This window comes from Lampetra fluviatilis, chromosome 1 (assembly GCF_964198595.1).
Source record: "Lampetra fluviatilis chromosome 1, kcLamFluv1.1, whole genome shotgun sequence".
Classification (NCBI taxonomy): Eukaryota; Metazoa; Chordata; class Hyperoartia; order Petromyzontiformes; family Petromyzontidae; genus Lampetra; species Lampetra fluviatilis.
Genome location: NC_136275.1, coordinates 22,688,897 through 22,760,985, shown reverse-complemented (window position 1 = coordinate 22,760,985; position 72,089 = coordinate 22,688,897). Strand labels below are relative to the sequence as shown.

Sequence of the window (72,089 nt, the reverse complement as noted above, 5' to 3'; positions counted from 1 at the left end):
GTGGCTAATTAATATGCATTCATCTTAAATAACTGAGTGGATATGCTGTTACCACGTCTTAACACAATACGCGTGAGCGGTGAACATCAAGGTTAAAATGTGTTCGACCTTTCAGAATAGGCATTCCGACGAATGTGCGTAAATGTAATCTACTTTTACATAATATTGTTGTATATTTATCCTGGCAAAATTACAGTATATATATAATTGTAAATGTGTGTAAGTGGTTGTGCATCACAGATTATAATACATTGTTCATTTGCAATTGACGTAACTGAAAAATTTGTCTGTGTGTGTGCGGTGTGAAGTCATACAATCTTTACACAAGGTAAAAGGCATATCAAGGATATTTATATTCTGCGTGATTATATTCATAGCACAGCTTAGTTTAATGAAAAGCATCTCATATACACGCGACCCCAGTGCACACAGCGAAAGTAATGCAATCGGAATCTTACAGCGATGGAGGTTAAAAACTGAGCCTAAGTGGAAATATATATCTCGCTGCTCAAGTGAGCAATAGGGTAAACCACAATTGCTCGCTATGTAAACTTTTATTATGTTATACGAAGAAATAACCAAGGTGTATCAAATGAAATAAGAGAAACTTTTCAAATGCAGGCTCTGTTCGAGTAGGGCAGGAAAGAACTTTAGGATAAATATTTCAGTCCAATTTAGAAAATGAGGAATTGCATTAAACTAACTCAGCAAGGCAAATTATGCGCACAGACATCAATGCATTTAGTAGCACCAGCGACGGCTTACCTCGTCTGGGGCTCACTCTTGCCAAGTCCTGGATTCAGACAGGTTATTCGCTGTCAGCCACTCGCCTGCACTACTCCTGTCCTGTGGCACAAGCGGTTTATATAGTCGATCATCATTGGGACGGGGTGGGTGGGTCGGTGGATGGGTGCGGTATCGCCAGATTGTCCCCTGCGTCTGCAAGTCAGTGTTGAGGATGCAAGGGGCAGGGTGTGAGGGGGTGGGGTCACCTTTTTAGTGATTGTGTACGTGTCTGTGTACAGGATGTAGGCTAAGGCTGATGTGCGTGGGCATTGAGAGCTCCGATACGGGTGGGAGTTAAGAAAATGGAAAACGTGTGTCATTGCTGATGAAGCCAGAATTCGGCTGAAATTCTGAGGCGCATACGGAGGAGGCAAAATACACATTTGTCAATGCTTTCAACTAACGGTGTAGATGTTTAGGTTCTTGCTGCTGAGGAAAGCGACTGAGAGTTCGATATTTTGCTCTTTTTAACAAGCCCTGCAGCCTCAATCGCAACGTAAGACAGTTGGTTCAGCGTGGATGGACACCCAAGGCAAACATTTTTTTTATCACCAATTAGTTCCCATGAATGACGATTATGTTGTTGAATATGCTGCAATGTGTAATTACACATGTATGTTTGTTTATAACGTGAGAGTAAAGTTTCAGTGTGGTAGTCATAGAAACGATATTTCGTATTTAAGATAACACACACGCATAATTAATTTGGTTCTACCGCTATCCATTCATGTCCATTCACTTTCCCCAGTCAGCACTCAGGCAGCAGCAGCAGCAGCAGCAACCTTTTGGCCAGTTGCCGCCTGTCCCGCTCTAACTGGCTGGGCGAGGTACGGGATCATGGGGTCAAGTCTCGGGGCTATTGCACGAGATTCAATATGAGAGCGGTGGGGTCTGAAAGTCTTCCACAAAGGCAGAAGTGAAGTGATGGTTGGTGTGGTTGCCCGGCGAGTATTCACCGCTGAAATACAATTTGCAGGTTCCTACACTATTATAAGCGGTATCAATCACGCATTACTTGTAAGAGTGAAGACACATTTGGCAATGCTGCAGTAAGACAATAGTAATACTCGATTTAAAGCTTTCGTGACTGCAGAGATTCATCTTCTTGGTTCTTTCGGTAGTCACGTAGAAGGGAAATAATAAAATAATGAAAATAAACATAAAATACAATTCTCACGACGTTTCAGCCACAACGCAAGCAGCCATCCCCATTCAGACGCTGTCTTTCCGACAGACCCGTTCTTCACCTGAGGACGGCTGCTTGCGTTGTGGCCGAAACGTCGTGAGAATTGTATTTTATAATGTTTTATTTTTTCTATTTTTTCCCTTCTACGTGACTTTACCGAAAGAACCAAGAAGAATAGTAATGCTCATATATTAATAAATACCGCATATATTCATGAAATCATTTATTCATAACCATCTGAGAGGCCATTGAGACTAAAGTTACGTTTCGAGGGAGACCTCAGCAATAAGAACGACCAATAATACATTTAAAAATTACTAAAAGGACGATTGCTTGTGTAACAATAAAGGGTATAACATCCAAGCTTCACATCAAAACAGAACAAATTATTAAGTAAATAATTAAACTGAAAGTACAAGTCAGGTATAAACAACAGTGGCCAAAATTAAGAAAAGATTACAACAATTGTATGTATGGTATAGTAATAATAAGGCAGTAATGTGCATGGAAGGTTAATACCCAGGTGCAAACATTTGACGTGCAATTTAAAAGCAACTGTGTACATTCATAATACCATAATCGTGACAATATAGTATATGACAATAAGTTTTCCCCTTTTTTCTGGAAACAAAACAGGTGTTAGGATGTTAAAACACCAAACTGAAACCTTTTACAAGGAATCATGTCTGCATTAACCACTATACTTGTGTTCAGAATACAAACAAAAAACATACTCTGATAATATATGCGTTGTCTTTTAAACTGGTTGGTCCACACCAGAGACAGCTTTCTTTTGAGCCTAGTCTTAAAACGGTGTTAGACCAGACTGACGCCAAAAGGCGTACAGCACAAAGACAAGCAATGCAGTACTGTATATGTAAATTAGATGTCATAACATTGCACCAAAATTAATCAACACGCCCCTGGCTAACTTGCTAGAATACACCACGATCTCGTCAAATCTCAGAAGCTCGGCGGCTTTGAGCCTGGAGAGGCAAGTCAGCTGATTGGAGGCTGCTGCAGTAGACAGCAGAGGGTGGTGCATCGAAATCCCTCGTTGCACCGTGTAGTATATTATATGCTCCCACAAAATGTTATTCTTGCCTTCACTAAACCACCCTGACCAGCGTGGTGAAGCATGATCAAAATAATCCCACGACCCCTACGTCATTGGGAATTTCTCATCGAGCAGTTGGCTTGACAAAAGTGATTTTCAAAAAAGAATGCACGCATAACGGTGGTGCGATTGCGAATTAAATTCACCAAAAAACATGCGCAAGCAGTACCACTGACAGCGGCTAGCTCTGGAGCATGCACAGCGCAGGAGTGCCTGCTGTGCCGGCACATTCGACAGCACGGATGTCTTCTCGCACAATAGTTTTTTTTTATTACACGCTTTTATTTAACTCACTCTGTTGTCATAGTAATAGGTTTTTACCCTTTCAACTGGTACAAAACTGACACCTTTATACAAGGCATCATGTTTGCAATAACCACAACACAAGCAGTCAAAATGCAAACAAAAAGAAACAACTCTGATAATGATGATATGCACTGTCCTTGAAGTTGATTGGTCCACACCCGAGACAGCTTTTCTTAGAGCCTAGTCTCCATTGGTGTTGGACCTGTTGTCGTTGTCATATCCTCAAATCATGTAACTCAATTTTAACCCACTTCCCAATGTGGCATCGACTGCAAACTTGGTATGCTTATGTCATACCGATGACAATACTATATTCTACCAAAAAAAGTATTTTTAAACATTCATTTGTATATGTTATGTTTCGGCGTGGGTCTAATTGTCCACGCTCAACTGACGTTGGCTGTAAATCATCACGGCCTCTTACGTTATGGCAAGCTTTGCGGCCACTTCCTGGAGTCGTGGAGTTCTACCATTACGAGTATGGTACATTTCATTAAAGCGTGTTTTTAAAAAAGTATTCTTAAATATTACTTATTTTCCAGCGCGGTAACAAAGCTGTCGGTAGGAGGGAGATTTCAAATTATATCACTCCGGCTGAGCGAGTTTACAGAGCGAGCACCTTAACGTGAAAACCAGTTTTTTTCGAGTCGGTATTGAAACACAACAACATGTATCGGCTTTAGTTTACCATGCCTAGATTCCAACATCTGAATGTGCTTTGTTCCATTCGTGCGAGATATACCTTCGTGCAGCTTATGGACCGCATAAGAGTTACATTTGCAAAACTGACGAAATGTAATGGGTTGTGGTTGCTCCCAGTCTGCTTTTTCCTGATAATTACCATGCCCACAATTGCACGATGCCGTCAATTGGCAAAGTTGATATATGAAGTGCCCACTTCAACTTTGGTGAATGTTTTTCTTTAAAGTTAAGTGCTATCAATACTCAATTTAGAAATGGCATGAACACACATCGTGTCATCAACCTTGATATAAATTCATTTGCAATGTAATACAACAATGTGTTTTTTACATTGGCTGCTCAAAAGTTTAATTAAGTGAATTGTATACAATGTTAATTAAACCATACAAACAGCTTTTACATCCCTAACATTTTCCATCAAGGGCGAGCTTTTGTTTGTAATTTTTCGCAAATGACCATGAAAATTTGCAAAGCATAATTGAAAACATTTTTGTAATTGTGTTTGCAAATAGTTTGAGGTTCGTGGGTTTTTAAAAGAATTACATTCCTCTTATTACATACATTATTTGATTTACCGGTGCATGGAAATGGCACACATTCCAATATTTTAATGATTACATTTATTTAAAAAAATAACCAATATAGGCACACATTATTTAAGTTGCAAACAGTAACCTGGGTCATGACAAAATCAATAACGTAAGGAAGACGCAACACAAGAAAATTATAAGCTCCATTATTGTTGATCAATACCTTGACAGTGCATCCCACGTTATCCAACCACAAGTTGAAAACTTATTTGGTCAGGAAAAGAAACACTCAAATGTATGTATACAATGTTTATTTACAGAATGTCTGTATATACCTCCATCTGAAGATACCGTACAAAACAGGGAGAAATGGGCATCACTGGGGAAATGTCGAATGATTTATTTTATAAAAGATAAAGAGCCGAAGATGTTGAGCCTGCCCTTGAACAGGGGTAAGGGAGTCTACAGCAGAGAGGGTGGGTGGAAGAGAGTTCCAGGCCCAGGGGGGCAGCAGATGAGAACGAGTGACCTTCCACTAAGTGAACATTTCAAGGGATATTCAACAGAGCAGAGGTTGCACATGGAGTTGTTGTGCATGATACAACAGGGGGTATGTAGATTACAGCGAGTTAATATAGGATCTTCAAACGATATGACCTTGAAGTTGATCTGGGATTGGATTGGGAGCTAGTGGAGAGAGGAGTAGTCTGTTTCAGGCCTTTATTATTGGAAAGTAAAAATACATAGACGTTAGTGGTTGGGGATTTGTCATGGTATGTAAACAGACTGTATCCTTGACACGTTATATATGTACCCTCTTCTTATATCTGTATCGATCCTCAGAAATAGACGTTATTACCGCTTCAGTCTGGGTTGCCTAGTTTCTGCTTCCTGATTACGAATTCAGCCCTACGTTCTGAAAGACAATTAGTTTGCAACTCGTTTAAATATCACATGCAGTAATAATTGCCTGTGCCATCTACACGTTATACAATAGTTAACCTGCAATCAAGGATCTATGTGAACAGTTTGATCTAACCACTAAGATTTCTAACCATTAAGATTCTGAATAATAACAAAAGAAACAATTGTCACAATGTATTTGTGGTTTCACTGTACATTTAATTTTTTGTTCGTGATTTAAATTACGTTTAGAAACACAGATGTTTAATTTACTTTCACGATTTTCATCTTCTGATAGGTCACTGCCATCTAGTGGACAATGTAATCACACTGAAAATAATAATTTAAAGGAGAATAATTCCAACAAAGTAGCATAACAAGCCAAAAAGCCTCGAAGATATTATTTCAGATTAGACAGCTATAAATATGGTTTAACTACTGGTCGCGAAGAAGTCGTTGTGATGGCATTTTCTGAGGAAGTTCCCTAACACAAGGTGATGCAACTCTTGTCCCCTTTCCAAATGGAATTGTCCTTTTATCGTGCCATAATGCTGATACTTCGCTTGGGAGAAAAATAAAATGTAAATAATGTAAATCTCCAAAATGTTTCATGAGTGCATTTCACTGTCACACGACTTCAAACCAGCACATAACAGAGTGCATGTTTGCATTGCTTGGGAGAGCAGTAATATAGGCCAATGTAAATAAAAGGTGCACTCCATGCAGCTCCGAGTATATTACAGCAGTTCCTCCAGCATCTGTCACCAGATTGTGTGTGAACTGCATATTGACGAGCATGAAGGTCCGAGCTGTCACAAAGTGACTAATTTGGCTGTCTACGCATATTGTATCTGCTACGGTGTATGAGCATACATGTCAGCATTCAAGTGTGCATGTTTGCAGAGCAAGGTTACATTCTTGAGATGTGAAGTCTTATCCCCTGGAAACAATGGCAGCTGCCCGTGTTCGTGGTGCGATCAGCGGTGTCCTCAATAGTAGTGGCATCAGTTCGACGTAAATAAACGTGGACACATTATCAAAGTAGTCGATAAGCACCGCCGGCAGAGTAAGTAAAATGTGAACTGCAGCGGAAAGGAGGAAACAAATCATGCGACAGCAGAAACACAGATGTCTAGTGGAATAGAATCATGAGTCCAGCACTCGTGGTATAACATTAGTATTAATGCCTGGTGGTCCGAGGCTATCTGATACACTCGTCAATGTTGGTGCAGTGTATGTATCAGTCTCACTGCATATCAAATGATTATGGGTGTAAACAATCTCAGTGAACCTGACATGCTCACAACTTATTTTAAAATCACCTGGTGTAGTCACTTAAGATAACTATTCAATATTGACAATATACATCATGCTGTATACAGGCACTCGTTTCGAATCCACCCCATGTGGGGAAAATGTGAGCTTGATTATTATTCCCTCCATCACAAAACAAAATGAACGTAATAATCTATGAGAGGAAGCGAGATTTAAGGGCCTTAAAATGAAAAATCTCAGATTTTCAGATTGTTCCTGTTGTTTGTGTTCTAAAATCTAAATACCAAATTTCAGCTTTCTAACTTGTCGGGAAGTACCCTATAGGTGTTTGAGACATATATACAGATTAAGGTATTTATTTATATATATACTGTATGTATACTGTATATATAAAGGAACAAGCCTCTTGGTGTGCTTGTGTGAAATACATAACTGTGGTGGAGGCACGAAAGCCCACGTTTACACTGTAATATGCACTTGGTTTATTTTGACACACATTGTTTGTGGGGGTTGATAGCATGTGTAGTACCACTTCGCGGGGGGGTTAATAGTGGTTGTCCTATTGATAAACTCACCTCCGCCATATGAATGTTTAATTTGAATCACTAGCCTCCGGGCTGTCAAGAAGAATTGAGCACCAGGTCAGTGCTCATTTGAGTAGGGAATCACTTTTGGGGTTTTTGACTTGAACGTAAAATCCAAGTGTCCTGTTTGCCTGAAGACATCCCCGAACTGCAACATATTCCATGGCCACTGGGAAGCGAGACGGCTTGGATTGTGGACCGAGCAACTGGGTTCGGGTCAGATTCTTAAGGCAGTCTTATCGAGCTGACTGGACACGGGTGCTAAGTAGTGGCATAATGGGGTCAATGTGGGAGAATAATATCAGGTATGCAACGATTTGACTCTCTAGACATGTTATGGATTGCCAATTTGCGGTTGTGTTTCGATTTAACATCTGGACCATTTCTGCCCCTCCTACCCCCTTACATAATTCACCAATCTGAATTGATCATTGGAGAAGTATGTATGATCAATGTATGTATGTATGATTAACCCCAATAACCATAATTGCGCCGGGCGGTTCCTTATCCAGTCGTGGGTTGACAAAGGGATGTAAATTAGTATTATTATTGTTGTTGTTGTTCTTGTTGTATATGGGAAAGCTCACACTGATGCCCACCAATGGATATTCCAGTCTTGATGGCAGCAGAGGGCGTCCTTCACTTTGCCATTGCCCTACGCCCCAAGGTCTAACACGTCGCCCCCAGCATGCTTATTTGTACTTTTCTTAACAGTCAACATTGTTACTCTTGGGTTTTTTCGGTAAAGTCACGTAGGTAAAAAATGAAATAAAATAATATTTCATGAAAATAATTCAATTAAATCACGTTTCTGTAGCCATTTGATGTGCCTTTTTACACCCGATGAAGGAAGCTTGTGTTGCCTCCGAAACGTCGTGATTTGATTTATTTATTTTCATTTATTATAGTATTTTTTAATTTATTTTTTACCTACGTGACTTTACCGAAAAAAACCTAAGAGTATGAATCCTTTCAGTCACGAAAGCTTCAGATCTAGAATTAGTCAACATTGTCTTGAAACTAATCAGTGTGTTCCTCTTTCCGTGTGTCGTCTCGGTCGTGGGTCTTTGATAGGACTGTTTTAAAAACGTGGAATATAGACCAATACGGTCTCTTCTTTCGTATGGCTGGAGGGAAAGGCAAGTTTTGAAACGTATTATAGTTATTTTTTTTCAACCAATCCAAGAAGGCAGTAAACGCTGTGCGGATTGCAGCGACATCGCCAGGATGGTGAATGGATGGCGCATTCGACAGTATGTATAGTATGTACTGCACTGCATACAACGTATTTACTGAACGTAAATATTTCATTAAGGGTAAAAAACAATAAATCAGACGTTAAACATGAGAGGAATACGTACCTATCCATGTACTTATGCCATTTTACGAATTTGGAGTTACAGTACAGTGTTGTGCATGTCAGGATAACGTAACTTACTTTGCAAATCTATATTGCCTGTTTAATGCTCTGCTAGTTTTTACTTTTTCCAATGTAGTTTCTGCATAATGCAAAGGTTTTGGTGCTTATTTTACACGTTTGGTGTGATTGGATGCTCCTGTCTACGATTTGCAGATGCTGATCTTAAAACGTATAGTCTTGCAATATGGATCGTGACTTCAATAAATTATTATTTTAATTCCGATCAATTTTGATTGTAGAAACTGTGAATTCGATTTCCTGCACTGTCAGATGGGGTGGTCTGGAAATCATGCATTCTGGTCGTAATTTTCATCAGTCATGATCTGCCATGAACCACATACACATAGAGATGGGACAATTAGTCGATTAAAAGTTGTAATCAAATAGTGTTTGCGGTCATATATTCAGACGTTTTGCCTCCAGACGTTGAAAAACCCATTTAAACCCACGCCCAGCAGAATGCGGTTGACGATGCTCGTGGCGTCTCCCAAGCCTCGCTCATCACCCCCGGTCCAATGGCACCCATGGCAAGTGAGGTGAGATACATTTTACAAACTATTTTCATGTTCTTGGTTCTTTCGGTAAAGTCACGTAGAAGGGAAGTAATAAAATAATAAAACATAATAAAACAATTCTCACGACGTTTCGGCCACAACGCAAGCAGCCGTCCTCAGGCGAAGAATGAAACACCACCAAGCTTGGAGCGTATATTTAAGCTGGGTTAAAGGGGGGGAGGTGGGAAGAAGAGCGCCTAGACAAAGTAATTTGCATATCAAGAGGAATTCAGCATATGGAAAATGCGTAGGAGGTGGGCGGGGGGGGGTTCCAAATCAATACTATGCCCGTGCATTATGCACGGGCATAGTGCATTATGCAGGATTAGCAGCATCATGATGCCCGTGCATTATGCAGGATTAGCAGCATCATGATGCTGCTAATCCTGCATAATGCACTATGCCCGTGCATAATGCACGGGCATAGTATTGATTTGGAACCCCCCCCCCGCCCACCTCCTACGCATTTTCCATATGCTGAATTCCTCTTGATATGCAAATTACTTTGTCTAGGCGCTCTTCTTCCCACCTCCCCCCCTTTAACCCAGCTTAAATATACGCTCCAAGCTTGGTGGTGTTTCATTCTTCGCCTGAGGACGGCTGCTTGCGTTGTGGCCGAAACGTCGTGAGAATTGTTTTATTATGTTTTATTATTTTATTACTTCCCTTCTACGTGACTTTACCGAAAGAACCAAGAAGATGAATCCCTGCAGTCACGAAAGCTTTAAATCGAAATATTTTCATGTTATCTGATAATTTGAATTAAAGTGATAAGCGATAGCGCAGTCATATATTACTTGCGTAATCGGATATCCCAGGTGTACTTCCCAGGGCAATTTACCAACGTAGCTTACAGATATGTTTTAGGGACGCATTAATAACTAGATTATGGTTGTGAAATCGATGCAGTAATTAAAACTCAAACTTTAAGACCTAAATACAGTAATTAGAATTCCGCATATTCACATGGCACAAGACAGAGCAAAGTGGAAACAAACGACGAAATGTGCAGTGGACACCTACGGGTTATTTGCCCATGGATCGTGATGATGATGCTATTCCATAACAGTAAATTGTAAATGTTGTGGGTTTACTCTCCAACACAACAGGGTGCTGAAGTAGTACCTAAATAATGGCACGTTTTGTTTAGGTGACAACCCTTACCAATTTGCCGCGGTGGGTTAACGACACATTCATCAAATCTATGCCAACCCCAAATAATCCTTGATTATGACTATTAAAAAAACAATAGGTTTTACCCTTTTTGACAATAAAACAGGTGTTAAGATGTTCAAACACCGGATAGAAACATTTTGCAAGGAATCATGTCTGCATTAACCACACGTACTTGTTGGTGAACATGGACATGTTTACTGTTCGCCTTGTGGCGTTCTCTGGCCTAACACTGGTGAGACTAGGCCCTAAAGAAGACTGCGGTCTCTGGCGTAGGCCAATCAGTTTCAAAGACAATTTCATATATTATCAGAGCATGATTGTTTGCATGTTCACCAAAGTACGTGTGGTTAATGCAGATGTGATTCCTTGCAAAAGGTTTCTATTTGGTTTGAACATCTTAACACCTGTTTTATTCTTGATTTGAAGATTTCGTGACTGCATGAATCCAGTCTTTGGTTCTTTCGGTAAAGTCACGTACTTTTTTTAAAAACACGCTTTCATGAAATGTACCGTACGATTTAATGGCAAAACTCCACAACTCCAGGAAGTGGCCCCGAGGCTTGCCATAACGTAAGGGACCACCGTGGTGATTTACAGCCAACGTCAGGTGAGCGTAGACAATTAGACCCAAGGCGAAACATAACATATAAAAAATATTGTTTACAAATATTTTTTTTATTTAAAATGATATAATATAGTATTGTCATCAGTATGACATAAGTATACCAAGTTTGCAGTCGATAGCACATTGGGAAGTGGGTTAAACTTGAGTTACAAGATTTGAGGATACGACAACAACAGAGTGAGTTAAATAAAATTGTGTAATAATAGATCACGTTTAGATCGCCACAAAAGTCACACAGGCAGTCGGCGATCGAAACGTCGTGATCTATTATTTTTTCTACCTACGTGACTTTATCGATAAAACCAAAGACTACCTGTTTCATTGCCATAAAGGGTAAACCCTATTTTTTTATACTTTTATACTGGCAAAAAGGTCCCATTATGAATAATATTGAACGCGAAAGTCTATGTGTTAAACTCACACGACCGGAGTTCGTGATGCCACAAAGGAAACTTTGGACGAATCAGAGACGTGGATTCTGTGGTCCGCGTGCAATCCTGTTGACCAATCGCGTCACCCCATGGATTGTCGCTCATCATGACGAGCTATGTGATTTTCTCCGACAAACCGGCGTCCAATCGCGAGCGGGAATTGCGGTCACGTGTCCGCCTCATTCGCGCACCAATCGGTGCCGGATGCGGGGGAATTGGGGAGGACTGAAGAGGAGGGGAGGGGGCAGGGGTGGTTGGGGGAAGGGGCTGGGGGGGAGGGGTTGGAGGGGGTTGGGTGCAACCCGCAACCAACGTCGCACGTGGACGAATCATTGCGATCCTACGAGCTCGTTACGACGCGAATCTTCACAACGCGTATTCGTCACGGCAAACGGGTTTGCTTAGTTCGAGTGAATTCTAGCGACACATCATCTGTGACTAACTAGACATATATTGGCGTGCGGGGGGGTGGGGCAAGAAGAGCTTTAAATAGCTCGCCGGAATACCTACGGTAGAGATACATATTCTCACTTATTCTGACGTGGTTTTTTTCTTTTGCTGTAGTTTCGGGCCAAACTCAACCCCCACCCCGCCGCACAAGCCCCGCCTACGATAAAGGCCCGGATGCGATGACATCATCACGCAATTGCATTTCCGAGAGCACACGAGCGCCCGTGGCGACTCCGCACTCGGCGATTGGGTCCGGGGGCGGGGATCCGGGGACGGGGGGGGGCGGGGATCCGGGGACGGGGGGGGGGGCGGGGATCCGGGGACGGGGGGGGCGGGGATCCGGGGACGGGGGGGGGGGCGGGGATCCGGGGACGGGGGGGGGGCGGGGTTCCGGGGACGGGGGGGGCGGGGATCCGGGGACGGGGGGGGGGGCGGGGATCCGGGGACGGGGGGGCGGGGATCCGGGGACGGGGGGGGCGGGGTTCCGGGGACGAGGGGGGCGGGGTTCCGGGGACGAGGGGGGCGGGGTTCCGGGGGCGGGCCACGTGACCGGCGGTTCGGGTCCTCGTCGCCTTCGACGAGTGGCGGTGGTGGCGGCCCCCGCGACTCGCATTGCTGGCGGCGGGGGGGGGTTAGCGGTGCGCGCACTCGCATTGTTAGCGTCGGCGGTGTCGTTCGCGACTCGCTCTCTCGCGTCCCGTCCGCTACTTTGCTACCTTTTGGTGAGGTGAGTTGAGTGTGCGCTCACAGGGTTCGTTGAGTCGTGTGGGTCGTTTGCTGCGCGGAGCCGAGCGCGGCGGCGGCGGCGGGGGGGAGATCTTGGAGCAAACAAGGGGAGGGAGGCGAGGAGACACGAGCGTGGTTAGGAGACGCTGATACAGACACATGTGTACTGCAGGCGCAGGGCCATCAGCAACACGTGTACTGCGGACACGGGGACACTGACACACGTGTACTGTGGACATGGGGACACTGACAACACGTGTACTGTGGACACGGGGACACTGACACACGTGTACTGTGGACACGGGGACACTGACACACGTGTACTGTGGACACGGGGACACTGACCACACGTGTACTGTGGACACGGGCACACTGACACACGTGTACTGCGGACACGGGACACTGACCACACGTGTACTGTGGACACGGGCACACTGACACACGTGTACTGCGGACACGGGACACTGACCACACGTGTACTGTGGACACGGGCACACTGACACACGTGTACTGCGGACACGGGACACTGACCACACGTGTACTGTGGACACGGGCACACTGACACACGTGTACTGCGGACACGGGACACTGACCACACGTGTACTGTGGACACGGGCACACTGACACACGTGTACTGCGGACACGGGACACTGACCACACGTGTACTGTGGACACGGGCACACTGACACACGTGTACTGTGGACACGGGCACACAGACACACGTGTTCTGCGGACACGGGACACTGACCACACGTGTACTGTGGACACGGGCACACTGACACACGTGTACTGCGGACACGGGACACTGACCACACGTGTACTGTGGACACGGGCACACTGACACACGTGTACTGCGGACACAGGGACACTGACACACGTGTACTGTGGACACGGGCACACTGACACACGTGTACTGCGGACACAGGGACACTGACACACGTGTACTGTGGACACGGGCACACTGACCACACGTGTACTGCGGACACGGGGACACTGACAACACGTGTCGTACACAGACTGATTCACACTGATGCACATGGACACTTTACAAGCGCTTCAAGCACAGGGATACCGATACAGCCACTGATGCTCGCACGAACACGGGCAGTATCAAATATTGGCACATGTATACATGTACCGTATACGAATATAATTGTTGCTACCACAGTCACTCTTACACCTGCCACCCTCTTATGAGGGAGTTGATTCTATTCCATGAGTACTCGTTCACACACCGAGATGATACTGCCTTGCACCTGTGTGCGATACTCTTACACCGGTATAGTACGCTCATACAAGCTACTGTACCTGCACTTTGCAATCACAAATGCACCCTTACACTCTAAATAATATGCATCCTCGCTTGCATTAATTCACGATGCATACACGTTGAAAATATGCCCAATTTATTTGACACTTCATCAGATTGCGCTCTTTCCCTTGTGAATCGCTTTAACCAAAAAAAACATAACATGTGTAACGTACCAACTCTGAAAAAAAAACTATGCACAGTAATCGCTACTTAAATACATTGGCGTGATATCGCCCTTGCTGAGTGGAAGGGAAAGGTTATATTCTCGAGGGCAGGACATTAATGGCTGTGTCGGCACACGACCCTTCTTCTACTGTTATGTGTTTGTGCCGTTGTCCCCCATACAATCTTGAACGCATTGGATATTTTAAACGTCACAGCGGTATACACTGGAGTGGCCCGGCCATCACCCACCTTACCTGGTTACCTTATGCCGAGGACTGATGTTCACACTGCAGCAGTTATGGCTTCATTACTTAAATATCTCATCATTACAGACATGTTATTCATAACATGCTCGGTTGCAAGGATATTATTACTCAAGTAGATTAAATTACGTTGATAATTTCCAACTGATTATTTCAGCTTCAGTTGGCTCAAAGAATAAATATATATAAATGTGTATTTTTAAGTGCTGAAATCATTTACAGGTTAATAATCACCTTTGAAAATAAATGTCCTTCATATTCAGTTTCATTTATTAAAGGCCTACATATATTGCACAACATGTATGAGGTGTTTGAGTTCAAATAAATTAAATGTATTATTGTATAATGTAGGGAACTATAGCCCTAGATTGTGGTAACACGACTCTATATTGATCCTGTATCTAGAAACAGTGAAACTGACCTCCAGGTGGCTATTTAAACATCACCGTTAAGGCTCAGAGGTTTAATTCCAAGCTGCATCACCGTGAGACACATGGGTAATCCATTTGCTTTCAGGACTACATAATTTGTCTCCCATTTCTTGTGCTTAGGAATATAAGGCATTTTCGCGACTGTGCTCATTTTGTAGATTGCAACACAGTTGCTTGAAACTTATGAGATGGAGTGGTTCCTGGGTAAAATATACTCTTATATAATCGCGCAACTTTATCTATCTGTGATGAACGCTGCACTTTCCGTCGTTTTTATGCAGGGGGCGCTGCAAACCTACACGCCCCCTGCATGAACGACGGAGGCGCAGGGACAGACGTTCGATTACATTGGAATCGATCTGCAGACGGCGGTCTTCTCGCACGGCCAGCTCTGTCACCTTATCTCGATCCCGCAATCCCAAACAGGTGAATGTCCACATCGAACCGAACCCCCAGCAAGGCCATCTACTTAACGACGAGAGAAAATTCACACTAAATGTCGTTTTCAATGAAGTCTTCCAGATGTAAAATGATATAAGCTTTTAATGAAGAAATAAAATTATCTAATTCAAAACAAAATACAATTCTTAGATGTTTCATTTGAAAACTTCAAAACGGAGCATCGGGTGCTTGCATGAATGCGTCGTTCGTGTGAATTTTTTTGTGACTTTCCTGTCCGAAGGCCGCAAATGGTTGTGAGGGGGCGCCGCAAGCGCCCCCAAATAATCCCTAGTATACTCTTATATAAGCGCATAACTTTATCTGTGTGAACGCTGCACTTTCCGTCGTTTTCATGAAGGGGGCGCTGCAAACCTACGCGCCCCCTGCATGAACGACGGAGGCTCATGGACAGACGTTCCATTACGTTGGAATCGATCTGCAGACGGCGGTCTTCTCGCACGGCCAGCTCTGTTGCCTTATCTCGATCCCGCAATCCCAAACAGGTGAAAGTCTACATTGAACAGAACCCCCAGCAAGGCCATCTACTTAACGACCAGAGAAAATTCACACGAAATGTGGTTTTCAATTAAGTCTTCCAGATGTAAAATTATATTAGCTTTTAATGAAGAGTTATCTAATTCAAAAACATAATACAATTCAAAGATGTTTCATTTTAAAACTTCAAAACGGAGCATCGGGTGCTTGCGTGAATGCGTCGTTCGTGTGCAATTTTTTTCGTGACTTTCCTGGCCGACGGCCGTAAATGGTTGTGAGGGGGTGCCTGGGGCGCCTGTGGCGCCCCCTCACAACCCCTAGTGTCTTATTATTGGATGTTCTTCACATAAACTCTTGACCGATTGCATTGCACAATTTTCCACGTGCAAGCAAAGACAAACAACTGAATGGAAAATCACGATCTACTGATTTACGACAATACCTCACAGTATTGTCGTAAATCAGTCTTAACTGGCCGTTTGGTCCAGGCAAGCAAAATATGTAAAAAAAAATGTATATACAGTAATGTGTTACAAATGTGCAAAAATTGCAAATTTCACATTCCTGAAGTTGAATGTACCTTTTAGAAACAAATGCATTGCCCTTATATTTTCTTGTCAAAATTGAACGATTGCCTTGCCAGAGCCACAATAATTGAATGTTGCTTAAACATGGCCAGCAAAATATGCAGACCATCGCTCTTACGGCTATAACAGTGCTTCCGAGACACCCATACAAAATATTACCGTTTTTATAAAGACACACCGCCTCTATTGCAAATGTTTCAGGTCTGAAGCTTGATAGGAAATAAGTCATGAGTTAAATGTTGTTCATACTTATTACACTTGCAGTCCATATTGTGTATTTTATTTCATAATTCCTGATGAGTGGAAGGCTTTTTTATGTATTTAGTTCACTGTCCTTGCATTAGCCTGTTTTCAGTCATCTGACGTGCTGGGGAATGTGCTAAATCCAGATTAGTGTTGCGTGTCAAGGAAATGTTACCAGGCTGTTAGACCAGATATGATGTCATCCTTCCTTTTGCTTATCATTAGCTGCATTGTAGGGGGAATGTATAGCTAATAGATGTTGTACACGCTGTACATTTTCTGTTGCTTATTTTGTTTAATGAATGAGTATATAATATGCATATAGTTCAATCTTGATTTGAAGCTTTCGTGACCGCAGGAATCCATACTCTTTGGTTCTTTCGGTAAAGTCACGTAGGTAGAAAAATAATAGATCACAACGTTTCGATCGCGACACAAGCAATCGTCATCAGGTGGGACAACCACAGCAAGAAGACAGACGACTAAAAATGACCCGCCAGTATTGACCTCGGTTAGCAGTGTTCTGAGCCAAATGTTCCATGCTGACTTAGACCAGTATTACTGGTAAAACGTTTCGCATTTAAAGTCCATTTTACTATTTATTTTTGCATTATATGTAGTAGATGAATATATCATGCATCATGTCCAGCCCTTTTGTCAAATGTTAAAAAGTAAATACCCTTCATTGGTAGGTCCACCTGCTAAACTCTCGCAATGCACATTGTACAAATCCTTGGAGTTGTTCATCCTGATCTCTTGTTTTCTTCATGTATTCTCAGCCATGCAAAACCCCAGATCTCGGTCTGCTCAGCATCAGCGACATCCACCATTTCTTTACCAAAGCTGTTGCTGAGACTTACATCAGACTTTGTCCCAGCCCCTAATCAATCTTAGTTTAGTGAGAGATTGCTCATTTTCATGTGCTGCCCTCATAGTCTGGAACACACTTCCCTCCCAACATCCTGTGCTGTTGATTCCCTACCCATGTTAATATGCAGGCTCAGGATACAGGTATTTTTTTTTACTATACTATATCTTTTCAGAATTTCTACATGTGCTTGCATTTGTATGGATCCAAATTATAGTTTAGAGCATACTTGCTGAATTATATTCATTTGCATTTTAATCCTTAAAATGCATGTAAGGGAAATTCATTGCTCACAAACCAGATGATGCCATACGATACAATGAGGTTCATTCATAATACATATCTCGGTCGTGTATTTATGCATCAGTAGAAATTTATTCCAATGCTCATGCATACAATCTATATAAAGAAAGGTAAATTTGTGAATGTGTGCCTGTTCGAAATGTTTAGCATACTTCCCGACATGCAACAAACTTGAAATTTGGCATGTGGGTAGCTTCCAGACTGTACACAATGCAAAACGTATAAAATAGACTTTTGTATTTTGGGGGGGGGGGGGGGGGCAATAATGGATATATTTTGCATGGCAAGTGAGCGGTGACGTCACATCTGTCATGTCACCCGCATGCGGCAGCGTTACGTAGTGTGCCTGCTGAAGTCACGCATCCCCCAACCCTCCGCGTAGGCCGTGTATCCCGCACAAATGTGCGGCATAGCTGTCTCGATTTTCTAAGTCAACGCGACTATTTTCAGCTCGCTCTTAAATATAAAGCAGAAAATACATCTATTTGTGTGAAGCAGCAAACACTCTCGAATGCTGAGCTCTGACGTCATGAGAGTTGCACATCTGATGCTGTCTGGAATTTCTAAGGGAACGTGACTATTTTCAGCTCGTCACGTCATTCCCTTCCCGAGTTGCCTGCTTAAGGTTCAATTTCCTTAAGTGAAAAACATCCGATTTAGTTAAATTGATTTAATCCCTCTAGTGAGCAGCACAACTCTCCCCCTACCCCACACCCCCTCTCTATCTCTCCTCCCTGGCTACTCCCCCTCTCTTACCTATGTAGCCTCTTGTTACAGCAGTCCTTTTGCCCACTTCAGCATTTGTTTCTTTCTGTGGTTGTCCCACCTGATGACGGATGCTTGTGTTGTGCCCTAAACGTCGTGATTTAATTTATTTTATTTTATACCTACGTGACTTTACCGAAATAACCAAAGAGTAAAGAGTATTCAATTGATTTGTTTCGGATTTTTTCTTTCTTGTAAGCATACATTTTTTTTTCAGGGTTTTCCACTCAAAAATATATGGGCATATTAAATTAATTCAAGACAAGAATCCTAGTCCCGGGCGAAGCCGGGTAGTAAAGCTAGTTTTCTATAAATAATTCATTGTTTTCAATGTATGCAAACGCTATGTTTATGTTGTAATGTTACATTCAGAATGTAAGAGCATAACCAAGAATGGAACGTTACACAATACAAAAAAGATGGCAACAATTTGATGCTCAAATTGTTTCTTGAATTGAATCGCAGCCTTGATTTATGAAAATTCACATTACAGTTAGAAGAGAGTGATTGAATAATTAAACAACTTGGTTTCTTAACTGCTCAATCACTCACAATTACGTGTACAACATATGCATTACTACGTTTGTAGAGGTTAACTTGATTTTCTTAGAGTGTAACACATGAATAATTATACCGATGAGTAAATCAGTGATATAGCATTGTGGGGACTGAGAGTTATTCATGGTATGTATATGTCCGTTCCAATGGCAGGCCATAACAACTGTATGCTTTGACCTTTCTGGAGTTTGTAAAATAAGCATTTCTGTTGATATTGACAGTGTACCACACTTGAGTTTCTCATGGAGTTGGTGAACTTATTCCAAAGCACTTTTTTGCAAGAGCGTAATTAAATTTATTTCAGGAAAGGACAAAAATGTAAAACTATCACCTGAAATAAAACGCATACCTATTGCGTTCAACGCTTACATTTTTATAAATTCCTTTTCATGTCCTTTTTATTCTTAGTGTCCTCAGTTCTGCCACTAAGCAGAGATAAGTGCCTTTTATATTTGTGGCTTTTTATGACCTGCCTGTTCTTACCATCTTTCCCCCTTTACTAGTGCACTACTGCCTTTGTTTTACTTGATTTAAAAGTTTGAATGTAAAGCAGTGGTATAGCCTCCCTCTTGTTCTGAAGTGCTCATTTGTGTCAAGTGCTCGCGTTTGTACCTCAGTGGCCTTTCTCTTGCCTTCCTTGCACAGAATTGTACTTCAGTGTTCAACACGCTGTGATGCTCTCTCCCTTTGACAAAGCACATCACAATTATTGCCGCGTTTGTAGTTTTTCTTGTCACAATCTTATGAAATTCCAAAGGTGGGTTTGGAGATGTACAACGAGCATGTGTTTGTGTTTTGTATTTTTTTTGCGCCGTACGTAGCCAACTGTGCTAATTGAAGGCAATCATCATTGTCATCAGCCATGTTCAAGCGACTTTTTGATAATTGCCTTCGTAAGCTGTCACCTCAATTTCTCAGGATTTCATATTCCACCTAGTCCCTGCTAATGAACTGATTTCATCACTTCATCTCTTTGGAGACTGTCCTCTCGAATGCATTCCGTTCCTTGGTTGCAACTCACTGCTTTTTGTCCAATTGTGTTGGTATATCCCTCGAAAAATCACTTTGCTCAGGTTAATCTAAGGTTTCTATTCTTCCAGTTGTGTGGTCGATGTTGCTCATTGAGTTTTCTGGTCTGCACCAAGTGAACTTCAAAACCCTGTAATATTATTGACAAAAGATGTCCATTGTGTGCCAGTAGCATGGACCATTTGTGTCAGATTTCAAAATGACTGTGTGGAACAGTTACATTTTAAATGCTTCCCCTGTGGGGACCTCACATTCATATTATTGGGACATATGAGTGTATTTCTACTGTAAAGCATTTATTTATCTTTAAGATTATTACAAATGACAACTATTTATGAAATTGCCCCTGTAAATAAGTAAATTGTGTACCAGAAATGGCATGTTCACAGAATAGCTCAATGCTGTGCTGACTTAAGTTACAAGAATTTGTCAGCTGTGCAGGGTGAGGAGTTTGTTTGGAATGCATTGGCTTCTTTGGAGTATGGGGAGGCCTGTGGATTTATAAATGAGTCGTGGAGTATCCAGGAAGCAGCTGTGTTTTGAAGTTGTGTTGTTTTATTGTTATTCTCGACATACCAATTGCTGCCCCACAGCAGTTTCAACCTCAAGGGATTCCTCCTCAGCCCATCGCGGGTTAGCGGGTTGCGCTACGAACCCGGCGCCCCGAGTTCGCTACCCACTCATGGCCAACACCATTGACGATTATCTTAACCAGTCCTGGGCCTCCCCTAGGTCGACTCAGCCACATGAGTACCTGGTGCGATGAATAAAAACATTTCCATGAGAGAGTCAAAGCCAACCTGGCGTGGTGTTTTGCCACCCACCCCGGCGTGGTGTTGGCCACCCACCCCCTCATGTACCGTTCCGGCCTTCATAGGTGCTCGCTAACAGCACTTGCCCCAACAGTCTGTTAAGGCTATACTGTTGGATCTTTGTCTTTGGTGCTCACAAATTCTTGAAAGATCTGAACGCATTCAATGAGCTCCTCCAGCTGGCAAGGTTGCGTTGTCTGGGTCATGTAGCCCATATTCCCAGCCACCGCATGCCCAAGCAGCTTCTGCTTGGCCGGATAGAGGGGGCTAAACGGGCACGTCACGGGCTGAAGAAGAAATAGACTCATGCGGTACGGGAGAATGTGGAGCGGAGTGGACTTGCTGAACACTGGTACCAGTGGTGTCAAGATTGGCTTCTATGGAGGAGGCTCGTAAAGGATGCTACTGGGCGGTTGGAGGAAGTCGCCGTCCAACAACAACGGAGAGCAGAGGAACGATGCTCACAATAATAAGCAGAAAGCTGGGTGGTTAAATTGCAGCAGGTTGGCATGGTAGGCGGCGCAGGTTATGCATCTGCCCGTCATCTCGGTCAGTCAATCCATAGCACCTCGGTTTGTCCCGTGACCTCCTGTCAGCGATCCTTCGACACTTCACGTGGCCTCGGAGTGCACCTGGCCTGGCACAAGTGCCTTTGTGACGTCACCGCTATTTAGTGGCGATTGGCAGCTGTTATACCCCAAATAACAGGATTCCCAGAATTAAAGAGAGGGCTTTCTCTAAAACATTATTGGTTTTCATGAAGTAGTATTAGTGCAGCACTATTCATGACACCTTTACAGACAGTCTAGTGGTGAGAACAATGGGTTATATGCACTCTGGATTGCATTAGTCACCCATCTGTTGATGTCTATTTCGGTTGCTTTGTGTGTTCCACAGCATCATTAATCAATGCTCGGGTTTCAAATTAAACCTTTGTGTGTGTCCTGCTGAGCAGGCCAGACGGTGTTGTATTCCTTGATAGATGAGAGGCACGGCATAATTATAATCGTTTGCGTAAATATTTGGGTTATGATAAACAGTTTGGAATTAACTCTTCTGAAAGACTTACATTTTATAACCACTTTGAAAAACTTGCTTTCATACCATTCTGTGCTCTGTTCAATGCTATACATTATTAGGAAGGCCACTTAATGCGGCACAGTTATAATGCTTGATCAAGGAACATAAGTTAGAGAAACTCACGATTTTAGATTACGGAAATATTGCTGTTCATAATTATTTATTGGTCTTACAGTGTATAGATCTGGATAACAACGGACATGTTTACATCAGGATATGTTGAGGTTTAGTGATAGCTGCCCAGCAATATCCAGTGGCTAAGATACACAAACACCCAATAATTTATCTCCGTGTTTATTTCATTGTGTCTTGTTACAGTGCTATCCATTTGGGTGGTGCTGTTTATATCGTGCTTGACCTATATTCAGAAATTCGGGAGTTCAGTCACGGCCACGGTTAGTGCACACCGTTATTGTCTGATGTTAAGAATTTAAGTACTCATTTGTGGGTTGTCAATAATAGTCAACTGTAGGATAGACTGGCTCCTGTCGTTTATGTACAGTTTATCCTGCTGGCTCAGCCATAGAGAGAGGTGAGCACCAACAAATCTGAATTTGAGCATTGCAACTCGTTGTCTTGACGTATTATTCTTTAACAAGTTAGATTTATGATTTACAATACACTTCTAAATGTTGGTGTGTACAATTCAAGTGCACTTATTGCTCACGATAAAGGTTTTTTTTGGTTAGATAGCATAATTATAAATGTCGTTAACCCCGCCAGGTTGTAATCACCAGCGAAACGTACTCAATTGTAAATGTTTTGAATTTACTTGCCATCACACCAGTGTGCTGAAGTAATAGCTAATTGGCTGTTAATGTAAAGAAATTTAACCTGTTAATGTAACACCAGAGAGTCGAAAATAACTACTAACATCGGCAGGTAGGATGAAAACATTACAGGCAGGTATGACTTAAACTGGTCAATAACGTCCTTACAATGATTGCTCAGTTTGTACCCATCTTCTCGGTTGAAATTGTGTCTGCTTATATATCTGAGCTAGCTTGACTACCCGGCTTCGCCCGAGACTTGGATTCTTGTCTTGGATTAATACACGGCCTACGCGGAGGGTGGGGGGGATGCGTGACGTCAGCAGGCACACTGCGTAACGCTGCCGTATGCGGGTGACATCATAGATGTGACGTCACCGCTCACTTGCCGTGCAAAATATATGCATTATTGCTCCCCCCCCCCCCCCCCAAAATGCAAAAGTATATTTTTTATACTTTTTATATTGTGTACAGTCTGGAAGCTACCCAAATGCCAAATTTCAGGTTTGTTGCATGTCGGGAAGTATGCTAAACATTTCGAACAGACACACATATTCACAAATTTCCCTTTTATATATCTGGCTTCATGAACGAATCTTTGCTGATAGCCAGTGGGTTTTCAGAGTACCTTATTCTTGGCAAAATCAATTTCGTGTGTGCCCACAGCGTTAAAATAATGATCAGCCATGGCTGAGGTATTGGTCCTACCGTGTTTCAGATCTGCCTTATGTTCACGAACACGGTCCGAGACATGCCGCTTAGTTTCCCAAATGTAACTACTGCCGCAGACACAGCTTAGTTTGTAGACGCCGGGATATTGCATGTCAGGGATCACATCCTTCACAGATGGGATCGGATCACAAATTTTATGTACTATGTTGAATCGAAAATGGATCTTGTGTTTGCTCATGATTTTGGAAATCTGTTTTGTGACCCCTGCTATGTATGGCAAGGTGATGGTTTTGATTGTGATGTTTCCATCCTACCTGCCGATGTTAGTAGTTATTTTCGACTCTGTGGTGTTACATTAACAGGTGAAATGCCTTTACATTAACAGGTTAAATGTCTCACACTAACACTTTCACCGTTGCTCGCTTTCCTCGATGTGGCGGTGGCTCTACGATCTTACATTGACATACTAATCTCTCACAATACAATGGCCACCTCCGCAGCTTCGCCGTCATGGAGGTGGCTCTCCGATTTACCCGATCTTACATTTACATGCAAATTTCATCACTAGCCGAGCCCACTTTGCTTGACCCTTGGGCTACACCCATATCAAACCTTTATAACACCCTGCCTCAGCAGCTCTCCCGCTATTTTTTCACCTGATGACGATTGCTTGTGTTGCGATCGAAACGTCGTGATATTTGTATTCTTTTTTTCTATCTACATGGCTTTACCGAAAGACCCAAATAATGTGTTGTATGTCAATTGATGTAGTTTTATCGGATTCTGTGGATATGCCTGACCTATAAATCTGGTACCAATGCTTGCTTGCTGTCACGCACAGCTGCCCAGCCCTGCTTTCTGTACAGCTGTTGGCTCTGGAAAAACGAGTAAATATTTTTATTATGTGCTGTCTTGATGGTGGGTCACACGATTAGATTATCTTGCTTTTCCCTGTCCCATTTATATTGTCTCTCATTCATTATTTTGCATCAAAGCTCACCTTTACATTCGTGTATAATTCAAAATGATTATAATATTTTCAACTTAATCAGATATTGCAAATGTATGAGTTTTATTCAATGGCTCATCCCTAACAACTAATAGCCACACATGCTGCTGTGTTGGTAATATGCATATGAAGGGACAATACAGATATGTAGCAGTTGTCAATGTCAACGTATCATTGCTGTGTGTTCTGACAGTTACCCCTGAATCTTTAAGGCGCCTGTATTATGAGTTAGATAATAATTGGTAAGCCTTGACAGTAGTGCTGAGCTAGTGTTGGGTAGGCTACAATAACAGAATTTTGGACCTCCAAATCCATGACTGCTCAATGTATAAGCAGAAAACACATATCTGGGTCCTATGGGTTTTCGTAATGCAACTGTCTCATAGGTTTAGGCTTATGGGACTTAAAATGGTCTTACTGCTCATTGCATTATAGTGAATTATCCTCCATGTACAGTGCAGTTTGTCTGCATTTCCTTCAAAAAATGCGTATTGGTGATTGAAATACTCTTCATTTTATATAAACATCAATATAACAAGAAGGCTGCTGAGTCGTACTGCAATTTTAAAGAGGCTCTTGCATTAGGATGATCCCTCAGTGAATTTGACGCAATGATGTCATGTTATATAGTCTACACTACAGCATTCTCAAATACACCAATCTGTTTTGAAGAAATATTAATTTAATTGTAACACTGCGGCAAAATTATGTTGTACGATTGGTCATTTATTTACATAAATATAACTTAAAATGGTCAATCATGTATAGTGAACACATTACCTCATGGACCAAACGTCGTGTATAGAAGTATCGGGTTTTATTTAGCAGCTGAATTCTGAGCTTATTTTGTTGTTACCTATAATGTAGGTGTTAAATAACTTTTGTAACGCAAATCATTCTAAGCTCCTCACGACAAATTGTCTGCGTCTACTGTAGTTAATTATAGCTCAACATGCATGAAAGAGATAAATCTTCACTTCCATCTCAAAAGGATGAATGCAGGATGCAGCTGTTACATGGCATTGAGCCATTGTCTTAGTTCAATTAACTCATCATGCCGTACTGTAATAGGGCAGCACTCATTTATGATGGCATCCCTGAGCCAGCTCGGACACATTCTCATGCCGAGGACATGCATCTTCATAGGATGACATCGACTTCTCACAAAGCGATATAAATGTTTATAGACCGTGGGAATGATGGGCTGAGTTGACTCATCAGCAGTGACTTATCTCAACAACCTTCCGAATGTTAACTGCTCCAACCACAGCTGCACCCAGCTGAACAATGAGTTGTGTACATACAAATGATGATCATAGTGTACAAATTACCATGATCAAAATCTCGTTTTTTGTGCAATGTATGGTTGTAATATTGTTATGAACTGAAACGGTGTGTGAGGAGGAAATAAAGCAGTATAATTATACAATTTAAACAATCCATTTTACCTAAAAAAAGGGAAATATTGTAGTTGCATTATACACTGATGTACACACATGATGGAAACTGACATTTTTGTGATTTTTCTTGTGGTGCAAAATTGCAATTGTGCTATCAACATCATGTCTCTTAAGCACTCCAGATCAGTGCAGCATGTGGAATATAGCAGACTTCTGACACCCTTTCAAGTGAAGTTTTGTTTAGCCACACAGTGGGGGGGGGGGACCTTTTCCATATGCCCTGGTACAGAGAAATGTTTGTCAACATGTTAAACCTATCTTGTCCAGGGTATCATTGGTTCTGGCTCAGTGCTCCGATGACCCCTGAGCAACCTGAACACCTCCCACTTATTCATACATTTCAAAAGGTCTTTTAAGAACCTAGAATGCAGTGGGAATATCAAAAGGAGGGAGGAACAACGTGTAACAGGCCCAGGCGTAGTGCACCCTCGTATTTAGCGAACGGATGAGGGCATCCGGGCTCGCTGCCCTACCATGGTAGGGGTCACGATCGGGAACAGTGCATTTAAGGGGGGAGGGGGATAAAGGGGGTATATACTTTTTTTTAAATCAACCTTGAGTACAGAAATAAGTGCCATACTTAAAGTGTTTCCTTTAGCATTTACGTTTTAAAATGCGCTTATAACAAATTGCTTTGGGAAAAAGTGTTAAAGGTATATATGCTGACGTACCATTTATAAGGAAAGAAAGCTACCTTATCTTGATTGTCTTGGAGCAAAACAGGGATTTATTGGCTTGGCTAGTAGTACTCGACTTGATTGCAACGTCAAAGACAACAACAGCTATATGAATACAATTGTGGTGTTTGCTTCATGCAAAACTCTCATTTACTTGGTACCAAATGGCAGCCTTTCAGATCAGGTATTTGCCTGTGGAGATGTTAATGGGCATCCATTATGTATTAACATTACATAGCAGGACTGTTAACACTTGGCACTGAGATACAATCTCTCCGTTGCTCAATAAAATATCAGGTTTGCCCAGATTCCACCTGCCTGGCTAATTGTCAACTATACATTTCACCTTGTTGAGACATTGCCATTTCTTAAAGAGTTGGCATTTGTATGAAAGCATCTATGTAAAATAAGCATATTCAAACTGAGAAAGTATGACCTTTAATCAACATTAATTTTTTCACGTAAATGTGGATTTAAGGTCAAGCCAGAATGTATTTGAAGTAGAACTTAAAATCTGTTGGGATAATTCCAACTAGGCTGGATCCTGGTACAAATGTACCTTCAGGTTCTGGCACAATGTAATGTTGAATGTGTGAAATATCATCCTTTTGCTTTTATAAGTAACTAGCTTTACTACCCGGCTTCGCCCGGGACTTGGATTCACCACGCCCGGCCGCTTTTGTCTCCCCAGTGGCGATGTTCACACACCACACCAGTTACTCGTTTGAGGCTGAGTCGACCTAGGGGAGGCCCAGGACCGGTTCAAATAATCGTCACCGGTGGTGGCCGTGAGCGGGAATTGACCTCGGGTCGCTGGGTTCGTAGCGCAGCGCGCTAACCACTACACTCCCGCTCCCCCCACACACACACGCGTGCGCGTCCATAGGTACACATACACGCTCTTGCTGCAGACACACACAACTTTCAGGGTGCGTACGGCAGTAAACGACTCAAATAATACACCAATGCTGCGCGAAGAATGCCTTAGACCTGCAACACATTTGTATGGCACTTTACTCGCGGAGGGTTGGGTTGGGGGGATGCGTGACCTCAGCAGGCACACTGCGTAACGCTTCCGCATGCGGGTAACATCACAGATGTGACGTCACAGCTCACTTGCCGTGCACAATATAAATCCATTATTGCGCCCCCCCCCCCTCCCCAAAATATATACAAAACAAAATTTTTATACTTTTTGCATGGTGTACAGTCTGGAAACTACCCACATGCCAAATTTCAAGTTTGTTGCATGTCGGGAAGTATGCTAAACATTTCGAACAGACACACATATTCACAAATTTTCCTTTCATATATATAGATATGTTGAAATTATTGTCCACAAGAACTACAATTACTTGATTTATCTTCACAAAATTAGATCCGCAATGCTAGTGGGAGAGAAAAGGCTTAATTGGATGTAATTTAAATTGGATGTGTTTTCAATGCCATGAAACACATGTTTATCTGCATAACGCTTCTCCGGTAAACCCTCAGCATTGAAGGTTGGGCAGGCAGGGTGGAGCTTTGGCACAACATGCTCTTATTAAGATATGTAAGGGTGCAAGGGCATTTTCAAAGCAGTAGGCTGTGTGGCTGAGTACACTTATCGGTTCATGTGATGCAATTATCATTTGAATGGAATATAACAGACATTGGTACGGTTTTTAGCTTTTCTAATGACCTTGTCTCCATTATTAGGTTTCATCCCTAAAAGAGTAACAAAACTTTTCCATGTAAATTATATTTTCATTCTAAACTATTGTTTGCATTCTAACAATCCAGTGTGTCATTAGCATGACAATGTTGGTGGGAGCATGCTTTCAATACAAATACAATTCAAACATTTTCTGCGAACACGTGACCTTGTGTTATTGTGCACAGCTGTTCCAAGAATTGTTTTTTTTATTTGACAAGACACACGCCGCAATATATACTGCTGATTTTCCTTCATTCTGGGTTTCTCAGCAATGTCCCATTTCATTGTCAGACAGAATACCAATGCCCAATGTTGTATTATTTTGCAGTATTATTATTATTTTTCTATCTACGTGGCTTTACTGAAAGACCCAAAGAATATGAATTCCTGCAGTCACGAAAGCTTTAAGTCAAGATTTAACCGCATCTGCAGGGAAGGTTACCACACAACTATTAGATCTTTCAACAAACTTCGAGACAAAAAGGCTCATCTAATCGAGTCGCTCACTTTTCTGAAGAGATGTCGCGACACTAAGGTAAAACCGATCGTCTTTACACTCACAGCTGCTGCTGTTACTTCTCCGAATGCTAAACGGATCTTGTTCAGGGGCAGCCTAGCCCAGATATCAGAGAGAATAAGACTGCTCTGATTTGAACTAGACAATTTAGACAAGACCCTCTTGCAATTGTAATAAACGACTGGACCACGATGTCTGGCTCAGTGTCCTTTATTCGGTTCGTGCTGTACACCCACACGGCTGTCTTTACTCTGTAGCTTCTCCACAGTGCTGACTCCAATGTCGGCCCGATCCACAACAGCAGCCCCGCTGCTGTTTCTCTCACACAGCCCCCCTTGGCTGTACTCGCTGCAACTCCTCTCTCTCCACAGCTCTGACAGCCTCGTGCTGTCTCCCTCTCTCCCTCCACAGCTCTGACAGCCTCGTGCTGTCTCTCTCTCTCTCCGCAGCTCCTCCTGGCAGCCACACCGCTGCCTCTAACACGCAGCCCTTCTGGCTGTCTCCTCTGCAGCTGCACACCACTCCGCAGCTTCCTCTTGTCTTCGGGGTTGGCTCCCGATGGCCGTCGGCGCCCCCCCCTCTTCTCACTCGCCCGCGTGGCCTCACTCTTTTCCGCTCACACCCCGACTGACTTCCCCTTCCGGTTTACCCGCTTAAGGACCCGAACCTTCCACCCACGTCACATGACTCCACCCCCCGTGACGTCACATCCGGAAGGTCGCTTACGCCCGCATTACACAATGACACTTAACATTGACAGAAAAAGTGTCTCCATCTCTGATTGGGACCATGTAGATAGCCTCTTCAGCCGCCTCAATGTCAGCTAAATGCAAAGATAACCTGATTTCCAAATTCAACCTCCTTTCCAAGAAGAAACCAGATCCATATATTAAAAAGTTAGATGGTGACAAGAATGTTATTAATCAGAGCAACAGCCCAATTTTCAACAGCCTAAAATCGGTTCTAGCTAAAGGGTTGAATTTCGCAGTCACCCCTAAACACATCCCAGTTGATGATATCATTCCCCAGGTCGACGTAGCCCTTAAGGGTTTGGGACACATTCCTGCAGACGTGGCAAGATCGGAAATTGCTGCAAACCTTAAAAACACTAAGACACCTGTTAGCAACATCAGCAAGGATGAGTGCATTGAGCTTTCTCAACTAAAAAAGAGAGATGACAGTCATCCTCTCAGCCGACAAGGGCAATGCCACTGTCATCATGGACAAAACCACATACAATAACAAAATTCAGGACCTACTTAATGATGGCAGCTATACCAAAATCAAAAGATATCCTACCAACGGCCTGGTTACGAAAACCAACAACATCATCACTGATTCGACATATTTAATTGAATCAACCAAGCGGCTTTCCTTAAAACTCTGCTGCTAGACCACCCAGATTTTATGGCTTACCAAAAATCCATAAAGAAGGTACACCACTCCGTCCTATCGTCTCCACCTTTACTCACCCACCTATAAACTGGCCCGATTTCTGTCTGAGACCTTGCAACCATTCACTGGTAAGATCACCTCAGCTGTACTTAACTTTGTTCAATGAAGGACATCTCACTATCTCCAGGTGATTTGCTTGTCAGTTTTGATGTGGTATCTTTGTTTACCAAAGTCCCTGTGCCTGACACCATTGCAGTCATTGAAGATTTGGTCCAACAAGGACTGAATGCTGATGTTCCAGCCCTGGTTAGACACTGCCTCACCAACACGTGCTTTACCTGGAATGGAACATTCTACAAACAAGTTTAAGGTACCCCAATGGGTTCTCCCCTTATCTCCAGTTGTAGCCAATGTTTTCACAGAGAAATTCGAGACAGATGCCATCCAGGCATCCACCCTATGTCCTTCCTTGTGGAAGAGATACGTAGATGATACGTCCATCATCTGGCCACATGGCCTACCAGCTCTGGACCAATTCTTCAACCACATCAATTTTATACACCCAGCCATCAAATTCGCCATGGAGGTGGAAAAGGATGGCAAGTTACCATTCTTGGATGTTTTAATCGAAAACAGACCTGATGGCTCAATGGGACACTGTCTACAGGAAAGCCACCCATACGGATGCCTACCTAAAACCTGACTCCCACCACCATCCATCCCAGAAGAATTCCCTCATCAAAACTCTATACCATCGAGCTCGTATTTCCGACCATTACTACCTAGCCAGTGAACTGGAGCATGTACACCAAGCCCTCAAGAAGAATGGATATTCAGACTACACAATCCATAAAGCTATCACCCCAACCTTTGGGAAAGAACCATCTTAGGAACCCAGTCAAAACCATCACCTTGCCATACATAGCAGGGGTCACCAAAATATTTCCAAAATCATGAGCAAACGCAAGATCCAGGTACAATTCAACACAGTACATAAAATCGTGATTTGATCCCATCTGTGAAGGGTGTGATCCTTGACATGCAGTACCCTAGTGTCTTCAGACTAAGCTGTGTCTGCAGCAGCAGTTACATTGGGGAAACTAATCGACATGTCTCGGACTGGGTTCGTGAACATAAGGCAGATCTGAAACACTGTAGTACCAATACTTTAGCCGTGGCTGATCATTATTTTAACGCTGTGGGCACACACGAAATTGATTTTGCCAAGACGAAGGTACTCTGCAAACCCACTGGCCTCTCAGCAAAGATTCGTCCATGAAGCCATCCAGATATATAAACACAGACACAATTTCAACCGAGAAGATGGGTACAAACTGAGCAATCATTGGAAGGACGTTTTTAACCAGTTTAGATCATAACTGGTTGTGTTGTTCCCTTCCTACCTACCTACGTTAGCAGTTATTTTCGGCTCTCTGAGTTACATTCACTAACACAGCCACCGTTAGCTGTGTTAGTAAATGGCGGCTTGCCATCCTTTTCTACCTCCATGTGGCGATGTTCCTTTCCGAGCTCTCTCTAGCTTATATTTACAAGCAAATTTATTACATTGACATGCTAATCTCTCACAATACAATGGCCACCCCCACAGCTTCGTTTATCAAGATTTCTCCTATCTTACATTTCTCTAGCCCTGCCCACTAACCCTTGGGCTACACCCATCTCAAACCTTTATAACTCCCTGCCTTAGCAGCGATCCCACTATATATTTTTTCCTGCTTCAGCAGCTCTCACCTGATGACGATTGCTTGTGTTGCGATCGAAACGTCATGATATGGTGATTATTTTTATTTTTCTATCTACGCGGCTTTACCGAAAGACCCAAAGAATGTTTCAGTATTGCGATAGCATGCAGAATAAATGTTGACTTAAAGCTTTCGTGACTGCAGGAATTCATATTATTTGGGTTTTTCGGTAAAGTCACGTAGATGGCTCAAAGAAAAGAACAAAAAACTACGACATTTCGATCACAACACAAGGGATCATCATCACTAGGAGTTTTTTGTTATTTTCTTTGAACCATCTACATGACTTTACCAAAAGACCCAAATAATATAGCATGCAGAATAGATTAAATGATGATGCAACTGTTTATGTAACAGCATGTTGTACAATTGACTGATCAATAATGAAAATGTATAACACGCACAATGTAAGAGTTGTTTTTCTAAGCTGTTTTTAAGAGTGCAATATATTAATCATGGCCGTGCCTGTGAAGTGTTATGTTCATTCATCCCTTTATAGGAAGACATTTTACATGTGTTCGTGAAAACGACAAAATCTATGCACTATTTACAATAAATGTTTGAATGTTTATACATGGATGTTATCATTCTTGTACATGAGTATTGGCTCTGGTTAGTGTGTGTGTTTTAAGCTTGTGTAAAGACGGCTTGACACACTTGTCTTGAGATGGTTTCTTTATTGAAGACACGTTCACTTGAACAGGCGGAGACCCCACTGCAACAGCCCCGAGTCTCCCGCGCATCTCCCTTATATAAGGACCGAGGCCACGTCCCCCTTCCTGAACCTTCTCGCTGACTCTGGAAGCTTGCTCCACCAGCAGACTACCCTCCTCTTCCGTCACCTGACCACGCTCCCTTCTCGATCATTCCCGTTGCCACCAGTCCCTTCGTACTCACAGCTGACACCCCTCTCTTTACCTCCCGTGGCCACTAGTGCATTCGCACTGTAGGCTGACTCCCCACTCATTATCTCCCATGGCCACTAGTCCACTCACATCGCAGGTAGACTCTACTGTCATTACACTTGCATGCTTATCGTGTGTAACAATTTGCATGAGCATTTACACACTACTTGTTTTTCTGTGTAAAGTCCACTCCCCTAAATAAACTGGAGGCTCACATATTGCATTGACTTGCCAGCTTTATATTCCTAAAGCAGTCGGGTATTGTTTCTATGTCAGTATGTATGTTGAACTTTTTTCGCCCAGTACGTAGCAAACCATGCTAATCGGTAGATATTACTGTCCTGTGTTAATCATTAAGACTGCAATTCTCGGCCCAGTAAGAGTGATTTAAAGTAAAATGTGTGGTTGTACACGCCAGTATTCTGTCAGCAGAGAGTTTGGATCGGGGGTTCATGCAGGGATTCAGCTTGCATGAGACAGCTTATGTGCTTTCTCAAAAATAAAAATTTGTCCTTTCCTTATTTTCTCGGGAAACATGAAAAAAACTGGACATCTCAAAGAAGAGCCTTAGAAATTACACTGCAATCTGAGTGATTGGTATGTAGTGAGTCCAACTGAGTCGCAGACATTGTCTTGGGAGCAATAATATTTCACCAACATAACATAACACAACCTACACTTGGGTGTTGAATGCCCATCTAGCCAAGCTACGGCAGAACTAGACACGGTTCGCTATCCCGGCCCGGACCACAAGCTGGGTCCCGGACCGCGTGGCTAGAGGCTTCTTCTCCCCGACGTGGATCTTCTTCACACCAGCACACGAAGAACCCCGAGCTGGGGTTGGCTCTGCCCTTCGCCCCGCCCACCTTCCAGATCTCTCGAGCTCTTTCTCGAAGGCTCCCGAGAGCTCTTTTAGACCACATGACCGCCCAGCGGCCCCCGTCCACCGGTGGCCCCCCTCCAATATAATCCGGTCATGTGTTGGCAGGTCAACTAGCATATCATGCCCCAACGTAACCCTGGCTGGCTAACACTCCCTCTCGCTCCCTCACCGGGAGCCCGCACCGCACACTGTACATGGTGCCTCCGCGCTGACCAGCGCTCACCCAAGCCCCGCTAGGGCTGGTACTACGCCCAGTAAGCGGACTACACATAATGCCAACACATTATCCGCCGTGACATTCACAGTCACTACAGGTACATAAATACGTTTACGTTTGTACTGTATCTTCCACTTAAAAATGTCTCGCACGGTAGTGTAGATGAAATGTGAATTTGTGGAAAGTCGCAAGTCGGGGATGAAAAAAAGTAGAATGGCACATATTTAATCAAATGTTTAGGATGTGTGTCTTAGATATGTGTAGTGAGTCCAACTGAGTCGCAGACGTTATTCTTTAGAGGCAATGCATTTATTGTAACACGTATATACAAAGGGGTAACTACCCCTTTACCAGATACAGCATGGGGTGGTGACCACCCAGCTAACTACACTATACGTAGGAGTTACAGCTCCGAAGGGTCGGACCCTCACTTGGGTCTCCGGCCACGTATTGATGCCTCGTATGACGTAGACCTTCCAGCTTGTAGACGTAGAGCTTCCAGCTTGTAGAACGAAGACCCCGGTCCCTCTCAGGGACCCACCTTATATCCTCCCGGGGCAACCCTGTCCCTGGGTTGACAATCTCCCGCTCCCCCTTGTGGGAGCCCGCACTACACGCTATGCGTGGTGCCCGCGCTATCCCAGCGCTCACCAAGCCCCGTTAGGGCTGGTACTACACCAGGCTACAGGGTGTACGCGATGACGGTGCATCGCACGCCGTGCTGTGCTCGAGCCGGCCTCACACAGCAACCCACACGGTGCTGTCTGCGACGCAAGTACATCGCACGCCATAGCCCTCCCGGGCCGGCACCATACAGTGACGTCCCCGATGTCACTTCATATGTATTAATTTAAGAATGGATTATTTGAAGTACTTGCGTCTTTTAAAGTGCAGAACTTTGTGTTTAATGAGTCTTTCATCCTGTCAATAAATAAAGGCTTAGGGTAAGTCGCCCTCCTATTAAAGTGGCTGTCACACAGCAAGCAGTATAAATTAATCATTGGCGGCCTATTCATTGATCTTATTGATCAAAGTGGTGATGCTGCCCAGTGCATCCATTCTATCCAAAAGCACACTTTGGGAAGTCTTTTCCCCAGAAATGGAATAAAAGTGGCATTGTTTCCAAGTGCAGTAGTTGAGACATTTAGCTGCGATTCCTGCCAACAGTAATTATTCCCTCAGATGGACTTCAATTAGCTGACAAGCCTCCATCACAAACGGTTGTGCACGCAAAAGCAGCAGTCTGCAGAGTGCCGCTGACTTGGTTTACCATTTTGCACAACAAATTATTCATAGTGCACAACAACCGGTATTGGTTCAGATGTATTGCCATGTATTTTCAATGAATTGAGTGTTTTACATTGGCAATATGGAATTATAATTATTACACCTCTGCCAGTCGTGTGAAAATATGTACATGCCATTTTTACTCGCACAATGAGTCCATAGCGTTTGTGGCGACATACTGTCTTTACATTTGAATCGTCCAAGTTCAAAGAGAAGTAGAAGTCTCTGAGTGTATTGTGCTTGCATTCATCGTGCTGTGTGTGAAATATGAAATACGACACTTCTTAGAATGTGCATTCCACACATGGTAGCTTTAAAAGCACTGAGCGTTCGTTGTTAGTCTAGCAGATAATCTGGGTGGAAATATTAAATGTTGAAATGGTAAAATTCCATTCACTAATATGGCTTCGCAAGCAGATACGGTGATTTTGTTTGGAAATGCTGTGGCATTCCATTGTCCATGCCAAGGCCACATACTCATTTATTGTGGTAAATATATATTGAGTCCACCTAGAATCGCTTTGCCATATACTGTTGCCTTTATTTGATGGTTTGTGATGGGCAAATTAAAAGCACCAGTTGCCCATGTATTTTTCCCTGTGCTGTATGAGAGGCTACTGCAGTGACTAGTGTTTCCAAGGGAACTTGCAGAGTCAATCAGTGATCACGCCCCCACAGGCCTTCAAGTGATGAATGTAGCACCATCAAAAGGTCTTGAAAATTACAAGCTGTAACTTCGGGAATTGAGTTGTAGAAAGAGCTACAGCAGTTGAGGCTTTGCAGAGTGCGATTAAATATATTTTGACACGTTTCTAAAAACAAAAATCTAGAAAATGTCGTGGAGGATAGAAACAGAAATCGATTCTTGAACTGTGCTCCTTTTACTGTTATCTTTGCAGGTAAAGTGATGAAGGAACTCATATTTACTGATTTCACAAAGCAAATAACAGGAAGAATAATTCAATAAATGACCCAGCTGGCCCTAATAGATCACAGGAATTTCAAATTAAATGGCTCTGGATAAGATCCATTACAATGAGGGAACTGTTTTACATTTGTAATTAAGTGTTTTATCACATCTAATATAACCTTTGAAATCTATTTATGGTCTCTTTTATAGTAAACAAGTAATTCCCATCACAAACAATAGCTCACCAAAAATATAATCCATCTGCTCTTAACCATCATGACCTCTTCCACAAGGGTATGCGACATCACAGGAAGCAGCATATAAATTACTGCAGCAGCAAATGGTCAGCCACTACTGGTTGCTTACTGTATATACCACTTAGTGTGGAGGTCAGTTATGCTTAGGTGGTCACTATACATGGAAGCTATTAAATGAGCTTTAAAAGTAAATAAGTGAAAACTGTTTTTTTTCTTTGTTTAAAAATAAATTCATTCCATGTGGATGTCAATGAAGGAAGCGGTAATGTTTCACCCTTTCATCTATCGTGCCTTCTGCCTGCCTTTTCTTAAACAGCCCTATTATTTATACAATTATTTCACAGCTATAAGCAGCACACATTGTCATCCCTGCTGCTAGTCCTGCTGTGCAGAGCAATCTTCCTGCCTAAATAACACATGTCAATAATGATTACAAAATCATCCCCTCGATATAGAAGGTCATCAAATCCTGGTCAAAAGTAGATTTGCTTCATCATTCTTCTGGAATCAATAATATAAGGACCGATATTTTGTAACATCAGCAATCATCCTTTGGCTAGACAGGACCGAGTCATAATAACGCGGAGCTTTCGCATCAAGATTAGGACTGCCAACGAATCTGAGAACAATCAAACGTCCTTTTGAGCTTTGAGTCACATTGCCATTGAAATTAACGTATTAAAAGACCTTTACCAGTCTAAAAACGATTACACTTTTTCAAATTATAGATCCCATCACAGTGCACGAATTAAGTCACAATAGTGTTTTGTGCTGAGCAGTAATACAACACGATAATAATTCTAGCTAGGTATATTCGTCTGTTTACGGAGCGCTGTGTTGCTTCTGTCCACAAAGCTGCACGGTGTGTTTCCCACACAACCACCGTAACACACAAATGTCTCTCGTAGGTGGAAATAGAAGTGGACTGTATCGTATTACTTTTAGCCGTTGCACCGGTTGGTCTGGTGCAGTGGCCGCTGTCGCCTCTGTAATTTGAGTTGCGTGCACACACATCAGGACACTGAAATGCTAAGCAGCATCTGCTGATATTCACGCTAATGCGCTCGGAATGACCTGGGCTCACCACAGTGGCTTGCTGGGAGTTTAAATGGCACAGCGCTTGGAAAAAAATCCATGGCGTGTCGGGTACTGTACATCTACTGCAGAATATTTCTCATTCGTAAAAGTGATTTACACGTTTATGTACATGTACGGCCCGTTTTTGTCAATTCACTGTTGGATGGGCCCTGAGGGTTATTTGACTTTACTTCACCACACTGAGAAGTGTGAATTTGTGAATAAAGGAGTACAGACAGTGCATTTTCTCCACTTTTGTCTACTTCCCACAAAGCCTATTACACCTGTATTTTTGCACGTGGTGGTTACTCATCAAAACACTATCCAGGCACAACGCATACTTATCTTTTAAGGTGTGATGAGATTGGGTCGTTCCAGGCGATTTTGTAATCAACTTTCACTTCCATGGGTTATGAATGTTATTGTTGCATAATGTATATAATAAGTCTGGTTTTGTATGCATACATTTTTTTCAAGACTTTTAAAAAGTTTTTATATGTAATACATTTCTTTATTTAGAAATTTTACATTTAAGTAAATGTCCTTTAAAAAATCCCATTCACACCAAGGAAAATAATCAAATATCCAGAAGAATCTCACTCATCAACGACTTGCTGTACTTCCAGCGAGATAGTGAAATATGTATTTGAAGCTGCCTGAATACCAATACATGATGCAGGTGCCTACTACATTTGCCCTTGCTGCATGGCCCGTCATCCCATGCATGTATAACATCAGGGACCGGCAGACCTCACAAGGATGCGTGTGAACACCATATATTATTAATTTCCAGTCTGTGCTGCAAAAAGACCTGGTTTGTATGTTGTGGAAATGGTTTTCGCCAATTATCTCTCCATAAAAAGAAAACAATATACCAAAATAACAAAATGTGTGTAAGATTTGGCCATTTTCACATCGTTTTTCAATAGAAATGTGTACTTACACGTGAATAACCAACGTCTTGATAAATATGTGAATTTATTATGTAATTCAATTATTATTTGCTACAATTTGCACGTACATTCGTACACAAATGTTTCATATATATTATCTTTTCACATTGTACTTTAGATGGACAAAATGGAGGGGCCATTGTGTCATGAGGGGAATGATGAGCAGGAGTCAAAAAGATGGACACCAGTGCCCCATCTGTGTACTGAGGGGAATTCATTATCGCGTGCCATTAATCTCGGTTTTTGGTTGCCGTAAGGGACCCCTGGTGCCATTTAGTCCGTGTGCATTGTGCCTTCTTTTGTGTTTGGTTGTGTGTGTGCATGCATGCCTGATATATGTGTACAGTGTTTGAAACGTTAAGTGTAACTGAATCTAATTTGAATTTCAGGGGGTGGACAAAATAAGTAATGATTGACAACTTTTAGAAGCTGAAAAATTACTTAACTTGGAAATGATCATTTGTATCATGACAGAAATACTGAACTTTTTTGTGCATCATGGCAAATAAAGGTAGTATATATACATGATTAGATATGTATATCAATTATTCCGTATAAGTTACAGTACACTGATATTTGTTTACATGCTTTTCCCAAGGACATTTGTGCCATTTGCATCCTTGCTTGCAAATCCTTACCTGTAAATGCAAATATCTGCCAATGTCTTGCCTTTAACCATGTGTTTAATGTTTCTCGTAGAACTGTCCCATGATTCAGGCCTACAACTAAAAGTAATTGGAATGTCACATGTAAAAAATTGGTAATGATAGCTCATCATTTAAAGTGATGATCAACGTTTTTTCCAAATTCCAACCACAACCCTGTCGTGCTGTCTTTGTGTCTCTGTGGCTCACAGTGAGGCAGGCAGCTGTGATGGTGTGATGGGCTTGGGGGGGGGGCGCTTGCTGATGAATGTACGTGAGAAGCGTCAGGTGTTGCTGTGATTGACGCGGATTTCTCGTAACAAGTTCCATCTTGTTGTCTGTGCCAGCGCGGAGCCTCGTGCATGCCCGACTCGGCAGGGACCGGAATGCCAGCACTGTCGGCCACACCAAGGAACGGAGGTTAGCCGAGCAGAGCGGTCGTTTTTGAGATCTTTTAGTCATTGCAAGATTTATTTAGTTTCTGAACTCAATTGGCCCAATTCATCTGTTAGTTGTTGATTTATTATCTGGATAAAATGGACAAATCTACAATATATATATATGTAATGTAGTAACTTGACGGGAGACGACCTTACGGGTAGCACACTCTTTATTAACACCAACTCATTACACGGGTGGCTAACTGCAGCCTAACCCACGGGGTTCCCCTGGCTACACCCACACGGGCTCTTACGCCCCGTAGCTTCTCGGAACCCACCCGGCTGGGGTGTCCGTCTCGACTCTGGGTCCCACAGCCTCGTCCTACATGGACGTCAGACCACGGGTCCCACAGTCTCGCCTCCGAGCCACACAGGGTCCCGGCACTTACAAGGACAGCGGGACTAGGGGTCTCAGGGCCCTACCTCTTCAACTCCGTCTTCGATCTTCAACTGGTTAACAACTCCCCGAGTGCTCCCGCGCGTCCCCCTTTATAGTCCCTCATGCGGACGTCGCTGAGAGCACCCACCCCAGTTGACCAATCACTGCGCGCTGCCCACGATCCTATTTCCCACCTTGTGTCAGCGCGCACAACCACGCACCCCGCGCCGCCCCGTGATCTCTCACTGTCGGCGCGCGTCAACACCACCACTACATATATACCAAACATCTGCTGGTACATTGTGATGTAAATACATTTTACTGGTAGGAACGAAGTGGACCAGCCACCAATAGATTATATCGTCCGTTCGTTTGTCCGTCCGTCTGTCCGTATAGCAACATCGCCCCCTACTGCAAACACTTGGCATGACCCTACAAAAACCGAGACCTAGGCCTGAAACTCTCCCTTCGTATCGTACCCCCGCGTGTGTGAAAGGGAGTTAATGTTTAACAATGTTACATTCCCTGATGTTTTTAAATAGAAACATTTACATTTAAATATTTTACATAAATCATTAAAACATTTATATTAACAATTAACTCACGGCGGCCTAAGGCCTACAGCTAGGCCTAAAGCCTAGACCTAGGCCTCAAACTCTCCCTTCGTATAGTTCCCCCGTGTGTGTGAAAGGGAGTTAATGTTTAACAATGTTACATTCCTTGATGTATTTTAATAGCAACATTTACATTTAAAGCTTTTACATAAATAATTAAAACATTTATATTGACAATTAACTCAGGGCGGCCTAAGGCCTACAGCTAGGCCTAAAGCCTAGACCTAGGCCTCAAGCTCTCCCTTCGTATAGTTCCCCCGTGTGTGTGAAAGGGAGTTAATGTTTAACAATGTTACATTCCCTAATGTTTTTTAATAGCAACATTTACATTTAAAGCTTTTACATAAATAATTAAAACATTTATATTAACAATTAACTCACGGCGGCCTAAGGCCTACAGCTAGGCCTAAAGCCTAGACCTAGGCCTCAAGCTCTCCCTTCGTATAGTTCCCCCGTGTGTGTGAAAGGGAGTTAATGTTTAACAATGTTACATTCCCTGATGTTTTTTAATAGCAACATTTACTTTTAAAGCTTTTACATAAATAATTAAAACATTTATATTAACAATTAACTCACGGCGGCCTAAGGCCTACAGCTAGGCCTAAAGCCTAGACCTAGGCCTCAAGCTCTCCCTTCGTATAGTTCCCCCGTGTGTGTGAAAGGGAGTTAATGTTTAACAATGTTACATTCCCTGATGTTTTTTAATAGAAACATTTAAATTTAAAGCTTTTACATTAAAAACAACTCCCTACCCCCCCCTCGTCGGCGGCTCTCCAGCCGAGCCAGGCCTGGGAATCTCTCCCCCGCTCGGGGTGTATTGGGCGGGGCTACAGCGGCAGGGGGCGGGGCTACGCGGGGCTGGGCGGGGCAACGGCGGCAGGGGGCGTGGGCACGAGGTGGAGGGCGGGGCTATGCGGGGTTGGGGGGGGTTACGGCGGTAAGGGGTGGGGCAACGAGCTGGGGGCGGGGACACCGAGATGGGGCGGGGCCATGGGTGGCCGGGGCGGGGTTACGCGGGTGGAGGGCGGGGCCACGGGGCATCCACTTATTGGCGGCCATTTTTTGCCATTTCATTTTATTATAGCCATTCAATTGTTCGGTCCTACCAGCCCACCCCACAGGGTCCTGTTAAATAATTTCCTAATTGGCAATTAAATTTTTTGGAGCCTGGTCAGATTTACTTCAAATGGGCTTTCAGTTACCCTGTGAGGTGAGAACATGGACGTGCATGTTTTGTTCATTGTTCCCCCAGCGATGAGCGAAGTCCTGGCCACCCTCCCGTCGCAACTTCAGGAGCATGGGGGCAGCCCGGAGGACATGACCTTCTTACGGGACATCTGTGGAGATGCCAGCCTGCAGTCCCTCGTGAAGGCACTGCTTCACCTCTACCAAACACACCCTCATCAGCGTAGTGCCCTCCTATAAGCTGCCTGATACCCTTCTCTAGACAAGTAACCATCACAGCCATTCATGACTTGGTTGTCACTCTTAGCCACACCTGTGACCTTTTATACACCCTGTACCCCAGTTTGCACACCTACCCTCAGTCCCTACATAACCTTGCAGCCCACGTTGTTATTTTTAATCAATGTTCCATTAACACTCAAACCTTTAACTATGACCTTTTCCACACCCACTACATACCGGGATCTGCAAACTCAACTTACATAACAAATTTACTACATCGTGTTTTGAAAAGTTGTAGTTAAAAAAAAAGCATTCTAATGCAACTCACTTGTGAATAAATCAAACATTTCAGTAAATTCGTTCTTGAAGAAAAACATACAATATACAGTGCAGTAAATATTAATCGATGTCAAGTGTTTGTGCGGTGGATCTTAGAATGATGGGCCACGTAGAAAATTTGCTTTCATCCTTTATTGCACCATACATTTTTTTATTGTGTTTCATCAGTTAGCTGACTTAAAGCTGAGAGAGCCAATACAAATACAGTATAGGTGTTTTTTTTTATCACGGATCATCGTATTTGCATTTCCTGTTATCCATGGGGAAGGGGTAGCTGATCTGAAATCCTTCCTGTTATTTTCAGACCACTTGAGTTGTCATTGTTGAGCTTCGTGAACAATGGCCTGAAATGCTGGTCACTTCTGTCTTGGAAAAAATTGCTGCAAACAAATGCTAAATGTTTTCCTCTTCCTGCTTTATTTAAGGAAGATTCCTTCTTTTCTCTTTCAACAATTAATTTGTTTAGATTCTGGGTCTTTTTAAACTATTTAAGAGTGGCACAGACTGCACAATATTCGATAACCGTAACTAATAAATACATGTGGAAGCATTCCCAGAGTGATTTTTTATTCTTTATTTAAAAATAAATGTGTGCATATTTATTTTGTATGTATACAAAACGGCACTATTAAACTCCATACATACTTTACAAGGATATCATCCCTAACCTTGCTGTTGGAAGTTGGGCCCTGCAGATGTAGACTTAAAATGGTGAATAATTCAGCAAATGCAACGTGGGATGCATGCTTATTCATAACGTTTGTTAAACATCATGGCAGCCCAGATAGTAGCTGGAGATTGAAAATTGAATGTATGTACACATGGCTATAGTTATTGTTATTGCTGTTGTGTCTGTTTTATTTTCAGGTTCATGACAAATTAAAGAGTTACATTAAGATCAGCCCTGCTCCCATGCTGGCCAATTCTGCGACTCTTACTGATGATGTAAGCCTTTCCCACTGATTTTTCCTGCGTGGTTACTTTATATCATATTGGTAACTTCATTTTGTGCACTTCAATCTTAAGTACCCTGGATAGGTACACTGTGCGGACTTTTGAGTGTTTGCCATTATGAGTAGTATGTATGTATGTATGTTGAACTTCTTTTGCACCGTATGTAGCCAACTATGCTAATTAGAGGTATTAAACTGACTGCTATGTGCAGCTGCCGCTATGAACACCAAACCATGGACCATACAACTGTGCTCGGCCCAAAACATTTTAATGTGGTGTATCAGCAATTTACCAACTCTCATACAGCAATTGAATAGCTCAATCACTGAGCACTGAAATTATAATCGTTGCTTTTGATTTGGTCATACGAAAGTAGTGTTCAACTCGGATTTGGAGTAATACTTGTTATATCTTTGTTTTCAGTTAACAGAGGAGCTACAAGGTCAACCGACAAACAGCGATGTCAGGGAACTGTTAACACTTCTTTCTAACCCACATGTCAAGGTGAGGCACAAGTTGTCGCCATGAACTTCACACTTAAATTTTCAGGTTTCATATGAAGCTTGGAAAGGCATAAAAAAGGACTTCCAAAGCGAAGTTATTTGTTGCTTGAATGCTCCTAGAAAATTTCTCTCCTGCAATTGCATTGGATTTTTCAAACGTGAACCTAGTGTTCAGAAAAGTTATTGGCATCAATTCATTGTTTTGATCAAATCGATTTGTAATATCTTATAATGAATCCTAATCTCATTGCGACCATTTGCTTTACAGTGCTTTATTTTTGGGCCAGCAAGTGAATGGCAAAAAACATGAACGTGGCTCAATTATGCCTACATAAATAAAGCCTGAGCATTAATACATTGAATCACCACTTGAGCCCATTGGAAGTCATTATTTCCAAGAGAAACCTGGATAGTTTTTAGAGTTGGGATTTTAGCAGTTTTCAAATACATCGATATACACAGTTACTGATAATAACATTCTATCATAGTCTGTAATTTATTCTCTGAGGAAAATGACACACTTTGGTATTGTACACATACGCAACAGAGTAGCAGCAGGAATTGTAATGTTGAGGTCGTTGTAAAATGCTCATGCACTATTCAACAGACTTCCCAATGAAGAAGCCGTGTTTAACTTGAATTAATTTTTGTATTTATATGAAAAGGGTTGCATGTGTTTTATCCATAGAGGGTTTAAATCGTAGCTGAGATGTTCGTGATTGTTGAAGGGATGTTTTAAAAGGCTTATGACAATGCAGATAAGCATATTTTTCATTTTTTTCAATAAATGTAAGAACTGAGTAATTAGTACATCAAACCGAAGGCTTAAAACCATTTGAGTGACCGTGTTGTCAGTGATCAACAAGCTACCGGATTAGTCTGCTATATTTGGTGTGCCTTGTTCTCAGAATGTTAATGCTGCCCTTTGTACAAATGTAATCCACACTGAATCCCAAAAGGAAATTATGTAAACATTGGCTGCTAATTAATGTGTTGGCATTACTCTATAGGCTGTATTACTGCATGCAGCAATTAAAATAAACTGTAATTCCCAATCCACTCAATCTAATTGGAAGCACTGTTGTTTGAATACATTTTTAACTAATGAGAGATTTTAAAAGAATCAGTAAATAGTTACTTATCTCTTGCCTGATATGCATTCTTTAGATATGTGCAATGGAAATAATGTGAACGTTGAGATGACTAAAGTGGAATAGTTTACTTGCACAGATGCGGAAGAGATAGTTAATGACAGAGGTTCAAATTTTCATTTAAAGCTTTCGTGACTGCAGTGATTCATATTCTTGCTTTTTTCGGTAAAGTCACGTAGAAGGGAAATAATAAAAATATCAAACAATAAAATGATCACGACGTTTCGACTGCAACACAAGCAATCATCATCAGGTGTGAAATCCACAGCAGTTTGCGTTACTGATATTTCTGCTAAGTGACAAGGTTTCACAGTGAGTAGTGTTGGTTCATGGTGACCGAATAATGGGCTGCAAGGTAAATTATTTGGGTACATGTTAAATAACTGGGACTTGCAATTATTAACTTGGATTTATGGCAATTGGCCAAAATTCATGGTGTTGACTGATTCAGGGAAATGATGCGTTCATAGTCAGTAGATTGTGTTAATGGGGTGGGAACAAAGTTTATTACCAAGCTTAAGATGAGTGACTGAGGGAACATGGGGATTAACTGCACTTCATTGTCAGTAGCTTTGGATGATGATGAGTGAATTGGTTTATTGTGAATTTACTACATTTCAAGTTCGTTTACTGGGGCTCGAAGTGAATGAGAAGTGTTCATTGCGTGTCGCTTTGACGATATGCTGATTGAATGGGTTCAAGGTCAGTGACTGTGGCTCAAGAGGAATAACTGGTGTTCACGGTTGGGTACATGGGATTTGCCGTGAGTGATGAGGCTCCTCCCACAATTGGAGTTCACGATAAGCAGTGTGCTATCACTCTGTGGCTATTTCGCAGGCAGTGCTGTCTGCGCACGATTCTGTGGCACAAAAAGACTTTGTCCCGGTTCTGCCACCGCTGCCCGATGATCTTGATGACGATGAAGAGTCAGTCAAAATTATCCGGCTCGTCAAGAACAAGGAGCCCCTGGTAAGAGCAGCAAGATATGGCTGCAGCGGAGGCCCTCCAGCCCTGCATTGCCATTTATAGTCTGGTTGGGGAGGGTGGGGAGGGGCTGGGTGGGGAGGGTGGGGCTGGGTGGGAGGGGTGGGGAGGGGCTGGTCACCCCGTGGTGCCCTTATAAAACTCAACGTTTAACCTACTCACGCCGGCTTGTGCCCGTCCTCACAGTCGGGCATATTTGCGGGAATACACCACGCCGCCGTTGACCCTGGCCATTGACCGAGCAACCCAACGTTCCGACTAGCTCCTTTCGCAGGAATGTGTTTTTTCATGACCCATACGGTGCATCCATTTGACTCTGCGGAACTCTAAGTGTTGTTTCCACATTCTTTGTGGATTGTTTTTATCTCATTGTTTAATTTGCTATACCGTTGCCTATGTTTTTGGTGCAATAAAATGCACATGATATTATGGAAAATATTTTCTCCTTATTTAATTTGTACATTGAAACCTCATATTTTGTGTCCTAATGAAAACTGGTTCCCCAAATGTAACAAAACCAATGTCTAAAATATTTGGTTCATGCATGATATTTAAAATATACCACATTATTTTGGCATAATATAAAGCGTGCACATGAGTATATTCAAATCCATGCTCCACAAGTAATTATTTCCTAGACATACTTTTCATACCTAGCCACAGCATGTATGGGCAGAGCTGAATTGCAATAAAATACATGTTTCTCAGGCTGCGAAAGAGGGCTATTGTAGACAGCATTAATTGGTATTCGCAGACCTGACGAAACAATGTGTATGGAAAAATGGTGAAGGTGAGATTATTAACACACATTTTGCGAAGTAGAATTATATTAATTTGCTCATTTTAAAGATGTTATAGCATTTATCATTTTATTAACTTTACTGAGCCATTGAAAAACATTATTCATGTTTGGATTGTGTATGAGTAGTGATCTTCAAGTAATTTCATAATCTGAACACGTCACCTCAAGCAGCCAATGGAACTGGTCGATTATTTCATTATAGGATCCTGTTGAAGATCCATCTTAAGAATCACTGAGGAGTTTCTGTCAAGTCAGTGTTCTTCTTAAAACCAGTATTGGGGCAACACACTTTCCCATTCGTAACCATGAGCGAACAATGGAAATTCTACTTGCCCATGGCAGGGTCCAATCTTTTCATAAGATGACCACTGTTAATTTTCTTCAGACTGGTGTGCATATCAGTGACCTCCCAGCATTGATAAGCCATGTTAACTCCCAACTGAGAGCTCACAGACCATCCCGATTGTGAGTGAAATACATCGGGCAGCACTACTTGGCCCAAACAAAGAATTATTCTACAATATCAAGTGGCTAATTTAATATAAAAATATAACAAGCAAATAAATAAGATGAAAATTAGTTGTTTTGAATAGCAGCTTTTATATGCAAATTAAATGTACCATATAAGCATGCACACTAATGGAAACGCGACAAATGGTAGTTGCAGTGTAATCTTCTCTGGCGCTTAGTAAAAACGGTTTTGACTTCTCTGCTGTGGGCTAGGGTGCTACCATCCGACGGCACGAGGAGACGGGAGCGATCGTGGTGGCACGGATCATGAGGGGTGGTGCGGCGGATCGCAGTGGTGAGCAATGCAGGGCGCGCCCTCACCGGAAATCGGTGTCTGACACACAGCACGTCTATGCCGCTTAACAAACACTCCTGTGTGATTTCTTATATTAGTACGGGTTTTACCTTATTGTGTTTGGCCAGGCTGCTAGATAGTCTAGTAGTCAGCATGCTCACCACTGAACCAGTTTGCTGCCACTTGTAATTTGTGGCAATTTAAAGAGACAACACCATTGTTGGGATTCAGGCCATATGCATAACTGCAGATAGAATATGAAAAATAAGTAATAATTTTAATTAGTTACACTGTTTAATATTGGACATTGAAATATAAAATGCAATGTCTTGCCACCATAACCAATGAGTTTTTTGTACATCTACGTATTTTTTATCCGTTTTTTTAAACATGATTTGTGATTTGTAACGCTCATAAATGTAGGAAAATTTAAAGTTGAATGTCTTTAAGCAAATACCTTTTACTTTCTTCAGCTGGATCACTCTCAGATCATGTGTTTGAAATTCCTTACAAATGGTGTCTTGATATGTTTCTTACTCGTCAAACTCATTGTCTTATAAGTAAATTATGATTGAAATTGTACTTACCGGCATAGGCTGGATAAACCTGTCGGCAGATATTGTATATACCTGACCCCTAACAATTTAACTGATTAACAGTGTATTTTTAATGTGTTCGTTTGTTTGACTTTGATTATTTAATTGATATGGAAACGTGCAGGGTGAATGAGCTGTCCGAACTTGTCAGTGCTCACATAGCGGACGCTGTTCGCCAACATTTTTCACAATTACATCATCACTTGTGTGTGATACGCTTAACTTGCAGGGCATGTTTGCCCTGCAAGTCATGTTTAATCTCACAGCAACATCTTACAGTGGTATGCTGAAATCGCGGGCAGGCTTGTCCTGCATGTTGTGGAATTCAGCTTGAGTCCTGCATTGCGTGACAGCAAAACAACCTTGGTTGTTATAAAGATCCATTTCACACTGGGCTTAATGACCTCGTCTCACTTGCTACTGATTGGAGTAAAATAAATTGTAGTGTAAGCAAGTGATGGAGAGAAACTGCATATTGATTCATTAGTAATGGAATGGAAAGCTAAATGATCGTTGGTATTATTTTGAACCACAGCTGTTGCCTACTCGTGTTTTTGTGGTTTAGGAATGGGCTGTTGTTGAATGTACATTTCTATATGATTATATTATCTTTGAGGCAGTGAGTTCAATAGTGATGGTACTAAGCGCTTTTCTGTCTCCATTTGATAATCTGATGTCTCGATACGATTCAATGTTTCTTGTGGGGAATAAAATGCAGCTATTGATAATAGTAGCATAGCAGTCGATGAATACTAATATGTTGCATGTTCTTTAAATCAAATTACATTATATGTATGACTAATAGTCGACTAAGATTAAATATTGTTATCTCTAAAGACTGACAAGTCAATGTGCCCCATTGTAGAGGCATCATCATCAGGGTCTTCATGACTTGTACAATTTTACAGATTTTTACATCCAGAAAGCTCCACCGCTTGATGACGTGTGCTCTCACTGTGCACGCATTTTCAGCCCCACATGTGATTGGCAAATTGAGTAGGCTTTGTGTATGATTCATCTTTGACTGGATGCATTAATGCAAGGCTGAACGTGCGTTGTGTTCCGAGCAGGGCTCATCAATGTAGGCGATGAGCTGAAGGAGGTCAACGGAGTTCGCGTTGACAACAAGGAGCCTGAAGAAGTCATTCAGATCCTGGTAAGCATATATACTGTCAAACTAATACCAGAATTCAATTTATTTTATGCTGAATTTGCTGTGTCCGATTTGAAACATCTCTTAACTCTTACCCATTCCAAGACGTCGGAAAGTTGTACGGTGGGTCCTGTTCACCGCTGAATCTCAGAACGTGCGAGCGGTTAGCATTAATTTTAATTAGAGAGGCATAGCTCTGCTGTTTTCAAAGACATTGTATTGTACTCGCTGCAGAGAACTGTCCTGACACGACCGCACTCTATGATAGCTGGCACCAAACTGCCACGCCTTCCACATGGCCTTTTGGGAGCCTCGGTCCCAATAAAGCTATTGTTTTTTCTTACGGTTCCGTTCCGATGACTTCCAGAAGGAAAAAGAATAGGAATGGGAAAGAGTTGATATATCTGTGGATGACAAATTGTGCACCACTGTGCGGATAAGTCAACTGATTGTTCTACAGAGATACTGCCTCCCTCATTGAAACGTGGAATTTCTACCAATAGCACTGGACTGTCATGGGAGATGAGCATCATACATGTTTAAACGTAAAGAGGGTTTGATTTAGGTTTGAAAATTGTCTGTCCGGTTTTAATTATTTTTCGTTGAGCATTATAGCAATTAAATGTGAGCAATACAAATATTAAACCGCTACTTGATAAAGGCATCTCCCATTCCATGTTGGCCATGGCGGATTGTTTGATTGTACTTCACCATGCTGATTAGTATGGTGTTGGTGAGGGAGGCTTGCGGCCACAACTAATTCAGATATCTTCTTGGTTCTTTCGGTAAAGTCACGTAGAATGGAAATAAAAATAATTCTCACGACGTTTCGGCCACAACGCAAGCAGCCGTCCTCAGGTGAAGACCAGGTCTGTCGGGGAGACAGCGTCTGAATGAAACACCACCACTCTTGGAGCGTATATTTAAGCTGGGTTGGAAGGGGAAGAGCACCTTGACAAAAGAATTTGCATATCAAGAGGAATTTAGCATATTTATGGGAAATTCAGATATGTGATTAGTACTACTTGTGAAATGCGTAGGAGGTGGGCGGGGGGTTTCAAAGTCATTATGCCCATGCATTATGCAGGATTAGCAGCATCAAAGGGAGGGGATAGGGGTAGCATTAATAAAGGGAAGGAATGTTAATAGTATGTATAAACTACATACTACCGAACTCTTATTGAGTAGGCGGCTGGCGTTTGTGTGAACGCTGCACTACCAGTCGCCCACTCAACAAGAGTTCGGTAGTGCAGCGTTCACGCAATCACCAGCCGCCCACTCAACAAGAGTTCGGTAGTGCAGCGTTCACACAAACACCAGCCGCCCACTCAACAAGAGTTCGGTAGTGCAGCGTTCACACAAACACCAGGCGCCCACTCAACAAGAGTTCGGTAGTGCAGCGTTCACACAAACACCAGCCGCCCACTCAACAAGAGTTCGGTAGTGCAGCGGTCACACAAACACCAGCCGCCCACTCAACAAGAGTTCGGTAGTGCAGCGGTCACACAAACACCAGCCGCCCACTCAACAGAGTTCGGTAGTGCAGCGTTCACACAAACACCAGCCGTCCACTCAACAAGAGTTCGGTATGGGGTAGACCCGTGTGATGTAAGGGAAAAAAGTTTAGCTGGAAGCATATTATATTTTTTGCGACATAGAATTGTAATGTATTACTTACTGTTAGTAGCTCAGCTTATTGGAGAGTATATTTAGTATACTGATGATACTATGTAGTTTATACATACTATTAACATTCCTTCCCTTTATTAATGCTACCCCTATCCCCTCCCTTTGATGCTGCTAATCCTGCATAATGCACGGGCATAATATGACTTTGAAACCCCCCGCCCACCTCCTACGCATTTCACAAGTAGTACTAATCACGTATCTGCATTTCCCATAAATATGCTAAATTACTCATGATATGCAAAATCTTTTGTCAAGGCGCTCTTCACCTTCCAACCCAGCTTAAATATACGCTCCAAGCGTGGTGGTGTTTCATTCAGACGCTGTCTCCCCGACAGACCTGGTCTTCACCTGAGGACGGCTGCTTGCGTTGTGGCCGAAACGTCATGAGAATTATTTTATAATGTTTTATTTTTATTATTTTATTATTTCCATTCTACGTGACTTTACCGAAAGAACCAAGAAGATGAATCCCTGCAGTCACGAAAGCTTTAAATCGAAATTTAATTCAGATATTACACACGTTAGCGATGAGTCAGAAATACAAAAATATTAACGTCCTTTGTAAAAAAAATGAGCTCCCAAAATAATTTGCCATTGTATCATTAATTTAATTATCGTGATTTTATTTTTCTATCAAGAAAATGTATATATAAAATGTTTATTTATAGGTATTATTTTACATTTTTGCTTTGGATACGTGTATATATACTTAATGTGTTACCGCAGCAAAATTCCTTTATTGTTTTGCAGGCACAGTCGCAGAGTGCAATAACATTCAAGATTGTGCCAGCCTTTAAAGATGAATCCCAAAGCAAAGACACCAAGGTATGGCCACGTGAGGTCCAGCATATGAACATTTTTTTTTTCATCTCCAAACATTTGGAGTAATTCAGTTGGCCTAACAGGCCAAAAAATTTACACATCAGCCCCAAGAACTGGTTTTAAACCAAATACCATGAACTTACTATACTGGTTTAATTATAAATAACTGAAATCCAGACTCATACCAATAAAATCAATGATGCCAGGACATTGTCCCCGACAGGCATTTTGAAACCCCAGAGCCACTCTGCCACCTCCAATTTTTACTATTATTTTGCTGTCGATGCTCTTCTCCGCAGATTTACCTGCGCACATTCTTTGACTACAACCCGCGGGGTGACGTGGCGATCCCATGCAAGGAGGCGGGGTTACCATTTTTGCGTGGCGAGGTGCTTCAGGTGGTGAGCCAGGATGACAGCATGTGGTGGCAGGCCAAGCGCACGGAGCAGAGCAACATGCGTGCCGGCCTCATCCCTTCCAAGCACTACATGGAGAGGTCTGAGAGGCAACCCTTACACATCGCGGCCTCACCATTGGCAATCGCTCAGTCCAGTTCGTAGTTCCTCCCAGCTTAAATGAGATATAGGGGGTGATGATAACACTTGTAGTAGTGTTATCAACGGTGCCCAACACAGCACAAGTGTTACTAACAGTGGCCAAACGTGTGCTTTGCAGCAAGAAGGGCCTGGGTTTGATTCCAGATTTACGGTGCCTTTGTGTGTAGTTTGTATGTTCTTCCCTCTGTTCTGTATTGGCTTCCTCCAGGTCCCTGATTACCTCCCATATCTAAAAAAACATACAATGTAACTGGTCTTAACCAAACATCCCAATGATTAAATATTACCGACAAATCACTAAATTGGGAATTCCAATAGCAGCATCGCCTCCCTGTGCGAAAACTTGGCAGTATCAGCCTGAGAGTCTTGGTAAAATTAAACATAATGATAGTACAACTATTCCTGATTTGAAGCTTTCGTGACTGCAGAAATCCATTCTCTTTGGTTCTTTCGGTAAAGTCACGTAGGTAGAAAAATAAAATAAAACAAAAAATAATATATCACGACGTTTCGATCGCAACACAAGTGGTCGTCCTCAGGCGGAAAAAATAATCCAGCAGTGGAACTGCTGAACCCCGCTTGCTTGTCCATTGCCAAATAATAACCTCTTGTTGTAACAGCTCTCTCGCTGGTTCAGCAGTTCTACTGCTGGATTATTTTTTCCGCCTGAGGACGACCGCTTGTGTTGCGATCGAAACGTCGTGATATATATTTCTTTCTTTTTATAACTATGTGACTTTACCGAAAGAACCAAAGAGTATAGTACAACAATTATTGATTTTCCACGAATTTCTACTTATTTTATTTACCCCCAAATGTATAATTGGCTTCGTCTAGCACTCACTAAAATGTTAACCTCATGATTTGTAGTGGATCACTCTATAAAGCAACACTACCCAGCTTCATGTCTATAAATAATGTTGTGCAATTCTTGTTGACCTTGATATGGTGTCCTTGGTGTGATTTCATGTGACAAATGAGGATTTCAGTTTAAGCCGGCATCTTGTACTGAAGGATATTGTATTTTCCGGGATAGTAATTGACTTGACGTAATGAAATGGCCATTTTAAATTACATCCGTACTGAGACGCTGCCAGAAGTAGCGACATTGTGTTCTGTGGTCTGCTGATGGTATCTGCAGGATAATTAGCAAGTTCCAACGCAAACAGAACAGCATGCATTTTATGGTTCTCTTGTCTTGGCATTTAAATTACAACCATGCTTCTGAATATTTTTTTAAGAATAAGCATACAAGTTGTTTATTTTATTATAAAATACATTTGTTTTGCAGTGATGATAATAGTGTACATTTCTTCGTTATATCCACTCTCAAAATCTATTGTTGTTCCATACTCCCCTCACCAACCTGCACTGACCAGCATGGTGAAGTAAGATAATATAACCGTCATGGCTTGTGTGGCATGGGTGTGTAGTCCCTTATCCAGAAGTGAATTAACAAATGGTCTGTGTATGTACATGTTAATCGACTAATGGATGAAGGCTCCCATGCAATGTCAGTCATGGTTTGTAAGTTGGAGCCCAGAACTACTTCAAATATTGCTCGCCACGAATGTTAACCGTGGCGATTAAATGTAATTCCCCTTGAACATGTGTATCCTGGCTTCTCTGTTCGGGCCAGTTATTGCACCACTTTTACTATAGTCACATCCTTATTAATTCACCGCTGCTGTCCTGTCGTAATAAAGAAGTAATGAAATGCTGATGCATCGGCTATAAAAGAGCACAGAGGCACAGTTTGTCCAGGAGGGGTCAGTGTGCACCACGAAAGCTCAAGGAGACCACGCGGCAATATTGCATGAACAAGAAAGCTGTTATTTTACCCAAGGACATGTGCTGCTAACTACATGTGGTCATGGAACTGGAGGGTGCTTTAGATCGGACATTGTTGACTCGTATGAAATGCATGGATGTGCATGTCAATATGAATATGTGTGAGTCTGGTGGTTCTGCAATACTTTGAAAAGCTAGTTGTTCACGGCAAGATTTTAATGGGTTCCAGGCAAAACATCAATTAATTGCAGTTAACCACGAGGTGGCATTAATTGGTTAGTGTTATATCACTTGCTCTAGCTATATTACACTTTTTAAAATAGTTGTCATTTGCTTTCTACAATGGCAACAATCTGTGGGGTTGCACGTAAGAAAATAAAGTTCAGCAGCATTGTGCAACAAATTTTAACGATTACATTTAGTAAAATGCATTTACTCATGCCTTGGAGAATATTTGCTCACGGCTTAATTGCCCTGCAGAGGTCCTAAAAGTGAAACGCCTTGTTAATAAATGTTAGTTATTCTGAAGGCCAGGTGTCAAAATGTTTAAATCTTGTATTTATTAAAATTATTAATCGCCTCTTTTGATTTACCAAGTTTTTGAACAACCTAGAACGTTTTTTAAATATCTTTGCACATTCCTAATCACCTGTACAGCAAGTCTTAACACATTTTCGAAAATATCATAGCATATCTTAAACTGTCAGTCGTGTTAAAACACATACTTGCAATAACTTGCCTGTAGTTATTAAGGAGTAGTTAAAACTCTTTAGTTTACAGTCAGAGGGAAGGTGAAGGATAGACTAATAGATAAGGAGAGTATTGTTCGATCTACATCCGAGGAGAAACTGAAATATTCTAACACATTTGGCACATGAATATTTTTTATTGGCATACAAATTGGTGAAAATAATTCACAACTTCATAAAGTTATTAATGGAATGAACAAACCAACTTATGTATGGAGTATGCTAGAGTTGTACTGTTTATGCATTATGGAAGGGTGTGCTAGTGGTACTGGTGTAGGGTATACAGGTGGTGGCATCGTCTTGTTTGGCATCAGTTGTACATTTGCTACAGTCAGTCACTTGGTGTGTTTGCTTTTCATCAGCATTTTTTTTATATAAGTGTAAATACATTCTTGGACTGGTTCCTACAATTCCCCGGAGCATAGAGCCATTGCTGCATGTCCGGCTGTGCTGATCCTTTGTCTATTTCTAAAAATAATCAGTGTGTCTGTTGTAGGCGGCTTGCAGCCAGACAGCCGGCATCACCACCCATCGTCCAGAAGAGCAGTAAATCAAGATTGTGTAAGTCATGGCCACGGCTCAGGCTCTGGCCACACATCTATGAAAGCTGTCACGGCGTTTACTGCGCATAACGGTTGCTGTTCTTTTTGGGTCACTTTCTTCCACGGCACGCGTTTGAAATTGCCTGCCTCCTGTCACGCCAATGTTCCCTTTTATCCTCTTATGCTCACCACCAAATCCCTTGTTCCTTTGCATGCCTCTCAGTAAGCACGGTTGAAGAAGGTATGTCCGTTTGTGTGTGTGCGTGGTCCAACTCCATACATCTGGTGTGTAATCAGGAACATTATATTGAGCATTCGATTCACTTTTTCCCACTTATTACTATAATGTTCATTTAACACCCTCTTTAATGCAATGCATGTTTGCCTTTACCAACATACAGGTATAGCTATGCAATGCTAGTAAGGTGGGTCCAAGCAAAAATGGGCGTTTGGCAAATAGGTCCTGAGAATCGTTCTGCTATGGCTAATGCTGATGTGAAGCTGAGAGCACTGTAGATGATACTTGTTCCAACTCGGAGATTATTGTAAAACAGCTGATGGTATTTGGCAGTGGTGTGGAGCGTGTTTATTTTATGTGGCTTTTTAGTGCACTTGTTTTGGATAAAATATGAAGGTTATTTGAGAAACAACTACATTGTTTTTTACATAGTAATTTTCATGCTCCACAATTAAATAGGTATTTGTAGTAAAATGAAAATTCTATTTTATTTGTGGTTTTGTTTTCTGTAGTGGGCTTATATTTTTTTACATTTCCAATATGGGCTGTATATCACTTTCTCGTGTAATACCACGCTGCCTGATTCATGGTAAAGTAAGGTGTGCAGATAGTTTGAAGTGAGAACAGAACAAGCTGTGAAGTGGTGCCAGCTACAGTCACAACAGGTTCGATTGTAGGAGTGATGCAGACAGGGCTGTGCAATTCGGTACAGATGGGGCAAAATCTGTGTTAGTATGGGCCTCTGAAAAGCACATTTTGTCTTGTCTGCGCTCAGGAAAACTGCATTTTTATACGTTACCCTCCCACCGTGTGTCTCATGTTCATTCCTATCTCCGTAACTAACCTTTCAACTCATACCCCCAACTAATGCAGTTTCCTCATTAATAATGATTTGTTTGCTTTTATCTGATGAGAAAATTTGCTGACACTTAAAGGAAAACTCAATTTTAATGATGGTATGTGGCAGTGGTGTGAATTCTAATCTTTTAGGAATGTAATATTTGAGACGAAAATATTAAAGATCTTATCACCAACATTGATGTTTGAATTGCAAATATTTATGTAATGGTGGCAGTTAATACTAAAATGAGTTTATCAAATTCGCAACATTGGTTGATGAGTTATTTTCATTATTGAGTACATCTCTGAGGCCATATTATTTCACAACTAATTAGTTTTGCATATGATAGTGTTTCAGTTTTATGTGCATTCTTATGGAACATTGGCGATGACTCTTTTTGGTTCTTTCGGTGAAGTCACGTAGGTGAAAAAATAAATAACTAAATTAAATCACGACGTTTCGGAAGCAACACAAGCTTACGTCATCAGGTGGGACAACCACAGCCAGAAACACAATTACTGTAGTGGGCAAAGAGAGCTGGTTGTGACAAGCTATTATATAAGGTAAGAGGGGGTGGAGGCGCCAGGGAGGAGAGATGCAGGGGGCGGGGGGTGTGGAGTAGGGGGGGGGGAGTGAGCTGCGGGCATGAGGGGGGGGAGTAGAATGCTGCAGAAACTGGGAATGCGGGTATGGGAGCAAGCTATAAATGCAATTTAGATTTTACCTGGTTAATAACATCCTTCCAATGATTGCTCAATTTTAATCCATTCTCTCTTAATTGCGTTTATAGCTTGCTCCCATACCTGCATTCCCAGTTTCTGCAGCACTCTACCCCCCCCCCCTCAAGCCCGCAGCTCCCCCCCCTACCCCACACCCCCCGCCCCCTGCATCTCTCCTCCCTGGCTCCTCCCCCCCCCTCTTACCTTATATAATCGCTTGTCACAAACAGCTCTCTTTGCCCACTTCAGTAATGTTGTTTCTTGCTATGGTTGTCCCACCTGATGGCGGAAGCTTGTGTTGCTTCCGAAATGTCGTGATAAAAGCTAGTTATTTATTTTCACCTACGTGACTTTACCGAAAGAACCAAAGAGTATGGATCCTTGCAGTCACGAAAACTTCAAATCTAGAATGATTACTCTTTTGTGTGTCAAATCGTATTAGAGCTTGCCTCTGGTATATTTTCATTAAAAACTCTTGGAACTTCCCTTTCTCCTGATGGCTTCCGTAGGTGAGGAGTCCTATGCATGTGGTAGGTGTCTAACGTCTACATTTCTGTAATGCACCGAGACGAACAGCGTTGCAGTTGTGTTCTTATTATTTAGCAGATGTAACAGCGAGATAACAGCCTGTCAGAATCACTGACACCTCTTTCCTCTTCCCATGCTCGTCTTCAGAGGATTTAAAAACAGGTATTTCCATATTTTAAAGCGTATAAACAAATATGTAAAAATCTGTGAATATACTTAAAAGTACAAAAACCTTATACATTATTTTTTAAGGGAATAAGTTGGACCTTACCAGCTGCAATAGACCAGAATATTTGGTCAGTTGTTGGCCACATCACTAGTATGTTCCTTGGCATTCATATGACTATACCCATTGCCATGGACTGGCAGGCATTAAGTGAGTGTCCTCATCATTTGCTGCTTGATTTATACTTTTGGTGTTTCATTTATGGTTTTCATTTTAAATCTTAAGTCTCCTTAACTGCTGGCTGCTGGCTGTCTGTGCAAAGTCTGCATTGGTGGTTATATTTTTTTTCTCACGCACACTCTGTCTCTTTCTGCATGACAGGCTTGGTGTCTAACTCTGCTTTTTTCTCCTCCTGTACTTTGTTACTGCTCGGTGTGCTTGTTGATATGTCCAGAAGATCCAGGGTATGATGGCCACGGAGTTTATATCGGTGAGAGCTTTGTCGCCACTTGTGCATGCGTGTGCCTCCCCCACTGTCCTCAGTGCCCCCACCGACGCTCCACCTCCCATTCTCCCTCGCAGCCGTCATCACATTGGCCATCGCTTCCATGCTTTTGTAGAGAAGTCCCAAGGTGGCCAGGTGGCTCTGACCTAACAATGGCTGTCAGATGACTGGACCAGCACTGCTGAGATCCTGCATTCAAATCTGGCTTTTTGATAACTGATTAAGCCAGTTTCTCGAGGGGAGTGATGACTTATTTCGACAGCCAGTCGGCACCATGCTGATGTGCTCACACTGGGATGGGTCCAATAACCTGTGTTTCTGTATCAGCCTCGCCTCTCGCCTATATAAACGAATCTCATGGTGTCCCAAAACCAAACCACTGGACTAATGCATTAGCCCACAAACGTTTACTGCTACTCCAGAACCAGTTGCAACATCACAAAGTCAGCTCAGAAGCGAGACCTGTATGTATTAACATTGCCGACTTCGTTTAACTTCCTGGATCTGTGTAAAAATACAAAATGAATATATTCTTACTTAAATTAGTGTAATACTTGTGTTACTCCTTGTACTTATAACATTTCAAAATATCGATGTAGGTCGTAGGGGTGGGGTGGAGTCTGAGGAGCCAAACTCATGGGGCTTCGTGGTGCATTGTTTTGTAGACCTTGTACACAGACCTGGGCCCTTGTGCTGTTCCTCGGCAGCTCTTGGGCGACAGCATCTGGTTCCCAGTGGTCTGGGAAGTGGTACATAGGTTTATGCTTTTAGCCCAGTCTCCAATGACCGTATAAAAAAGTAATAAAAATACAGTTTTCCACCTAATTCAATATATTCCATCTCTTAGGATTTAAAACGTTGGCTTGATTCTCATGCAGCAAACTATTTTTGCCCTAAAGACCTTCTCAAGTGACTCAATAATTATTTGTACAATGCCATTCTGGGGTATAATCATATCAGGCAGCATAATTGTTACTTGGTAACCTTTAGCAGGTGTGACCTATGCTTGTGCAATTGTATTAAATAATTAAACAAAGCAATCCAATATATCCCAATAATCGAGAGCCTTTGTGTGTTTGCGTATGTTATTTAAAATGATAATTAATCCTTATTGGACATTCCTATATATAGTAATATCCCGATTTATGTCTCCCCATTTTATATCGTTTCACAAATACGTCATCACTTTATTAATACCACATCCTGATTTGCGTTGCCTCAACCCACACATCACTGACAGCATCATTCGTCCTTTCTCGTATCCATCGCCTCAGCCTTCACCTCCACCTACCCTCTAAATTGCTTTCATTTACATCGTTTCGATATTCGTCGCACCTTCATGAACGCATCCCCGACATACTACATTTTTCTGAGTTATTGTCACAGAGTAATCATATTATGGGATGTCCATATCGCATTTGATCAACAATGTAAATTATCATTCCTACACCGAAAAATCCAACATTGTAAACAGTATCATTCATTTTCTTAGATCTATATGAGCCAACCTGAAAAATTATGAAACCTGCAATATGAGGCCAACATTTTTTTTGTAATCTATAAAAGCCATTTTTAAAAAATCTAGGGAATGTACAACCTTTATTTCACAATATACCAGCCATCATGTTACGTAATCCACATTCATAATGAGTTTTCTGAAATAAGTATACATAATTTCATTAAATTTCACTGTTTTTATTTTCATAACAGCAATACTTCGAAAATAATTGGGTTATTCAGTGTGAGAATCTTCCACAGCAATATGTGGTTTCGTCTTTTTTGATCTAGTAAAGGTAACATTGTAGCCAACCACATTGTCAGAGTAGTCTCACTCGAGGGCGTATATGCTTTTACAGAGAAAAACAGCTGTTTATGTTTTGAAAATCATGTAACAAATGTAAATAAAAAGAGATTGATAAAGTCAGTTGTTCCTCAACATTCCTTAACTTGTAAAATCTCACTCTCAACCTCAATCTGAAAAAAACAGCTCAACATTTAACACAGATCGTTGGTCTGCATAGCCTGGTTATCAGTGCAATCGTCACTAAACTATTGCATAATTAATCAACAGTTTGATTTGCTGCCAGATTATTTTCACTTCATAATATAATGCTAATTATATTACTATATAATGATAATTTACTTTATCAATGAAAGCCGCACTGAATCGTAGGACTCTTTGTTTCAGGAGGGCCCTGCATTGAGTTTTTATTTTAAGATGTTTTCAGCCAATTAATGTTAAGTATTTATATGTGTGGGAGGAAACCGGAGCATCCGGAGAAAACCCCACACACAAGAGGGGGCAACACTCTATCGCCGTAGAGGTGGAAACAGATGGCGATTGGTCCACTTGCTGTACCGTCCTCTCCTGGCGAGCCAGAGAATGGCACCTGGATGCCTACAGGAAGGGAGTTTCACAACATTTGTGCGATCCACCAACCCTCACTGCCTCCAGTGCTAGATTACAGATGTGCGCCACCATCACCCGGCTGTATTTAACACCTTGAAAATCAATTATTAAAGATGCAGTAATATATTTAGTAGTAATAGACCAGTGTGTGGCCTTGGCACAGCAATGTCATGATGGACAAACTGCCTTTGTTACATTTTAAAAGGAAAAAACTGCAGTATGTTTTTGAAAATTATGAACGCAGATCTAGCTTGCAAAAGAGTTCATAGTTGTCATTGGTGTTTCAACAAGTAAAATAAAGGTCGCGGATTTTTCTCCAAGGAAAAGGCGTGTCTTTTTACTACAACAGGTCATATACCACTATTATAAGTGAAACATTTAAAGGCACTTGCCTTCGTTGATTGACACCTGTCCATCTCTATGCCATGGTGAATATGCAATGCTAACAACGATTTATTCGCTTGTGTCCATGTGTGAATGTGGACGCCTCTGTAGCCGGTCTCCGTCGGAGCTTCCGGCTCAGCCGCCAGAGCAGGAAGACGAGCAAATTGATGTACGAGAGCAAACGCAGTGCCGAGTATGATGCCTCGGAGGTTTCCACCTACGAGGAGGTGCTGCAGTACCAGCACCAGCTAGGTGACAAGTATCGAGTCATCGTGCTCGTCGGTGAGCAATCGCACAAGTGCCCACAGGGCTGCATTAAAGCTGCCTGGTCATGGAATTTAGTGCTAAGAGAGACGGTTGTCGAGGTTGGAATAATATCTGTGTTAATGTGCAGGTCTTAGTCAGAGAGTGGGACTCTAGCAAAGCAAGCAACTACAGAAGCTTCTAGCTTAATGATATGTACTTGCACATTTCAATGTGGCATTTATTTTGAAATTATGCTTTTGTTCGTATCACCATGTAATACACACTTTAACAGATCTGAATGGAATATTACATTTTTAAGATATCTTTTACATGAAATGTTTCAATGCTGCCAAAGGTAATCCCATGCTTTAGAATCTGTGGCTGTTGTACTCTGTCTTCATATCTGGCCGTTGCACTTTGTCTTGTCACACATGACTGCATCTCTGTGCGTTGAGTGCTTGGTATGTGCCTGGCCTTAACACAGGTTCTTGGCCAATGCCTGCTGGGAGAACGCACAGTGCGAGGACAACGGTTGCATTGCGCTTTTTTGTTTTCGGCATGTTTTTGGAAACTCCTTGAGATGATTGTTAACATAGCATCCTTCACAGGGCCACCTGGGGTTGGAATTAATGAGCTCAAAAGAAGACTCATCGCCAGCGACCCAAGCCTCTATAGCGGAACTGTTCCAAGTGCGTATTACTCATCCAGAGACAATGCTGAAATTGTTCTGCACATTAATCGCAATTGAGAAGTCTTGTGTTTTCTCGCCGTGGGAATTTAATTGTTTTAAACTGCGGAGCTACTTTTATTTGCCACGTCTATAAATCTTGACTTTTTCCTAAAAGCTCCATTGCTTAACTGGCGTATTGAATTTGCAGCAACTACACGGCAAAAGAAGAGCCACGAGAAAGACAGCAAGGAGTATTACTTTGTGTCTCGGCACCTATTCGAGGCAGATCTGCAGAACAACAGGTGATTGCATCAGAGGTGATGCTGCCCAACGTGCATTACTTCTCACTCCCTTCCCTCTTGGTGCAAAGCCGGCCAGACGAGTGAGGGAACTTATTCACGCTGGGGCCAGTCGTTGCCTGGCATGTTTAACATTCACCATTTAAACCAACCGCATTCGAGACCGGTACGTATTCAAATGCAGAAACGCAGCTCTCGACAAGCTGCTTGGGGCATTTCTCCAGGCGTGATTTTTCTTTTACAAAACGGTTTTTTTTTCCTTTGGAGAGACTGGCCCCCACCGTAGGAATGTGTAATTTCCACCACTGGCTCAGAAGCAATTACGGAGATGAGCACTGACCCACACTCGTTCGAGTAGAGAGACACTTTGATCGCACATTACCTTAGACGTCCGGTATTTTGGCTTTCATTCAGTTATACACGTGCTGTCATAAACGTACACTCTTTGGACAATACGAACATCAATTTGGATCGAGCATTTACAAGTAAAAGGCGGTTTAGTTGAAGAGAGGTGTGAGTGAGCCCCCAAGCGTTTTATGCCCTGTCCAGGTTTGTGGAGTACGGCGAGTTCAAGGGGAACTTGTACGGCACGAGCGTGGACGCTATTCGCTCGGTGGTGAATGCTGGCAAGGTGTGCCTGCTGGACGTGAGCCCCCCGGTGAGGAGGAGCAGCCATTTGCCCCCTTTTGGTTATTTACACGAGTTTTACTCGGTGTTTCAATTGGCATGCGGCAAGTACGTTTCTTTATGTGAACTGGGGAGAAATGATCGTGCTTTTTTTACACTTGGCTTAAACTTGTAAGGAAAAATAACAGTCCTTTATCCAGCCTCAATCTTATTTTTTGAGAACATCCTACACTTGGATGTTTGGTTAATGTCTTAATGAGTATTTTGCTTATGGAATGAAAATTGATAATCTGCAGAGCCTATGCATATGAGAGGAGAGCACTTAAACTCCGTATGGATATGTTGGCAGCCTACTTGTGTTACTGTCTTTACTGGTGCCTAGTTGCCCATTGTAGAAACTGCCTAATTATTTCACGCACAAAGTTTGTTTTTGTTGAGCTTCCGCACCATACGTAGAAAACCTTGCTTATCAGAGGTGCAGGGGAAAGATAACAAATTAAACACCAAAGGCAGTTCTAAAGAAATGAGGCATCACCATGAACCTTGGATGCTGTGAATAGAGTAACATGTTAACTCTACTAGATTTTAAATGTATACGCATGCGTGACAATCACTAGCACATAAGAATGCTGAGGCTGATAAAGTGTTTAAATTTTGAAGAACAGCAACCACATTTACCATGTGATTGACCTTTGCCCCTGCCAGGCTATCAAGTCCATTCGGACACCAGAGTTCAAGCCGTTTGTGATCTTCGTGAAGCCGCCTTCTCTTGAGCGTCTCCGACAGACGAGAGGGGCAGCCAAATCCAGCGGAGACAAAAACCCGGCCCGTAATTTCACGGTGAGTGCTTTACCAAATAACTGCATGGGTGCTTTGAGTAGTCTGTAAAGGGCATTTGTTCAAGGTATAGTTATGATATAGCAAATTATGTTATCATGTACAATAGATCTTGACCAAGATAGAATAAGAAGGTTCTTGTTTTGGGCATGCGTTTATATAAATGAACTCTTTTGTGTCAGCTGCAGTTGCTTGCACGTTCAGCCTTGTTTCGTTTGTGATTTACATCTTTGCATTATATATATATTTCATAGTTTGAGCATATTGCTCCGAAATTACTCTGCATTTGTACTATCAACCTCGGGGTGAGATGCTAAGTATTTGCATTCTATTTTAGAATTCCTCGGCAGGGGAACCACACTTTACTTACTTAACATTGGTGAATGAACCTAGAAGACATTACCAATATAATTACAATCGCTCTTTAATTCACCTATATTCATTTATTATTCCTTATCTTCCAATATTTATATTTCTCGATTGTTGGGCCAATTTAAGTGTGGCGTCATTTTTATTTTACTTTGGTAGGTGTTTTATTGTTCATATATCTTTGGCCATGTCGAGACTGGAATGTAAAGTCCTCTTAATTTCTAGTGACTACCCACAGCTCAAATGTCAAGCAGTAAACTCATCAGTGCTTTGAGAAATGCTATCCCACTGAGCCACTTGGTCACCTCTATTTTTTATAAACTTAAACCTGATCAATTATAGAAAACAGAAGAAAATGGATAACCATAAAAAAAAACGTTTTGTAATTGCTCCACATGGTTCTGAAATGGAATGCTTGAATATGACAGTAAAATTAATGGCATTTAAATTGGCATAGATTTACACAACTGTGGATTAGATTGAATAAGTATAGCTGGTGTTTTTACCAGGCCTTATCATTAGCACATAGTAAAATGAACCATGCTCAAAGCATTTTTCTGGATCTTTCTTGTTTGCTACTGATGGATCACCAGGGAATAATCCCCACTCGCATTCCTCTTCACACACAACAGTGGAGGTTAATTAATGTAATTTACGTATGCAAGCCTCAGCCAGTGCTAGTGTATTCTTAAGTACAATATATTTTGAATTCGTTCAGCAACTGGCAGGTTTTGTATTATATTTTTTTCTTAAAATTCTCCCTTTCCTAGCTGCCAATCGAATGTCTGTCACAATCCCAAGAGCTGGACAGTGGAATGCTTTAATGCAAAATGCACGCCAGTCTCATGGAATAATAATCTAGTTCCGGAAATTCTCAGCCCTCTATTTTGTCTTTGTAATGTGGGGTATGTGTTTCTTTCACACTCATTGCCAATGAGGTCCGAACCACTGGGAGGTCAGTCTGGTCTATGCATTTTTATTATTGCAGTGATGGCATACCTTACCGAATGCACGCTACTTGCATTATCCTAATAAAGGATGACTGTGCTGCATCCAAGTTCTAAGAAGTGCCTCCTTGCTTGAAATTTAAATAGCTTAGCAAGAAGGGGAAAAACACTTCAGTGAATTCCAAGCTTCAGTAAATGTATTTAGCGGAGGCTGCATGTGGAGGGAAGAACGTGTGGGTGATGTCAGAGAGTTGTGCAAAATAAAAGGATACTCAAAATTATCATGGTCGGGGACCATATGTGGAAACAATGTTGAACATGTATTTTACGCCACACAAGTGTAAAAGCTTCGTGGGTTTTTTGTTGCGTTCCTACTTGGCCACTGTACACAAGTCAAGTAAAAGTGTTTCCTAAGTTAAAAATGCACTGGGGCAATCCTTGTCACGTTTTGTGATCCTTAGTGGTAGAAATTCCAAATGTATATGCCAGGTGGCAGTCTCTCCAAAGAGATGACCACTGTTGACGTTTGACCAAGTAGTGTGCTCATTTTTATAGACGCTAGAGGGATGATGCGCTGAGTTGACACCGATTGGGATTCTAACGTGTAACTTTCCATTGAAAAACAAATAACCACAGTGCCAACGGGTCAGAATGTAATGTAAAACAAATCCATGTTTCTTTTTTCAAAGAACACCTGGGAATCTATAACCAGTCAGATAGCTGTAACAATGTTATTGTAGGGCATTTTAAAATTTAGGATTTTGTACTCCTGAACTACCATACAATTATATATAGCAACTTACTCTGTAAATTGCATCAGTGTGAAAACTAGCCCAGTGCAGAGTAGGCTGCCTTTTTCACGTATCAATTCTCCTTTAATATGCATTAGATAGATCCATGTGATGCATGTCAAATCTTATGATGTTACATGCATCAAGGTTAAGGCTTGTGCTGCAATCCAGCATCTGCTGATCTGTAGCACACTGCTATAACATGACATTATTCACAGGAGCAGCCCATGCATGTGTATGTACATGTGTGGATAGATGAACCTAAGCATCATCTGTGCTGAAATGGGGTGAGGATAAGCAAATATTTTGGATAATTGGATAGGCCGATAATGGATTATGCGAGTTAACAAAGCACATAATTGGAAGTCCCGTGATTTATGAGTTATTTATCATGCTCTAGTTCTGTAATTTTGCACATGCTCTAGTTCTGTAATTTTGCACATGCTCACATCCCATATTGTGCTCTGTGCAATGTTGTATGCATGTTTTTTTATTGTGTTTTATGCTGTTGTTTGGAGAATTCTATGTCTAATTAATTATTTCAACTCTGTACCCTTAGTCCAATGTTTATTTTCCAATCCAAAAGGCAAAATGTGAACACAGTTACTTTTTTTCCTTTCCCCTCTTGGAAACATAGTGGTCCAATTTTCTGAAATGGAATTGGAAATACATTTGTTGTTGGAGTGCAGAATTTTTACAAAAAGTTTTGACATTTAGTATTTTAAATAAATCTCTTCGCACGATGTTTAGCCTTGATGGGTAAAAAATGGGGTATCTTAGGTTGATGGAAGTTAGGGTTGCATTGGTGGAGGGTCTTTTGAGATCTCTTAGAATTAAATAAATGCGTACACACTTAGCACACCCTTGCAGCCCACACAGATGCCGGTGACTTCGACACCGGTGGTTTTGTGACGTAGTAGAAATATGCAGGAAGCAGGACACCTCACACAGAATCCTACCTATATCCCCACCCGCTCCCCCCACTCGGGTACAGGATGAGGAGTTCCAGGAAATGCTGGGGACGGCAGCACGGATGGAGGCTCAGTTTGGCTACCTGTTTGACAAGACGGTGGTGAACGACGAGCTGGCAGTGGCGTATCGCGAGCTGCGCGCCACCGCAGACTCGCTGGAGAGGGAGACGATGTGGGTGCCGCTGGGCTGGGTGCTCTCATAGCCCCGCGCCGCCACCCCACCGTCGCACAGTAGCAAGTACATGGCGCCGCCGAGCAAACGGAAACAAGCTCAAGAGGTCGTCACGGCCATTACCATCGATGCCAATGCTCCTCACCACTCCTAGATCCTACAGCTGTTGTGCAGTTGACACCTGACCACCAAAATCTGCTCTTGCAATAATCTCACAATCTGGCTTTTAGGTATTTCCCTTGGCCTCTGACCTTTGGGTGCCCACTCCATTGTTTGCCTCGGTAACCTGTCCCTATCGTCTTCCACCCATTGCAACATCCTTTTCTTGATTAAACCTACTTGGCTTTCTTGCCACATTCTATTTCAAAGTTCCTTACCTCATTCTGCATGCACATATAATCTAAGGCAAAAAGGTATTCTCATTGCTGTATTACAGTTTAGCAGTTTGACTTGCACAGCAGCACGGGCATTACTTCTGCTGGCCACTTAACACGAAAGTTGATATGTTTACTTAAAAAATAACACGCTCAAATTAAACACAACTTGAATTGGCTTGCAGTAAAAACAGTCAGGCGTGCTCTAGTATCGCGCAATGGTCAACAGGCATTTCTACCACAGCGCTGTGCTTTGTGTCAAATTCCCTTTTTTGCGATGTTTCTTCTACAGAAAAGGATGTGTTACACTTCACAGAAACACGGGGCACAAGAGGTAAGATGAGCTGTCTGGGGGAAACCCCCTTTTTACTTTGCGTGCCCCTATCTGCTGGTCAGGAATTGGTCCGAGTGCTGTAATGGGTGACGAAGCATTCCATGGTGTGCTGTGGTTGGCTGACCGCATGCTCTCATGGCAGTTGCCACCCACTCCTTGATAGTGTTTTTAAGTCATTTAAACTTTGTACACGTTTGTTTTCTTGGTGAATGTAAGGTTTCACTCAACAATTCCCATGCAAAAAACACAGGATGCACACCTAGTAAGGTGCGCTTATAAATTTGGGTTTTTTTTGCTGTGGCTTGTATTAAAATGGAACCAAACCAAATAATTCTGACATGTAAAGTCATTTAACCAGGTTACATGCATTATTATTGCTATTGAAGCATGGTTTGTGTTATCCACTGCTGCTAAATAAATCCAGGTTATTTAAAAAAAAATTAAACCACATAATTCAAGAGCAGTGTCACATTATGTACCATATGATTAAACAGGACATTGTATTCATTTAACAGCATTTTTATATCTTGAGGCCAGATTTGAGGCCTTGTACGGGTGTGTAGGGTTTATTGCTTTCCAAATGCTAGTGTTTCCACTTGTATCTGCCATTGGTTTGCAGCCATTGTCTCACAAATTCATGGAATCATGAACGATCCTTTAAACAACCAGCATTGTTTACACTGCTGAATGATTGCCCAATGATGGCCTCATCCAAGATGCTTGGAATTACATTTTTGTGTTGCCTGTACCAAACCAGTTTAAGACAATTGAGTGAAATCATAACTGAGCGTTGTAATGTATTGAGCGATTTAATAATTATTGTAGACAGCTGTATTGTGTGCGAATAGCAGCAGAATATTTGCTCACCGATGATGGCTCATATGTCTTGCATGTTGTAGTGTAGTGCTAGTTTTTAGGACGAACATGCTAAAAATACAGTATTGTGACATTGTCAGGATTTCTTAAATTATTTCTTCTTGACATTGAAACTACTTGCGGAAAATGATTGTCTAATGTTTGATTAGCTTGCTATACGTAATTGAATCGGCAGTTTTAAATAATGTCCTGTAAAATGTGTTGCTGTAAAAACAATCCTTAAAAGTGTGAAAGACCAAAATCTAATGTTAGTAATACAGTATTTTATTAGCTTTCTCCCTACTGGACTGTGTATGGGTTATGTTGTATGGCTATCAGTCGTAGTTAGGTTTTGTAATGTTGATGTCCTTTTGAACAAACTTGACGTAGCGTTGAATTCGAGATCTCTGTGCACATATCATAGTGTGTACTACGGCGAGAGTTTATCTTTAGTTGGGATTTGCTAGTGTGCTTAAGTTAGAGAGAGCATTTTTATATAGCTTTTTATTTTAATATAACAATTTGCATTGCTCTAAAGTTACTGCATGTGAACCAAGTGGTGCTCTGACGCAGCGCTGTACTTCCAAGTTGGAAACTCATGGATTCAAAGTTTGGTCAGGAGTCTACTTAATCCGTTGTCTCTCCAGGGTTGGTTAAGAAGTTTCGACTATGTGCGATGTCCAAACTTGTCCTATGGAGAGACTGATCTTCATTATACAAATTTAGAATAACCATTCCTGGTGTAGAACCTCAACTTATGAGAATTGCCCAACCACTCTTGGAGTATATGGCGCTAAACAAATGATAAGGTAGCTAATATCAGAATACACCAAAAGAGGACATCTCATTGGGTATTTGCTAACGATTGGAATTATAAAAGTGGCTGGTTGTCTTTGTGGGTTAATGCTTTGCCTATGTTTGAGCACTTAGGCCAAAACTATGGTTCATGCCCTTGGGTGCCCACCTCAGGTGGTCATGTGTTTTTGTTAAGCTAATTTTATGTTCTCCACCCACTCACCAATGACTCCACATACATAATCATCTTCTAAATTTGATGATGACTTGATTGGCTCAAACCTGGCTCCTGAAAACCTTAATTGGCAGATAATGTACGATGCACTGACTTATCCATTTAGCTTTGAGCACTTGTAGCTCTGTGTAGTTAAAAAAAATGCAACTTTGCATAGTTTAAAGAATACAGGAAAATGTTTCGTGATTTCACATGCGGGTTATTCAGAATATGACATGGTTCAGATGCTATGAAACAGAATAATGTGCTGCATTCGTATAGATGCCAACAGCACAGCTTCAAGTAGAACCTAAATTCCCAGTAAAGGTGTCCCATAGTCGAGTGCATCAGACTCGCCGTAGTGGACACGATGGTGGGTGATTGATGTATATGAGAGGCATCATCCTGGGAGCAGGTTTAACCTACTGTAATTTTGGCTACTGAGAGGTCTCCACTTATCCCATGAATTGTGTAAAATGTGCATTTCTGTAAATATACGTTATTTAAGTTTGAGTAGACACTGTCCGTTGGTGTATATCTGTGGGAAATAAAGAGAGAAACAGTGTGCAATTGTCTTTTTCCCATCTACAAATCCGTGTGACGCGGGGTGGTTTTCTGTATACCTTTATAGGCATAATGGGTGTAATGATGCATCGCTGCATCGATTAAGATACATTTTTTACATTTGCAAGGCATGCATCAAATAGTGTGCAAGAACTCTTATTTTTTTCCCATTCATATGTTTGTAATGGGTTTGTACGGCCCCTGCTGCCACCACGTTTTGCTGCATTCACATAAACAAAGTATGTTTTGAATTGCACCATGATCGTAAATTGTGACAATTCATCAAATGCATTATCATTAAAGACCAAATACAGGATAGACATTCGTCATCAGGAGGGCTCGGTTGGTAATGTTGAAAGGGTAAAAACCTATTACTATATTTTTCCACTGGTAAAGGAGGTCTCATAGTGTAAATGCTTGCCCCGAGCTCTCAATACTCTGATAGTGCGCTGTCTTTGAGTTGTACTCCTTTTGGTGTCATCTGGTCCAACACCAATGGAGACTAGGCTCTAAGAAAAGCTGTCTCGGGTGGGGACCAATCAATTTCAAGGACAGTGCATATCATCATCAGTTGTTTCTTTTTGTTTGCATTTTGACTGCTTGTGTTGTGGTTATTTCAAACATGATGCCTTGTATAAAGGTGTCAGTTTTTGTACCAGTTGAAAGAGTAAAAACCTATTACTATATTTTGCCACTGGTAAAGGAGGTCTCAGACTGAACTTAGTCAAAATAAAATGGAATTTCCTTCACTGGTTTCAAACCACAAAGATAAGCATTGTCCAATATATACTCTTTCAGAACCTGTTGACTTGTTTGAAAGTTTCAAGACAAACTTTTAAACTATATTATTACCTCGATGGCTATAGGCAGCACAAATGAAATAATGCGTTTGACAACTTGGGTCCAACTTTGTCTCACTTTGACAATCATATGCAAGTACAGTAAATGTAAGCTATGTTATCATCTAAAGTTGCTTTATTTAACCTTGATAATAGGTTTTCCCCATTTTTTCTGGCAACAAAACAAGTGTTAAGATGTTAAACACTAAACTGAAACCTTTTACAAAGAATTATGTCTGCATTAACCACAATGATTGTGGTCAGAATGCAAACAAAAAGCATACTCTGATAATATATCGAATGTTTTTAGCCGAGTTAAACATTTGGCTCTGGAGCATTGTTAAGAACTCACGAGTAAAAACATTAATTGTATTGTAAGTTTAAGTGATGGTGAGTAGACGACTTTGCTCATTATCTATGCAGGTTTAATTCAACGAAGTCAACAGGGCTTGTTCATAATAAAGATTTTTGGGTTAGATCGCGTAAGTATAAATGCGTCATAGCCCTCCACCACCCGACACAGCCAATTAGTAAGGGATTTTTTACGTAAACAAAACGACAAATATTTACTACTCCAGCCCACCAGTGTTGGAGAGTAAATCGGGCGATGATGCTGGATGTAATTACCAGCGAAACGTCGTACTCAAATTGTAAATGTGTATTTACTCTCCAACACACCTGTGGTTTGACGTAGTGGTGAAGATAAATATGTGTGCAGCATTTAGCACACCATTCTTATTCCGTGATTAACCCGGCAAACATTTTCCAAGTTGAGTAGTTTTTTTTTATTATGCAGACTTTTTTCATTTTTAGATGTGCGTTCCTTTTGCCGTATTGATTTTTCCTCAACCGCGTGCATCGGCCGTGGAAAAATCGTGACGGTGTCAAGGTCAACGCGTGAC

At 41.9% G+C, this 72,089-nt stretch overlaps 2 protein-coding genes across 8 annotated transcripts in view; one reads left to right on the top strand and one right to left on the bottom strand.

The window, feature by feature from the left end:
- CCK (cholecystokinin) overlaps positions 1-831 on the bottom strand; it is an 8,677-nt gene extending 7,846 nt beyond the window's left edge. The window contains exon 1 of the mRNA XM_078865169.1: positions 766-831. The gene's annotated coding sequence lies outside the window, so the exon portion shown is untranslated. The remainder of the gene's footprint in view (positions 1-765) is intronic.
- An 11,751-nt stretch (positions 832-12,582) lies between these two features.
- MPP7 (MAGUK p55 scaffold protein 7) lies at positions 12,583-70,348 on the top strand. Of its 7 annotated transcripts, none has more exons than XM_078859516.1 (21): positions 12,584-12,767; positions 39,563-39,635; positions 41,901-42,019; positions 43,262-43,339; positions 43,772-43,852; positions 45,840-45,971; positions 47,512-47,593; positions 49,260-49,345; positions 51,782-51,856; positions 52,153-52,349; positions 55,447-55,511; positions 55,716-55,733; positions 57,800-57,820; positions 57,966-57,980; positions 58,439-58,474; positions 61,395-61,565; positions 62,138-62,218; positions 62,408-62,501; positions 63,048-63,156; positions 63,831-63,965; positions 67,064-70,348. In XM_078859516.1, exons 2-21 carry the CDS (start codon positions 39,578-39,580, stop codon positions 67,241-67,243), a joined length of 1,833 nt encoding a protein of 610 aa, XP_078715642.1. In that variant the 5' UTR covers positions 12,584-12,767; positions 39,563-39,577; the 3' UTR covers positions 67,244-70,348. The 7 variants fall into 7 exon arrangements, with proteins under 7 accessions (XP_078715660.1, XP_078715650.1, XP_078715682.1 ...); XM_078859507.1 differs by having other exon boundaries at positions 12,585-12,772; XM_078859534.1 differs by lacking the exon at positions 55,716-55,733 and having other exon boundaries at positions 12,583-12,772.
- The last annotated feature ends 1,741 nt before the right edge of the window (positions 70,349-72,089 follow it).

Bases quoted from the DNA above. Each gene is read 5' to 3' on its own strand.
- MPP7 (XM_078859516.1), top strand. From the start codon at position 39,578: ATGCCCGACTCGGCAGGGACCGGAATGCCAGCACTGTCGGCCACACCA. The intron at 43,340-43,771 runs GTAAGCCTTTCC...CTTTGTTTTCAG, and splicing joins CTGCGACTCTTACTGATGAT to TTAACAGAGGAGCTACAAGG. The intron at 45,972-47,511 runs GTAAGAGCAGCA...GCTGTGGGCTAG, and splicing joins TCAAGAACAAGGAGCCCCTG to GGTGCTACCATCCGACGGCA.